Source organism: Lactuca serriola, chromosome 9 (assembly GCF_051521515.1).
Source record: "Lactuca serriola cultivar US96UC23 chromosome 9, Lser_US96UC23_V15, whole genome shotgun sequence".
NCBI lineage: Eukaryota > Viridiplantae > Streptophyta > Magnoliopsida > Asterales > Asteraceae > Lactuca > Lactuca serriola.
Genome location: NC_136416.1, coordinates 77,017,124 through 77,089,212, shown reverse-complemented (window position 1 = coordinate 77,089,212; position 72,089 = coordinate 77,017,124). Strand labels below are relative to the sequence as shown.

The following is a 72,089-nucleotide window of genomic DNA, read 5'->3' as shown; positions in this document are numbered from 1 at the left end:
GGGTCTAGAAAGGATAGAGGTTGGTGAAAAGAGGAAGTTCGATGGACCTCCAGGGTCCAACAAGAAAAACAAGTTCTCGAAGTCTAGTTCGAGAGGAGGAGGAGGCGAAGCAAAATGGTGCGACAAATGTAAGAAAAAGCATCACGGGAAATGTGACGTAGTGGCCACATGCTTCAAATGTGGAAAGCCAGGGCATTTTGCCAACGAATGCACTCTCACCGAGAAAGTTTGTTATGGTTGTGGTGAGGAGGTACACATGTCTAGGGACTGCCTGAAAAAGAAGGAGGCGGCAAGACCCAACATTCCGCCAAAGCCGAAGGCGAGAGCCTTCCATATGACACTGGAAGCTGCTAAAGATGAAGCTGGTGTCGCTTCAGGTACCTTTCTCATTAACGAATTGCCTGCCCGAATTTTATTTGTTTCTGGAGCCAACTACTCCTTTATTTTGCATGAATTTGGTAGAAAACTAGCTTTGTCTGTCGATAGAATAGATAATGCTTTATTAGTTGAAGTTGCTAGTGGAAAGTTTGTACCTGTTAGCCATCGTATGAAAAAACATCTTAATTGACTTGAATGTGAATAAGTTCCACGAGGAATTATTGCCTATAGAACTGAATGGTTTCGACTTCGTGTTGGGAATGAATTGGCTTAGCGCCAATGACGCCGAGATATTGTGCAGAAAGAATATAGTCAAAGTAAAACTGCCAGGGAAAGAGTAATTTGTCGTGTACGGGGACAAACGCAGAGTAAATTTTGGAATCATTTCGCTAATGAAAGCCATAAATTGTTTGGCCAGGGGATGTACATCATATTTGGCATTCGTGATCGATGCTAAGAAGGAGAAAAAGGAGATGTAGATCATTCTTATCGTGTGTGATTATCCGGAAGTATTTCCCGAAGATCTTCTGGTATTACCGCCTGATAGACAAGTGGAGTTTAGAATAGACTTGTTACCAGGGACGACACAGCAAAGGAACCTTACCGATTAGCACCGACGAAGATGAAGGAGCTGATGATGCAACTTTAAGAGTTATTGGACAAATGTTTCATTAGACCTAGTTCATCGCCCTGGCGAGCTCCGATGCTATTTGTAAAGAAGAAAGATGAAAGCATGAGAATGTGCATCGATTACATAGAGTTGAACAAGGCAACAATAAAGAATAGATATCCGTTGCCGAGGATTGATGACATGTTCGATCAACTGCAAGGTTCGAGCTATTTCTCGAAGATCGATCTTAGATTAGGATATCATCAGCTGAAAGTAAGAGAGCAGGATATAGAGAAGACTGCATTCAAAACACGATATGGACACTACGAGTTTTTGGTTATATCGTTTTGACTAACCAATGCTCTAGCAGCATTCATGGATTTAATGAATAGGGTTTGTAATCCGTTCCTAGATAAATCTGTGATAGTGTTCATAGATGACATTCTGATTTATTCGAAAAGCCAAGAGGAGCATGACAGATACTTGCGAGAAGTGTTAGAAGTCTTGAAGAATGAGAAGTTGTGTGCTAAGTTCTCCAAATGTGATTTTTGGATTCGAGAAGTCCAATTCTTGGGTCACGTGGTCAACCAAGAAGGGATAATGGTTGATCCAACAAAGATCGAAGCTGTGATGAAGTGGGAACAACCGAAAAGTCCCACAGAGATCCGAAGCTTTTTAGGATTAGCCGGATATTACCGAAGGTTTGTCCAAGGCTTTTCTTTGATCGCTACTCCATTAACAACTTTGACCCACAAAGGAGCTACTTATGCTTGGAGTGATAAGCATAAAGAAGCATTCGAGAAGCTAAAGAAGAAACTATGCAAGGCACCGATACTTTCTCTACCCGATGGAGTTGAAGACTTCGTTGTTTATTGCGATGCATCTGGGGTTGGGTTGGGTTGTGTTTTGACCCAAATGGAAAAGGTGATCGCATATGCGTCTCGACAGTTGAAAGAGCATGAAAAGAACTACCCGACTCATGACTTGGAGTTGGCGGCGGTAGTTTTCACTCTAAAAATATGGAGGCATTACCTCTTTGGCATGAAGTGCAAACTTTTCACTGATCATAAGAGTCTCCAATATCTCTTTAATTAGAAAGAATTGAATATGAGGCAACAACGCTGGCTAGAATTACTCAAGGACTACGACTGTGAGATACTTTACCACCCCGGTAAAGCAAATGTCTTAGCTGATGCTCTTAGTCGGAAAGTCAATCTTGAAAAAAAGAGGCCAAGAGCGTTGAAAATTGAAGTTGTCTTGACCATTGTGGAAAGTATAAAGAAATCTCAAGAGGAAGCTTTTGAGAAGAATGACCGAAAGGAAGAACGTTTGGGCAAAATGTTGTCTTCGGTATAAACAGTCATGGACTGAAGGTGTTCCAAGATCGGATTTGGATACCTAAGACAGGAGGAGTCAGAGATATTATGATGGAAGAAGCTCACAAAACATGTACTCAATTCATCCCGGCAGCACTAAGATGTATAGGGACCTGAAACCCTATTACTGGTGGCCGACGATGAAGCTTGGTATTGCAAAGTATGTGGTCGAGTGTGTGACTTGTGCGAGAGTCAAGACACAACATCAGAAACCATACGGGAGTTTAGAACCATATCATGTGCCTATGGGTAAGTGGGAAGACATTGCTATGGATTTTGTCACTAAACTACCCAGAACAAAGAATGGTCACGGCATGATTTGGGTGGTCGTTGATCGATTCACTAAGAATGCGCATTTCATAGCAGCCAAGGAGAATTGGTCTATGGATAAGCTTGTGAATTCTTACGTGAAGGAAATTGTGAGGCTTCATGGTGTTCCGTTAACGATTGTGTCAGATCTGGACAGCCGTTTCACCTCACGATTTTGGAAAAGTCTACATGAGGAATTGGGTACCAAGTTGATTTTAAGTACAAATTACCATCCACAGACTGATGGTCAGAGCGAATGGACGATACAAACACTTGAAGATATGCTGAGAGCATGTACCTTGGAATTCCAAGGTAATTGGGATGAACACTTACCTTTGGTAGAATTTTCCTATAATAATAGTTTTCACTCGAGCATAAAGATGGCACCTTATCAAGCTTTGTATGGACATAAGTGTCGTACGCCGTCTTGTTGGCTTGAGAATGGGGAAAAGCAATGTATGGGGCCTGAGATGGTCCATCAAACTGCTGAAAAGTTGAAAATAATTAGGGAGAGAATGTTAGCAGCTCAGGATCGTCAAAAGAGCTATGCTGACAACAAGCGAAGACCGATGACTTTTGAAGTTGGAGATTCAATTTTGCTTAAAGTCTCACCGTGGAAGGGACTTATAGGATTTGGTAAAAGGGGAAAAATTAATTCCAAGGTTTATTGGACCGTTTAAAGTTCTTCAGAGGATTGGGAACCAAGCTTACAAGCTCGAACTACCAGAAGAACTGAATGAAATTCATAATGCTTTCCATGTGTGTTATTTGAGGAAGTTCACGGGAGAAGTTCCCGAAATAATTCCACTTTCGGAGTTGAGAATTGATGAGAACAAAAGGTTGATTGAATAACCAGAGGCAATCGTTGACCGAAAGACTAAGAAGTTGCGACGCAAGATGGTCGAGTTAGTGCTTGTCCGATGGAAACACACGAATGGGCCGAATCTCGCCTGGGAGACGGAGAGTGACATGATGGGTCGTTACCCGCATTTGTTTGTGTGACAACCCAAAGTTTATTCCGTTACACTACCCCGTTACGGTTAACGGAATATTCCATTTTATAAAAGTTCCGTTAATTAGAGGTCGCCAAATAAATAAATGTTTTATTTATTTATATTATATGTCGTTAACGTCGTGATAAAAGAAATAAAGGCACTTACTTTACATTTCGATATTAATTTGGAAAAAGTTAAATTTTATTACGACCACTAAATCGGGTGCGACCAAAAGCCCCGTGTAACGGCAGTATCGGGTAGATTCCCACTAAGCTCAAACTCCAACCCATATATTAGGGGGAATGGACTTCATTCCACCCCTTTTCACTCTCTCTTTATACTCTCTCTCATAAAAGTCTGATTTCGTCTAAAATCCGCAACCAAACGCCTCCAAATCGTAAGTCTCCTTACCCTAGCTTATTCTAAACATCATGGATTGTTGCATTAGCCCAAAAATCGAACTTATAAGCTGTTGAAAAGGAGTTTACGGCCTAAGAGCCTCCTTAGGCTGTAAACCCCTAAAAAGAGGCCAAAATGACCCAAATTTGTCCCTAAAAGCTTGGAAACTAATTGAGGATTTAGCCTAGGAGTGTTTGCACCTCAAAACCATCATTTTTGGGACATAAAAGAGGGTTTACGGCCCAAGCACATGCTTAGGCAGTAAACACCCTCTAAACTTGTAAAATCACGTCCAAAACACTCCCAAACCACCCTTAGGCTTAAGACATAAAATAGGGACTTGCTATTTCGGGTTTGGAACAATTAAACACATAGATTTGAGGGGTGAAATGGAGTTTACGGCCCAAGCATATACTTAGGCCGTAAACACCTCCAAACCATGTCAAATGGTAGTTTTAATCCCCCCCAAATGGCCTTATACTTCATTATAAATCACTAGGATTAAAATAAGGGACTTAAACTTCCATAAAATCAAGGGGTAGGAGTTCACGGCCGTGAACTCCCATAGGGGTGGTTCATGGGCCGTAAACTCCCATTTGGTCCCTTTAAAAGCCTTAAATCCATTCATACCTTTTAGATTTGGACATAGCAAAATTCCACGATCAATATAAAACCTTTAAACATCCTAAAACCCCCTCACCATGAGTTTACGGCCGTAAACTCATGGGGAGTTTTCCCAGGGCCGTAAACACTATATGGAGAGTTTACTCTTGGAGAGTAAACTCCATTCCTAAGCCATTCACACCCTTAAATGTTACCCGGGACACCCCAAACACTTAACCAAAGTGTTTTCCGCTCCTTAGAGTGCGTATACTTGTTTAATTAGTATTAAATGTACTAATTGTATGTGAACATATGTTATCATATGTTAAATAGGTCACTAAGTGTGTCCAAGTCTTTACTTGACACCGAGCACCCAACCGACACCTTCGTCGAATCCACTTACACCAGGTGAGTTCATACCCCTGAATGAACCTTTTAAATGTTTTACATGTTTTATAAGGGGGGAATAAAATTTAAACATGCCAGTTATCATATCAATCACATGTGATTGATAACCCGCATGCACAAGGATTTACCACACTGTAAACTGTTTTACCGAGTAGGATACTATAAATGGTTTTCTAAAATGTTTTCACTTGTTCAAAACTCTTACTTATACTGTTTTTATCAAAGTTCATTTTAAACTGGTTTATGAAAGGTTTCCAAAGAATTTCTAAAGGTTTTCAAACTTATTTTACCAAAGAATACCAAGTTGTGATTTTCTTAAGTATAAAGGTTTTTCCAAGGTTTTCATCAAAGTTCTCTTTCATGTCGTATACTCTTACTTGTTAGATACCGCTGCTTCGCTTTTACTTAGTTTAAACTCCTACTTGATAACGTTTCCACTTCGTGATACACTTATACCTGTTAACGCTTATACTTCATGATACGGTTATTCCACACTGTTCGCTTACACTTCACGATACGGTTATTCCACACTGTTCGTTTACACATCACGATTCGGTTATACTTCACGATACGTTTCCACTTGTTAAACACTCAGCCGTAGTTAGATGTATGCCTGTGCTTGTATAGATGCATATAAATAATGATTGAGGGACTTAGGAAGCCTGGTTCGCCCTATTTCCTTTTCTTCGTTGAGATGTGGTCTGGTGGGATCGGATGTCCGTCCGAAGGTCGTTTGATCATTAGTTGTATATATTATGTATACAAGCATGGACATATAGGTTTACATTAGTCAGTTCGGTTATGAGTCTCTACTGCTAGTCCAACACTTATATTGGAAACCCACTACCCACTATTTGGGATGCATCTTCGGGACACGGCCTTCTCCGTCTTCTAGTTGGTAACCAGAGTCTCCTGTAGGGAGAGCGGACATTGTGTGTATAGATCTATACAGGATTGACACCCCCGCACCCTGACTGCTAGCTACAGTCCACGGCCTACCAAGCCAAGGGGTGACAAATGTCATATTTTATATAGACGCTTGCAGGGCGTCAGGTACTCTAGTGTCGGTTAGTATGGTTACGAGTATCGCAGGTTACCTTATAATTCATGGCCTTAAGGTAACGGTATTTTACATTGTATTTTACACTGTATGCTGGAAACCCACTCTCAGAGTCACACTGTTTTTAGACCTTGCTAGCTGTATCTTTCATTTGATACTGTCTGGGGCCTGTATTATTGTTTTAGACCTTACTAGCTGTATCTTTCATTTGATACTTTCTGGGGTCTGTATCCTCTGTTTTAGACCTTACTAGTTGTATCTTTCATTAGATACTGTCTGGGGTCTGTATCCTCTGTTTTAGACCTTACTAGCTGTATCTTTCATTTGATACTGTCTGGGGTCTGTATTCTTGTTTTAGACATTTGATACTGTCTGGGGTCTGTATCCTCTGTTTTATACCTTACTAGCTGTATCTTTCATTTGATACTGTCTGGGGTCTGTATTCTTGTTTTAGACATTTGATACTGTCTGGGGTCTGTATCCTCTGTTTTTAGACCTTGCTAGCCGTACCTTTCATTTGGTACCGTCTGGGGTCTGTGTCTCTTTTGTTAGACTGAGCCAGGCATGTCGTTCGTTCGATACTCTCCTGGAGTCTATGATTCCTCTTGCTTTAGTCAGCAGTCTTCACTGCTGAGACATATGTTATTTTCCCTGATTTCTCCTACTTTCTTTAATAATCAGATTCTGTATTTTGATAGTGAAAGCGATTAAGGGAAAAACTACTTTTTACCACATAACTCCGTCAAGTCTTGGTAGAAGACTGCTTTTATTAAAGAAAATATAGGATTTTCTGGAAAAGACACTAATGTAATGGACACTCTAAAACTACCACTTTTATTAAAGTTATTTGGATAAAATGACACTAATTACTTATGAACTCACCAACATTTGTAAAAATGCTAATACTCGCTTTTCAAATAACTTGTATTCTCAGGTCAGCTTTAGACAGGTACATTCGAGGAGCTTCTATTGAAGACGGTTTTGTGCCAAGCTGCTCTTATATTATTACATGTATTACTATGTTGTATTGTTATGTAAATCATGTAAAACTATTACTATTAATGCAATGGTTGTTGTACTTTGATTACTATAATGCATGTGTTGTGATACTTGACATGACGTCATCCACCCTAGAACGTTTCCGCCGTTTCGGTTTTGGGGTGTGACAGTTTGTTGGTGTGTGATTCCGGGGACGGAATCATTCTAAGGTGGAGAGAATTGTAACGCCTGTGTTTCTGGGCTTGTCATTAATGTTGATATAATATTCTAGGTAGCCTTTGTAACCCGTTTTGAAATAATAGAAGTGTATTACTTGAGTATTATGTGTTTTATGCTTAATTGTGTGTCTTAATTTAATTAAGAATAAAAATAAGCGTCAAAATGAAGTATTAGATAAAGCTGATGTCTATGGATAATGTTGTAGTAGTTGAAACGAGGTTTCCGAATATATAAATAATGTCGAAATACGAGTTATAACAAAGAAGTTATGATTTGTCAAAGTTTCGCGACAGAACCGGCACGACGCTGAATGACGTAAAATACGAAGACCTCGTTGATAGTAGTGCATTGGTGAAAAGACAGACGAAAACGAACGTCAGATGAAGAAGTTATGAATTTATAACGGAGTTTTCTTGTCACGGCCTACTAAAAATAAATAATAAAAATAAAATCAAAATTAGCCGACGGAGTCTAAACGAAAGTTGAAGAGCGTAGTCTCACCTACGCGTGGATATAAAGAACGTCGAAAACAGAGTTCGTATGAAGAATATATGAATTTATGAAGTTTTTAAATGATTAATATATATTAATTAATCTTTGATTCGGATGTATATCTGGAGCAGTCACCAATCTGATCAGAACTACGCCCAGCGTACACCGAAGCATGACCTGCCTCGCACTCGAGTGCTCCGATGACGCATGCAGTGACATTTCGCAGTATGCCCCGCGTAAAGCATTACGCCCAGCGTAATGCGAGGCTTCAGCCTCTATAAAAGGCATGCGAGGGCAGCCGACTTCTTTTGCCAAAATATTTTTTCTCTCCCCCGTTTTGCATTGTTTTGTGTGCAACTTATATCCCGAAGCCTCGATATCATTCCCGAGCCCCGAAGCCCTGAAGATCCTGAGAAGTGAAATTCCCGAGCCGAAGCTCTGCCCGCGAGAAGCCCGGTTTTTGTGAAGATCTTCCAGATCTACTGAATAATACTACTTCTGCAAGTCGTAGTGCTGTCCGATCATCTTCTGATCAAGTGAGTGTGTAGTTACTTTCTTCTAACGCATAATTATGATGTATTTTATATAAAATACGTGTTATGTGTATATTTTGTTGTTATATGTGTGAATGTATATTCACTTTCTTCTATCTCATAAATATGATTTATTCTCTATGAAATACGTGTTATGTGTATGTGTCTCATCTGTTGTTTGGAATATGTATTGAATGAGAATGCTATACAGGTTTTAAACTATGTATATATATATATATATATATATATATATATATATATATATATATATATATATATATATATATATATATATATATTTATCTACTAATATGTTGGGTAGAACATGGGTAGATAGTTGATGTGTGATAAACAGATGAGAGGCCTCGATGTTGTTGTTGTTGATCTAGTTATTCAGCGGAGTATGGATAACGACAACAGACTCTTTCTAGACAGTCCTGTGGAACGCTAGCAGGCTCATAACCTGTAGGTGTTGTGAACGATGTGATCATCGGTGTACTCTATACCCCTCATGGTTGCCTTTAGGATATCTATTGTTGAGGAAACCCCTTAGCAGTAATGTCCGTCCCGATGAAAATCCTAGATTAGGTCCCTCTAGATAGATGTTGTTTTAGTGATGTAAAGTGAGGATAATGGGAATGGGTAATCGGGCTATTGTTGGATTGTTGGTGAAATTAAATATAATTATTTATTGTGGGTTGAAAACCCTATATGCTCACTAGGCTCCCAAGCCTGACCCACTCAGTTTTGTTGTATTACAGGTAGTGGCGCGAGAGCATAAGTTGGATGACTTATCAAGATCTTTTGATATTAGACCAGTTGTTATATGTAACTGTTGTATGGTCTATCTTTTGTTGTTTATGCTTTTGGTCTGTTTATCGGAACATGACATCCTGAATATTGTTATATAATGAAAATGCATCTCTTGATGAAATGCTTTGATAAACTTTATTTTATCATATTTTGTTTTGGGAACAAATTCCGCAACTCTTATAAATCAAAAGGATTTACTATGAAATTATTTTAAAAGCATACATGAAACCGGTCTTTTTTGGCCGTGATTTTTGGGATGTCACATGGGAGGCGGAGGCAGAGATGCGGGAGCAGCATCCGGAGTTGTTTACGGCGTGAGAATTCGAGGGCGAAGTTTGGTTATAGTGGGGGAGAATTGTAACATCCCGAAATTCAGGTACATCTATTTAACCCTTCTTATTTTCCAAGTTGTCAAGTTTAGCCCTTGAGTGGAAAATGTTGCAAATGAGTACGCTAGTGTACTTAAGAGTACGCTGCTCGTACTCATGCGCTTAATTTGGACGCGGACTCTAATAGGTACGTTGGGTGTACCAAAGTTACGTCGGGCGTAACTGGCTCAGATGCAAAACCCTAAATGAGACTTGAGGGCTATAAAAGGAATGATAAGGCCCTTACCCCAGCCACCATATTGCAGAGAGTGAAACCCTAAGAGAGCAAAAACCCGTTATAAGCTTGTGTGTGTGTTCTTAAGCTTGAAAGTGCCATTTTATGGTGGTGAAGGAGAAGAGGAGGCCATTGTGGAAGCTAGAATTTGGAGGACAAGCTTAGATATGAGTTCTACAGAGGTTGGAGCTTCACTTGGAGGTAAAAAGCTCAAAGCTTTCCTTGTCATCTTTGATTTGTGCTTTATGGACACATTTTTAGGGTTTTTGGTTCCAAGGTGGAGACTTTATGAGCAAAGAGTCTCCGTAAGCTTAGATCTGCCCTATTCCAGTGTAATATGTGTTGTAGGACCATAAAAATCCAATCTTGGACGTGAATATTAAGTCATGCATGAGATATAGGCTTAAGGGGGAAAGAGGAAAGGTGTTTAGAGTGATTAGAGGCCTTTACAGCCATGCAAAGGCTTAAAGGTTTCGACTTTATGGATTAACTGCCCTTAGAATAGTCAGATCTGGAATTTGAGCTTATGTATTAACCGTTTAAGACCAAAAATCAATAAGAGCATGAAACTGAGACTTACGCTGGGCATAAATCTCAGAACGCGCCTCGTAAGGGTTTGAGACCCCGATTATGGATAGCCGGAGTACGCCCCGCGTACAAGAGCTAGTACGTGCCACGTATGACCCTCTGTTGACTTTTGTTGACTTTTAGGGTTTGGTCAATATTTGGACATTTGAGCCAGTTGAGGGGTAAAATGGTCTTTTACCATTCTGAGGGAATTTAGAGAGGGACTGGTCTAGCCTTTGAGAGCTGTATCGATTAGGATAATTTATTTTATGTGATTAGGCAGAGGCTAGATCATTATTTCGAGTTCGAGATCATCCGAGTTACCCGAGGTGAGTCTTCTCACTATACTTTACCAAAGAGTGGTAATTAGAGTTATGTGATAGAGTATCTTGTATGCTTTTTGTATGATGTGATTTCTATGTGATTTGTGTTATGTATGATTCAGAGTTTACAGAGTTAGGACCGAAAGGTCCGCAGAGTTAGAACCAGAAGGTCCACAAAGATATGGGACTGAAGGGTCCCACTGAGACACATTGACCAGAGGGTCATATAGAGTTATAGCCTTGAGTGGCTAATATGTGTTGTATGTGGTATTTTGGGGAACTCACTAAGCATTATGCTTATAGTGTTATGTGTAATGTGTATCAGGTACTAGTGAGGATCGCGGGAAGGCGCCGACATGATCTGTACACACTGACAGAGGATTGTATTTTGTGATCTTGGGATATGTTTTATTATGATGACATTTGATGAAAATGAGATTTGAGAATATTATATGAGTTTTATGTTGTTTGAAAAATGAAAAATTGTTTTAAATTTTTACGGTGTTACATCATTTTAGTCTATCCAAATGCATGATGATATGCAACCCAAATGGACCATGTTGATTGGGTCAAGTACATCCCATAATATTTATGAACTTAGACACCTAATCCAACACCAATGGGGTCATGATTGACTGTGAGCGACATTTAGTGAGGGCTCGAACCCCAAGTGGGGGAGAACTGGTTATTCCGGGCGAGGAAGTTTTTGGATTAGGTGTCTAAGCCCATAACTATAATTGGTATGTATTCGACACGAGAGTAACATGGTGCATTTGGGTTGCATATCACCACGACAATTTGATAGGATGAACTTTTGAGAAGAGGTTATTTATGATTTACTAATATATTAATATGAAATCATATTATTTAATTAGTATTGATCAAGAATTAATTTGGAATTAATTTACTGATCAAAAGAGACTAATTGAATGTAAGGGGATTGATTTGGTAAATCAATCATTCTTATGGTGTGGGCTTATGGTTATTTAGGATGGGCTAAACCAATATGGTAGTCCATGGAGGTTTTAACCCATGGATCCTAAGTAAGATGAAAAGTCAATTCACATTAGGGTTTACATGGATGTAACCCTAATCCTAGCCACACTATATAAGAAGACCGTAGGCTACTATAATTACCACCCTAGTGATCTTTGGAAGACCATAACTGATTTTAGCATGCATAAAATCTCTAAAAAGTCATCCTTTGTCTAAGTTGTGTTGTGAACCATTTGAGGTGTCATACTTGGGGCGCTAAGTTCTTAAAGGCCAAATATAACAAGTTCTACAAGTTACATAAAGAGGTAAACTCCTAACTAGTATTTTATGTTGTTTATGTCAATTCCATGCTATTTGTAGGCTTAAATCTTTGGAAAAAAAAATATTACATGTATAACTAGAGAAAACATAGATCCAAAGCTTTTAGGGTTGTATATGCACCATAGGATGTTGTAGTATACTAAAACTCTTCAGTGGTACTAGAGCCTAAGATTGTTTTCTATTATACTTTATGTTTTTATTTGTTTTCAAAGTGAAATAATCGAATTTTCTGCCTTCTGCCCAGTGAACTCGCCGAGTCCCCTCATAAAATGGCCAACTTGACGAGTCTAGTTCATGTACTCGTCGAGTCGGTGCTCCAGTGGGCAGATTTCGACTTTTGACTAGAAATTGGATTAGGATCATTACCCCCAAACTGTTTTTTGAACCATGAAATGTGTTTTTTCATAAGGTAATGATCATGCTTGTTCAATTAAAAGATAATTGTCATAGTTTCAAGATTTGTATTAGTTTATATGATAGACTAATTTCTTGTAAATAGTAGATGTGAATTATCTTGACTTATGAGTTTAATGTAGATCATAGAAGAATTATTTGATTATTGTGTTAATTTAAATATTTGATCTAAATGCCTTTTATGAATTCCATAACTTATCCTCGAGTTATGGAAAATGAAAAGTTTTTCATAAATGTTTTTTTATGAACTCCATAACTTGTCCTCAAGTAGACCTGGCAAACGTGTCGTTTCGTGTCGTGTCAAGACATTAAATGGGTTGAAAGGGATTGAACCTAACCTGACCCGTTTAATTATCGTGTCGTGCCGTGTCAACCCGTTTATTTTTGTGGAGGCAAAAAGGAAAAATTGAAATACTGGAGTTGTGAGATAGAATGAAAAATTTTATAGTAAGTTAAGAAGGAAAAATAAAAAGAGTTAAAGTTGGGGAGCAAAGGGATAAGTGGTGAGGATGCCTAAAAATAAATAACTTTGAAAATTTGAATATTACTTCTAATTCTTGAGTTTGTGATAGCTTCATTTTATTTACTTCTTTTTATAGTTTATTTTAGCACATTTCATTCGCATTTTAGTTAATTTTCATGCATATTTTCCTTTTTGTTATTTTATGACTATTTCGGGTACTTTCTAGTTTCTTGAGCATTATTGCAGATTTTTTGGAGACTAGCGGAGCAGGATTTTTTTTGGGAAGCGATTGGACTTGAAGGGCAATGGGGATTTCGAGCTTGATGGCTATGGAGGTGATTCACGGAGTGGGCTTGTCAATTGCTGGAAAGCTTGGAAGATTTGAATTTTAAATTTGCAAGGCGCGAGAGATTTTTCAAGTATGCGGAGATCAATGATCGGGATTTTGCGGAAGCTTTGAGTGATTTGGAGAGGCAATTTGGGATAAATTGATGAAATCTTGAATAAAAATGGGATAGAGGCTGATTAGACTCGAACTGGGCCAATGAAATAGCTGTAGGGGCCCAAGACTTGAAAAAGCCCAAAATTTGTCACAGTCACGCAGCCTGCGTAAGGTTTCCACGTGACCCGCGTGGAATCCTAAAAAGGCAATTTTAGGATTTTGTTGAGAGCTCTATATTGGGAAGGTTGGTGTGCCTCTTTATCCTTATCTTTGACATCAGATTTTGACGCATTCTCTCTGGAGTTTTGGAGCACTTTGAAGGCCAAGAACCCTCAAGAACTTCATCATTTCACCTCTTGATTCTTGTTAAATGTTGGGTACAATCTTTATTAACTTTGGTTTCTTAAGTTTAGCCATGCTTGGCTAGACAAATTGTGGTTGACTTTGGTGGAATCCTTTGACTAATTGTTGAATGTTGAAGACTCCATGAGCTTCTGTTTGAATCTTTATGAGAATGTTTTGTGTTTTAACATCTTATCATTACTTATATGTTTTTATTCATGAGTTTAAACATGTTTGTGGTGATTAGTTGGCTAATTTCTTGATTAAGTAAAGGATCTTCAAATTAGCAAGCAACAAGTGGTTTTTATGTTAGTCTTACTTCACACAATCATAAAAACATTTTCTCCAACATGGTTGTGGAAGCTTTTGACTCCTCTTGGATTTGGTGACTTTTAAATTCTTAATGCTAGTTGACTTTTAATAATTACATGCTTCATGAAATTGGTGACTTTGACTATGGAAATTGTTATGAGCTTCTCTAACCATTTAAACATCTAAGAAAAGTCTAGGTAATCTCAAGCTTTTTGGATTACTATAACCAAATTAAGGATTTACAACAACTATTGCACCATTGGATTTTAATGATATGTTCATCAAAAAGTCAAAGTGAGGAAACCTCAAGTCAACCATCTTTCTCTTATTGATTTTACATCAATCTCTTGTTTTTGTTGAAATTGTTGATTTAAATCTTAGTTTAATTCTAGTTTGTTTCAAGTATTTCAAAACACCCCCCCCCCCACATTTTTATTTTTATTGTTTTCTTTTTACAAGTATTTTTACAAAGAGATTTTTCATAGAGTTATAAAATTGAACCAATCTCCGTGGATTCGACCCCTTTACCACTATACATTATTTTAGTGTGTAAGATTTAGGGTTATTAGTTTTGTTGACTTCGACAACCACCAGTTTGGCCCACTATAAGTCTATAACATATAATATATTTATAAAAATATAAAATTTATAATAAATAATATATAATTAAACGGAGTCATCTTCGAGTTTAAAGTCTTGACCCTAACCATACCCGTTTAATTATCGTGTCGTGTCGTGTCAAAACGTTTACATAAAAGTGTTGAAATCTCTGACCCTAACCCGCTAATTTTGTGTCGGGTTTTCGTGTCGTGTCATGTTTTGCCAGGTCTATCCTCAAGTTTTGGAATTTCAAGAGTCTCATTTTAAAAGTCATCTTAAATGGTTTTAAGGTCTTCCATAACAGTCCTCAAGTTATGGAACTTGAAAACTTTTTCCATAAAAACCTCATTAAGCTCATAAGTTAGAGAAATGAAAAGTTTTGACAAGTTTCAAAACTTGCCCTCAAGTTTTGGAATTTGTAAAGTCTCAATTTTGAATACTTTAGTTCCAAACCCTAGAGTTTTAAAAATTAAAATTCTACCCTTATACTTTATATTATTATAAGTTTAATAATTATATATATATATATATATATATATATATATATATATATATATATATGTATGTATAAGACAAATCAGTCTTACCGTTAGTAGGCCTCATTCATGAAGCCGGTCTATAAAGGGGGTATAAGGTTATTGCCTATAAAATGACAGTTTAATGGGTGTCCACTCTCACCCACCGCTTCCTTGACTGGTGGAGGGTCGTTAACCGAATGTGTAGGATAGGACATTAATTCTCATTAAAAGTATAATGAAAATACCAAGTAATTAAACACTTATAAGTTATCAATCTTGGTTACTTAGGAAAAATGTGAATTTGGTGCTAACCCATGAAATTTCCCTTTGCACCTTGTTAAGTCGTTAGTGGAGCGTGTGTGGTTAACTGACACACTAATCTAGGACTGACAGTGTGTGGCAAAGAGTAGCTTGATCTTAATCATAGATCAATAGAGTGTGTGTGGTTAACCGATGTGACATCCCCAAAATCTCGGCCAGAAAAGACCGATTTTCATTTATGCTTTTAAAATAATTTCAGAGTAAATCCTTTTGATTTGAAAGAGTTGCGGAATTTGTTCCCAAAAACAAAACGTGGTAAAACAATGTTTACCAAAGCATTTCATAAAAGAAATGTATTTTCATTATATAATCAAAACTCGGGGTGTCATGTTCCGATACAGACCAATAAGCATAAACGATAACATTACAAGTCATTCAACAAATATATACATATGCAGAATTGTAAACAAAACAACTTGATGGTTCATCCATCTCATGCTCTTGCGCCACTTCCTGTAATACAAATAAAACTGAGAGGGTCAGGCTTGGGAGCCTGGTGAGCATATAGGGTTTTCAACCAACAATAAATAATTATATTTAATTTCCACCAACCAACAATAACCCAATTACCCATTCCCGTTATTCTCACTTTATGTCCCTAAGACAACTAACATAAGGGACCTAGTCTAAGAATATTTCATCGGGGCGACAACACATGCTTCGGGGGTTCCTCAGCAATATAAATCAAATAAGGCAACCATGAGGGGGATGGAGTACAGCGAATGAACACCCAAGTTCATTAACACCTACAGGTGGCGAACCTGCTAGTGTTCCACAAGACTGTCTATAAAAGTCTGTGGTCGTCATCTAAACTCCGCTAGATGACTAATCAAACAACAACGAGGCCTCTCATCTGTTTATTACACACCAACTATCTACCCATGTTCTACCCAACATATTAGTAGATAAAAATATACATTTTTATACATAGTTTAAAAACCTGTATAGCATGCTTTAATCAATACATATTCCACATAACAGATGAGGCACACACACATAACACGTATTTCATAGAAAACAAATCAGATCCATGAGATAGAAGGGAGTGAATATACATTCACACATATAACACAAAATATACACATAACACGTATTTCGTATAAAATACTTTATAATTATGCGTTAGAATAAAGTAACCACACACTCACTTGATCAGAAGATGATCGGACAGCACTACGGCTTATAGTAGTAGTAATCCTCAGCAGATCTGGAAGATCTTCACAAAAATCGAACTTCTCGCGGGCAGAGCTTCGGCTCGGAAACTCTTTTCTTCTCGGGATCTTCGGGTTTCGGAACTTGCTTCGGGTCTCGGGGTTGATACCGGGGCTTCGGGGTACTTCTGACACGCAAATCGAGGTAAAACGGGAGAGAGAAGAGAGAAAATAGCAACCCAAAACGGCTGGCCCTTCAAATCTATTTATAGGGCAAATTTGGCCCTTGCCACGTCGTGGCAACCTTTTTCCACGTCGTTGGCTTGGTCGTCACTGCATGCGTCATCCCAAGTTGCATCTGGGGGCCTTCCGGAGGTGACAGGAGATTTGCCACGTCGTGGCACTGCTTGCCACGTCGTGGTCTCTGACAGTTTTGGGGTTTCGCGCCCCGAACTTCAGAAATTCATAACTTTCGCATACGAACTCCGTTTTCGACGTTCTTTATATCGCCGTGAAGGTGAGATTATGCTCTACAACTCTCGTTTAGACTCCATTGGCTAATTTTGACTTTATTTTTAATATATTATAAGTATATTACTTATATATTATCTTTAGTAGGTCGGGACAGGAAAACTTCGTTCGAAATTCATAACTCCTTCATCTGAACTCCGTTTCCGTCCGTCTTTCCGTCGTTGCACTACTATCAATGAGATCTTAAATTCTCATTTAGATCACTAAGGATAGATATCTATCTACCTTAAATTCACTATTTACGTCGCGCTGGGTCGCGCTGGGTCGTGTCGGTTCTGTCGCGAAACTTCGACATGTCATAACTTCTTCGTTATAACTCGGATTTCGGCATTATTTATATATTCGGAAACCTCGTTTCAACCCCTACAACATTATCCATAGATATCAGCTTTATCTAACATTTCATTTTGACGCTTATTTTTATTCTTAATTAAATTAAGTCACACAATTAAGCACATAACACATAATACTTAAATATTTCATCATTAATACTTCAAAAAGAGTTACAAGGGTTAACCTAGACTATTACATCAATGATAATGCCTAGACTGGAAATGCGGGCGTTTCAATTCTCTCCCCCTTAGGATGATTCCGTCCCCGGAATCACACATCAACAAACAAATGCGGATAACGACTCAACATATCACTCTCCATTTCCCAAGTGAGATTTGACCCATTCGTATGTTTCCAACGGACAAGCACTAATTCGACCTTCTTGAGTCGAAGCTTCTTAGTCTTTCGGTCAACAATTGCCTCTGGTTCTTTAATTAACCTCTTGTTTTCATCAATTCTCAATTCAGAAATTGGAATTATATCGGGAACTTCTCCCGTGAACTTCCTCAAATAACACACATGAAAAGTGTTGTGAATTCCATTCAGTTCTTCGGGCAATTCAAGCTTGTAAGCTTGGTTCCCAATCCTCTGAAGAACTTTAAACGGTCCAATAAACCTTGGACTCAACTTTCCCCTTTTACCAAATCTTATAAGCCCCTTCCACGGCGAGACTTTAAGCAAAAACCGAATCTCCAATTTCAAAAGTCATCGGTCTTCGCTTCTTGTCAGCATAGCTCTTTTGACGATCCTGAGCTGCTAACATTCTTTCCCTAATTATTTTCAACTTTTCAGCAGTTTGATGAACCATCTCGGGACCCATAAACTGCTTTTCCCCAGCCTCAAGCCAACAAGACGGCGTACGACACTTCTGTCCATACAAAGCTTGATAAGGTGCCATCTTAATGCTCGAGTGGAAACTATTATTGTAGGAAAACTCTACCACTGGTAAATGTTCATCCCAATTACCTAGGAATTCCAAGGTACATGCTCTCAACATATCTTCAAGTGTTTGTATTATTCTTTCACTCTGACCATCAGTCTGCGGATGGTAAGCTGTACTTAAACATAACTTGGTACCCATTTCCTCTTGTAGACTTTTCCAAAACCTTGAGGTGAAACGGCTATCACGATCCGATACAATCGTTAACGGAACACCGTGAAGCCTCACAATTTCCCTCACGTAAGAATTCGCAAGCTTCTCCATAGACCATTTCTCCTTGGCTGCTATGAAATGTGCACTCTTAGTGAATCGATCAACGACCATCCAAATCATGTCGTGACCATTCGTTGTTCTGGGCAGCTTAGTGACAAAATCCATCGCAATGTCTTCCCACTTACCCATAGGCACAAGCAATGGTTCTAAACTCCCGTACGGTTTCTGATGTTTTGTCTTTACTCTCGCACAAGTCACACACTCAGCCACATACTTTGCAACATCAAGCTTCATCGTCGGCCACCAGTAGTAAGGTTTCAGGTCCCTATACATTTTAGTGCTACCAGGATGAATCGAGTACATGGTCTTGTGAGCTTCTTCCATCAGAAGATCTCTGATTCCTCCTGTCTTAGGTATCCAAATCCGATCTTGGAACACCTTCAGTCCATGACTGTTTACACCGAACACCAATATTTTGCCCAAACGTTCCTCCTTTCGGTCATTCTTCTCGGAAGCTTCCTCTTGAGCTTTCTTTATACTTTCCACAATTGTCGAGACAACTTCAATTCTCAACACTCTTGGCCTTTTCCTTTCAAGATTGACTTTCCGAATGAGAGCATCAGCAACAACATTAGCTTTACCGGGGTGGTAAAGTATCTCACAGTCATAGTCCTTGAGTAATTCTAGCCAGCGTCGTTGTCTCATATTCAATTCTTTATGACTAAAGAGATATTGGAGACTCTTATGATCAGTAAAAATTTTGCACTTCGTGCCATAGAGGTAATGCCTCCATATTTTCAGAGCGAAAACTACCGCTTCCAACTCCAAATCGTGAGTCGGGTAGTTCTTTTCATGCTCTTTCAGCTGTCGAGACGCATATGCGATCACCTTATCTCTTTGGGTCAAAACACAACCCAATCCAACCCCAGACGCATCGTTATAAACAGCGAAGTCTTCAACTCCATCGGGTAGAGAAAGTATCGGTGCCTCGCATAGCTTCTTCTTTAGCTTCTCGAATGTTTCTTTATGCTTATCACTCCAATTATAAGTAGCTCCTTTGTGGGTCAAAGCTGTTAATGGAGTAGCAATCGAAGAAAAGCCTTGGATAAACCTTCGGTAATATCCGGCTAATCCTAAAAAGCTTCGGATCTCCGTGGGACTTTTTGGTTGTTCCCACTCTATTACAGCCTCAATCTTTGCTGGATCGACCATTATCCCTTCTTGGTTGACCACGTGACCCAAGAATTGGACTTCACGAATCCAAAAATCACATTTGGAGAACTTCGCATACAACTTCTCCTTCTTCAAAACTTCTAACACTTCTCGCAAGTGTCTGCCATGCTCCTCTTGGCTTTTCGAGTAAATCAGAATGTCATCTATGAACACTATCATTGATTTATCAAGGAACGGATTACAAACCCTATTCATCAAATCCATGAACGCTGCTGGAGCATTGGTTAGTCCAAACGACATAACCAAGAACTCGTAGTGTCCATATCTAGTTCTGAATGCAGTATTCTCTATATCTTGCTCTCTTACTTTTAGCTGATGATATCCTGACCTAAGATCGATCTTCGAGAAATAGCTCGAACCTTGCAATTGATCAAATAGGTCATCAATCCTCGGCAACAGATATCTATTCTTTATTGTTGCCTTGTTCAGCTCTCTGTAATCGATACACATTCTCATACTTCCATCTTTCTTCTTCACAAATAACACCGGAACTCCCCAGGGTGATGAACTAGGTCTAATGAAACCTTTGTCCAATAACTCCTGAAGTTGCATCATTAGCTTCTTCATCTCCGTCGGTGCTAATCGGTAAGGTGCTTTTGCTATTGGCGTGGTCCCTGGTAACAAGTCTATTTTGAACTCCACTTGTCTATCAGGTGGTAATCCAGGAAGATCTTCGGGAAATACTTCCGGATAATCACACACCACTGGTATACTCTGTATCACCTTCTTTTCCTTCTTAGCATCGATCACGAATGCTAAATATGATGTACATCCCTTGGTCAAACACTTCCTGGCTTTCATTAGGGAAATGATTTCAGAATTTACTCTGCGTTTGTCCCCATACACCATAAACGAATCTTTCCCAGGCGGGTTTACTTTAACTATCTTCTTCTTGCACAATATCTCGGCGTCATTGGCGCTAAGCCAATCCATTCCCAACACGATGTCGAAACCATTAAGTTCGATAGGTAATAATTCCTCATGAAACTTATTCCCATTAAGGTCGATTAAGATGTCTTTCATACGATGGCTAACAGGTACAATCTTGCCACTAGCTACTTCGACTAATAAAACATTATCTAGTCTACCAACAGGCAAGGCTAGTTTTCTACCAAACTCATGCGAAATAAAGGAGTAGTTGGCTCCAGAATCAAACAAAATTTGAGCAGGTAATTCGTTTACGAGAAAGGTACCTGAAGCGACATCAGCTTCATCTTTCATAGCTTCGAGTGTCATCTGGAAGGCTCTCGCCTTCGGCTTTGGTGGAATGTTGGGCTTTGCTGCCTCCTTCTTCTTTGGACAGTCTTTCAAAATATGCCCCTCTTCATTACAACCAAAACACATCCTCTTGTTGTTCGGACACTCATTGGCAAAATGCCCAATTTTTCCGCACTTGTAGCAGGTTACATCCTCACTACATTTTCCAAAGTGCTTTTTCTTACACTTATCACACCACTTCGCTTCGCCTCCTTTTCCTCCACCAAACTCTTTCGAATCAGATTTCGAAAATTTTCTTTTCTTACCGGAACCAGATGTTCCCTCAAACTTTCTCTTCTCACCAACCTCAACCTTGTCGGTGGTTCTCCCCTTAATCATGTTCTCAACAGACTTGGCAGCCCAGATAGCTGCCTCTAGAGTATGTGCCTGACGTACTGGCACCTCATACTCCTATGGGAGTCCCTTCGCATACCGGTCCACCTTTGTCAACTCGTCTGGGACGATACGCAAGGCAAACTCCATCTTATCGGTGAAGTTATTGGTGTATTCATCAACTGACATGCTGCCTTTCGTCAATGTCAAAAACTTGTTCTCTAGTTCCAACAGATTTTGAGCCGAGCAGAACTTGCACTTGAACTGCACCAAGAATTATGCCCATGTCAATTGCAGTGGCTCATTAGGGCTCAAAGTCTTCCCTAGAGTGTTCCACCAACGAACGGCTCCACCTCGGAATTGTTGCACTGCATAGATAGTCTGTAACTTGCCTCTGCAGCCACATGTCATGAAAGCTAACTCCATTTCGGAGATCCAATCCATAGCTCCAATCGGATCCTCCTTTCTATTGAAGGTCGATGGTTTGCAAGTTAGAAAGTCCTTGTACTTGCATCCCATTCCATCATTCCTTCCATCATGGTTGTTTTGCCTAACTATCGGTGGGTTGGCTTGACCAACAAACCCACTGAAGTTTCCACCTTCCGAGTGCCCTTCATTTAATTCAGGCTCTTCCACACGAATTGACAGTTCTTCACGATTCTGTTGAAGCAACCGTCTAGTTTCATCCATCTGAGGATCCAACATTGTTTGAATCATCATTTGCACACCAGCCATGGTTATCGGCTCAGGTGCTGCTGCTACGACAGGTATTTGTTCAATCACTGGTGGTTGATTTCTGTTTTCATCAGCATTTCCAACTCCACTTCTTGTTCTCACCATTTTTGATCTACACACCGAATAAGGTGAAATTAGATCCTCATTCAAGATAGATATTCAAATCATCCTTATCACTCTGAAACGTTTACATGCTAGTTCTAATATCGTAGACGTACGCTTAGAATCCTACACACATAAAGTTTCTAGATCCGGTCGGCAACAGACCATAGATCCGAACAAATAATATCATATATGGCAACATATAACATTTAGCACATAAAGTATTTTAGGCAACTTTCCTAAAATAAACTAGAGCTCGTGTCTAAAACATAACAGACACACATCTCAAAATTCCACTTAGCATTCTAAGTTTAAGTCTAGAAATCCTACAAATTCCTAGTTCGCTTAAACTAATGCTCTGATACCAACTGTGACATCCCCAAAATCTCGGCCAGAAAAGACCGATTTTCATTTATGCTTTTAAAATAATTTCAGAGTAAATCCTTTTGATTTGAAAGAGTTGCGGAATTTGTTCCCAAAAACAAAACGTGGTAAAACAATGTTTACCAAAGCATTTCATAAAAGAAATGTATTTTCATTATATAATCAAAACTCGGGGTGTCATGTTCCGATACAGACCAATAAGCATAAACGGTAACACTACAAGTCATTCAACAAATATATACATATGCAGACTTGTAAACAAAACAACTTGATGGTTCATCCATCTCATGCTCTTGCGCCACTTCCTGTAATACAAATAAAACTGAGTGGGTCAGGCTTGGGAGCCTGGTGAGCATATAGGATTTTCAACCAACAATAAATAATTATATTTAATTTCCACCAACCAACAATAACCCAATTACCCATTCCCGTTATTCTCACTTTATGTCCCTAAGACAACTAACATAAGGGACCTAGTCTAAGAATATTTCATCGGGGCGACAACACATGCTTCGGGGGTTCCTCAGCAATATAAATCAAATAAGGCAACCATGAGGGGGATGGAGTACAGCGAATGAACACCCAAGTTCATTAACACCTACAGGTGGCGAACCTGCTAGTGTTCCACAAGACTGTCTATAAAAGTCTGTGGTCGTCATCTAAACTCCGCTAGATGACTAATCAAACAACAACGAGGCCTCTCATCTGTTTATTACACACCAACTATCTACCCATGTTCTACCCAACATATTAGTAGATAAAAATATACATTTTTATACATAGTTTAAAAACCTGTATAGCATGCTTTAATCAATACATATTCCACATAACAGATGAGGCACACACACATAACACGTATTTCATAGAAAACAAATCAGATCCATGAGATAGAAGGGAGTGAATATACATTCACACATATAACACAAAATATACACATAACACGTATTTCGTATAAAATACTTTATAATTATGCGTTAGAATAAAGTAACCACACACTCACTTGATCAGAAGATGATGGGACAGCACTACGGCTTATAGTAGTAGTAATCCTCAGCAGATCTGGAAGATCTTCACAAAAATCGAACTTCTCGCGGGCAGAGCTTCGGCTCGGAAACTCTTTTCTTCTCGGGATCTTCGGGTTTCGGAACTTGCTTCGGGTCTTGGGGTTGATACCGGGGCTTCGGGGTACTTCTGACACGCAAATCGAGGTAAAACGGGAGAGAGAAGAGAGAAAATAGCAACCCAAAACGGCTGGCCCTTCAAATCTATTTATAGGGCAAATTTGGCCCTTGCCACGTCGTGGCAACCTTTTTCCACGTCGTGGGATTGGTCGTCACTGCATGCGTCATCCCAAGTTGCATCTGGGGGCCTTCCGGAGGTGACAGGAGATTTGCCACGTCGTGGCACTGCTTGCCACGTCGTGGTCTCTGACAGTTTTGGGGTTTCGCGCCCCGAACTTCAGAAATTCATAACTTTTGCATACGAACTCCGTTTTCGACGTTCTTTATATCGCCGCGAAGGTGAGATTATGCTCTACAACTCTCGTTTAGACTCCATTGGCTAATTTTGACTTTATTTTTAATATATTATAAGTATATTACTTATATATTATCTTTAGTAGGCCGGGACAGGAAAACTTCGTTCGAAATTCATAACTCATTCATCTGAACTCCATTTCCGTCCGTCTTTCCTTCGGTGCACTACTATCGATGAGATCTTCAATTTTCATTTAGATCACTAAGGATAGATATCTATATACCTTAAATTCACTATTTACGTCGCGCTGGGTCGTGTCGGTTCTGTCGCGAAACTTCGACATGTCATAACTTCTTCGTTATAACTCGGATTTCGGCATTCTTTATATATTCGGAAACCTCGTTTCAACCCCTACAACATTATCCATAGATATCGACTTTATCTAAAATTTCATTTTGACGCTTATTTTTATTCTTAATTAAATTAAGTCACACAATTAAGCACATAACACATAATACTTAAATATTTCATCATTAATACTTCAAAAAGAGTTACAAGGGTTAACCTAGACTATTACATCAATGATAATGCCTAGCCTGGAAACGCGGGCGTTACAACCGACACATTGATTTAGAGTTGGGAGTGTGGTGCTTGCTCTCAAGATTTAGCGAGATTATTTGTATGGGGTCCAGTGTACTGTCTACACGAATCAAAAAAGTTTGAGATATCTCATGGATCAGACGAATCTGAACATGAGACAACGTAGGTGGCTTGACCTAGTCAAAGATTATGACTGTGAGATTCTATATCACCCAGGGAAAGAGAATGTGGTCGATGTTGCTTTGAGCCGCAAGATGGCTAGTTCTACTATTAAGAGCACATGTATGAGGATTTCAATTGATTCACCATTGTTGGATTTGATTAGGGAGGCTTAGTCTGAGGGAGTCAATAAAGAGAACTGGAAGTAGGAGCGAACCAGGGACAATATTGACAGGTTTTCTACTAAAAGTCATTGATTATTGACCTGGTGTGGTCGAGTTTGCGTGCCAAACTTTGGTGGGATCAGGAAGACTGTGTTGGAGGAGGCACACAATCTGGGTTTTCGATACACCCTGGAGCCACCAAGATGTATCGGGGTTTGAGACTTAGTTATTGTTGACCGTACATGAAGGGAGAGAGATAGCCTGGTATGTCGAGAGGTGCTTGACCTGTCAGATGGTCAAGGTTGAGCACCAAAGGTTGCATGGAAAGTTGCAACCATTGGAGGTTTCCATGTGGAAATAGGACCATATTAATATGGATTTCATCACCAAGTTACCTCAGTCAGCTAAGGGATTCGACGTGATATGGTTTATATTGGACCGGCTGACCAAGAGCGCCCACTTTCTAGCCATTCGAGAGAGCTCATGGACCAAGAAATTGGCCGATTTATATGTATGCGAGATTGTTGCTCGACATGGTATTCCATTTTCCACTATATCTAATCGAGATATTTGGTTCACTTCTCGTTTTTGGCAGAAGTTCGACGAGGAACTGGGTACGAGGTTGCATCTTAGCACTGTTTATCATCCACAAACTGATGATTAGAGTGAGCGGACCATTCAGACACTTGAGGACATGTTAGGAGCTTGTGTTATAGATTTTGGTGGGAGTTGGGACTTCTACCATCCCTTATCTGAGTTTTCATACATCAACAACTATCACTCTAGTATTGGTGTGCCACCATTCGAGCTCATTTATGGGAGGAAGTGTCGTACCCCAGTTTGTTGGGGAAAGATTGGTCATAGAGTCATGGGAAGGACTGAGGTAGTCCTTCAGAAGACAAAGCTCATTTGGCAGATTAGGCTAAGACTGCAGACAACTTAGAGTCGACCGAAGAGTTATGCTGACAGGCGTCGATTTGAGTTAGAGTTCCAGGTCAGCGACATGGTTTTGCTGAACGTATCACCCTGGAAGGGTGTAATACGCTTCATGAAGAGGGGAAAGTTGGGGACCTAGTATATCGAGCCATTTCAAGTGATTTCCAAGGTTGGCAAGGTAGCTTACATGTTCGATTTTCCTGAGGAGCTTAGCCAGATTCACAACACCTTCCACAAGTCAAGGTGTTATTGAAAATATATATGTCATACGAGAATACTCATGTAGTAGTTTATGAATCACATATGATTACTTAGCTAAAAAGTTTATATAGTGAATCGTTAAGTTATACATGATAATAACCGCGTGTTTTACTTTCATTTCCCCCCTAATATTGATCAAACATTTAAAAGCGTAGTTTATAGGGGTATGTGATGGGTTTGAGCCATAAGAACATTCCTATGTGCACATGCAAACCCTAATGCTTGGATCTAGGTTTCTCTAATTAAACATGCAATATATATCCAAGACTTTGATTGATAGATCTAATGAATAAAATTCAAATCATATATGAAAAACAGATCTAGAAGATTACCTTGAGTTGCTTTCTTGAATCTTCTTGTCCTTGGAGCTTAGAGTCACAATTGTCACTCCTCTAATGGCTTACAAACACCAACTAGCAAGAGGATGATTAGAGAGAGAGAGAGAGTGAGAGGAGGGCAAGAAATCGGCCAGGGTTTCTTCAAAGCAAGAGTGTACCGATTTCCTTAGCCCTAAGGGTCTATTTATACTAGTGAGTCTCCTAGGGTTTCACCCTTAAACCCTAATTGGATAACTTAAGCCCTAAGCAATCCAATCTCCTTATTGATAAGCGTTGGACGATTTCTAGGCCTATCCTAACCCTAAAATCGTCCACTCCCTTATTCATAAGGAATCATAGCCCAAAATACAACTATCATACAATTGACAGTTTATGCCCCTTTATTCAATTAATCTCTTTAAGTCACCAAATTAATTCCTAATTAATTTATGACTTATATTAATCAAACAACAATATTATTATTCCTTATATTATTCTCATAATATATTAATAATATTTCTTCTCTCATTATAAATCATCCTGTCAAGTTGCTATGGTGAAGGCAACCCAAAAGGACCATGTACAACCGGGTCAAATACTTGCCTAATATAATTGCAACCTTAGACACTATTCCAACAGTCTCCCACTTGGATAAGTCTAGTAACTATATAAGCATAATCCGGTTAGCAATCGTAGCTCTCAAAGACGCTATCAAACTCTGATCTTATCAGTCATGTCCTTTAGATAAGGGATCGTACAGTCCTCTGTTTAGATATCATGCGGACAATTCTATGGAATCATCTTTGTCCAGCATTTGGTTTCTCGGTCTCAGATTTATTCGACATAGAACTTAATTGAACACATCAATTTAGTTCTGACCGGGCCCGACACATAATTCAAATCAAATCATCGAGCGGCCGAGATTTCCCTTTTACCTTCTTAGGATAAGAGTAATAGATAAACTTCGACTTATATGCATTTACTTATTCATTAATCAACTACACACAACAATGCGTTTTATAACATCAATTTACTAATGCAGTTTCGCATTATCAATGTACAAGTAATCAACAAATAACAAACCATATATCTAGGTTTTAAGACCATATGATATTATCGTCTTGCGATCACCCCTTTTTATCATATTCCATAAGGTGATTCCAGCAAGCGCGGGTTTATTCCAATGCTCAAAACTAGTTCATAAGCACTCATGAACATTGTAGCAAACTTTTGCTATGTCTAATACCATTTAGAAAATCTACACACCAATTCATGACAATCTTCATTCATACATACTTCCAACATATGAACGATTGTGGACCGTTTGAATAATTCGATTATTCTTAATAAACTCATTTATTCTGGAAGTCAAAACATGCAAAGTGAAACAATAGTTAAACTATTAACATAAGACAGTAACTTTACTCATAAATAATACTCCTTTATTTAATCATCAAATGTCAATTACATTTATCTATTACATGTTTCAAAACTATCTAATCTAATCTGATATCATCTCTCAGTCCAATACTCCTAGCATGCTGCAAATGCTTAACCCTACTCAGTCCCTTCGTAAGCGGATATGTTGGGTTATCATCTGATGATATCCTCCTAACCACGAGGTGTCCTTCTTCTACTCGATGTCTAATGAAATGATATTTTCTGTCGATATGACGAGATCTACCATGATCCCTTGGTTCCTTGGTCAAGGCAACCGCTCCTTCATTATCACAGAAAATTTCCATAGGCTCCTTTATGGCAGGCACAACTCCAAGATCACCAATGAAGTTCTTCAACCATATTGCCTCCTTTGACGCTTCGCTTGCTGCAATGTACTCTGATTCGCATGTTGAATCAGCTACGGTTTCCTGCTTGGAACTTTTCCAAGTTACTGCTCCTCCCTTAAGGGTAAAGACCCAGCCCGACTGCGAACGGTAGTTTTCCCTGTCGGTCTGGAAGCTGGCGTCACTATACCCTCGCACCTTAAAGTCATCACTCCCCCCGAGGACTAAAAACCATTCCTTCGTCCTCCGAAGGTACTTAAGTATATTCTTGACCGCAATCCAATGGGCTCTGCCAGGGTTCCCTTGATATCTACTGACCATGCTCAAAGCAAAGGCTACATCAGGGCGAGTACAAGTCATAGCATACATGATTGAGCCAACTGCGGAAGCGTATGGTACTCGGCTCATTTCTGCTATCTCGGCTTCGGTACTCGGACTTTGAGTCTTACTCAACTTGGCATTACTCTGTATCGGTAATTATCCCTTCTTCGAATTTTCCATACTAAAACGTTTTAGTACCTTTTCCAAGTAAGTGTTCTGACTAAGTCCTATTAGTCTTTTACTTCGTTCTCTCACTATCCTTATTCCCAAAATATAGGAAGCCTCTCCGAGGTCCTTCATAGCGAAGCACTTCCCGAGCCAGGACTTAACCTCCTGCAGTGTCGAGACGTCGTTTCCTATGAGTAGTATGTCATCGACATACAAAACGAGGAAGCTAACTATACTCCCACTGGCTTTGACATATACACATGATTCATCTTTGCTTCGTACAAATCCAAACTCTTTAACTTTCTCATCGAAGCAAAGATTCCATCTGCGAGACGCTTGCTTAAGTCCATAAATGGACTTCTCAAGCTTACATACTCTATTCGGATGCTTCGTATCAACAAACCCCTCTGGCTGAGCCATGTAAACATCCTCAACCAACTTTCCATTAAGAAAAGCGGTCTTGAAATCCATCTGACATATCTCATAATCATGAAATGCAGCAATGGCTAGCATCACCCTAATAGACTTTATTTTCACAACTGGTGAGAAGGTCTCATCATAGTCAACTCCGGGAGTTTGAGTAAAGCCCTTCGCAACCAATCGCGCCTTATATGTGTGTACATTTTCATCCACGTTGGTCTTCTTCTTGAAGATCCATTTGCACCCAACGGACTTACGTCCGGGCACATTATCAATCAAATTCCAAACTTGGTTGTCATACATGGATTGGATCTCGCTGTCCATTTCCTCCTTCCATTTTGCAGGCTCCGGGCCTGCCATGGCTTCCTTATAGCTATTAGGTTCATCTAGATTTATTAGTGTACCATCACTAATATACGTGTACCCTTCGGTAGTAATATGAAAACCATAAAACTGGGGTTGAACTCTAACTCTTTCGGAACGTCTAAGAGGTAAGGACTCGTCAATCGGTTCAACCGGAGTTTCCTCCTCGGGTTGAGTGCCAGCGGTAGAGGTTCCTTCATCAATCGACTCTTGAATCTCTTCAAGCTCGATCTGCCTCCCACTGTCTCCTTGGCTTATGAGTTCTCGCTCTCGGAAAACCCCTCTCCTCGCAACGAAGACAACATTGTCACTCGGTCTACAGAAGAGATATCCAAAGGATTTCTGCGGGTAGCCGATGAAAATACACCGCTCACCACGAGGTTCGAGCTTGTCGTGAGTATCTCGTCTTACGAAGGCCTCGCAACCCCAAACCTTGATATGTGCTAACGAGGGAGCTTTCCCTGTCCACATCTCGTGAGGTGTTTTGGCAACCTTCTTAGTAGGGACTCGGTTAAGGATATGGGCGGCAGTCTCTAAGGCATACCCCCAGAATGAGATAAGTAGTGAAGCACGACTCATCATAGAATGAACCATGTCTAACAAGGTTCGATTACGCCTTTCTGCCACACCATTTAACTGCGGTGTCCTAGGTGGCGTCAATTGCGAAACTATTCCACATTCTTTGAGATAGTCGTGGAATTCAAGACTTAGGTACTCTCCTCCTCGATCGGATCGAAGCATCTTGATTTTCCTGCCCAATTGATTCTCCACTTCATTTTTGAATTCTTTGAACTTTTCAAACGTTTCTGACTTGTGCTTGATTAAGTAAATATACCCATATCTACTATAATCATCGGTGAAAGTCACATAGAAGCGGTCCCCATCCTTTGTGGTTGATCTAAAGGGTCCACACACATCGGTATGTATGAGGTCCAATAAACCCTCACCCCTTTCACATGTGCTAGTGAAGGGTGACTTGGTCATCTTTCCAAGTAAACAAGATTCGCATGTGTCATCTTCCCTAAGGTCGAATGACTCCAACACTCCATCGTTTTGGAGTTGGGCTATGCGCTTCTTGTTGACATGTCCAAGACGACAATGCCATAAGGATGCTCTATCCATACTATTGGAAGAATCCATGCATAAAACATCATTTCCTAAGTTATCTACAATCATAACAGTTTCATAAATTCCATTACATGACATTGCTTCAAAATATAAGACACCATTTAGATAAGCATAAATTGAACCATTCTCATTATTAAAAGAAAATCTAAATCCTTGTCTAAACAAACCATGAAACGAAATGATGTTTCTTGCCATTTCTGGCGAGTAGCAACAATTATTCAAATCTAAACATAATCCATTACTAGGCACTAGAGAATACACTCCAATCTTGGTCACAGGCGATGATCTTCTGTTCCCCATGATTAGATTTATTCTTCCACGCTCCACATCCCTATTTCTTTCTTAGCCCCTGCAATTCAGAACAAATGTGGTAACCACACCCGATATCGAGGACCCAAGAAATAACATGAGATGAATCATTAGATTTAATTGTGTAAATACCTGCGAAAGACGGCTTGATCTTTCCTTCCCTGATGGCTTGCAGGTATTCTGGGCAGCTTCTCTTCCAATGCCTTATTTTATGGCAATGGTGGCACTCTGCCTCCTTTGGGTTAGGGTTGGGCTTAGCAGGATCAACTTTGGTCCCACTAGAAGAGGAACCATCTTGGGACTTTCCCTTGCGGTGGCTCTTAGACGGAGCCTTCCTCTTCTTGCCCCTTCCTTGCCCAATTGCCAAAACAGGAGCAGCGGGTGGATTGAGAGTTGGTGCAACAGACTTGTCCTTGAGGTTGCTCTCAGCAACCCTTAGGAGACCTTGGAGTTTACTTATAGTGACCTCTTCCTTGTTCATGTGGTAGGTCATCCTAAATTGGTTGTAACACGGAGGCAAAGAATGAAGCACCATGTCGATAGCCAAATCTTCCCTAAAGTCGACATTCAACTTGCGAAGACGATCGACATACCTTTGCATCTTTTGCAGGTGTACAGTTAGAGATTCTCCATGTCCCATTTTAGCGGAGATCATGTTAGTGAAGATCTCGTAACGTTCCTGCCTCGCGTTTTGATGGTATCTCTCCAATAAGTCTTGATGCATTTCGTACGGATACATGTCCTCATAGGACTTTTGGAATTCAGCGTTCATTGTGGCTATCATGATGCAATGAACCTTCGTCGCATCACGTTCATGAGTCTCAAAAGCAATCATTTCATCCGAAGTATGTAACATCCCCTCTAGCATGTATCACAATATTGTCCGCTTTGGGCCACTCAGCACGAGGACTTCCCAGGGGGTCACCCATCCTGGTACTACTCTCGCCCGAGCACGCTTAACTGTAGAGTTCTTATGGGATCTGCTGCCCTCACTGCTTTAAAACGCGTTGTGATAGGGAAGGTATCCACACCCCTTATAAGGAATGCTTAGTTCTCCTTCCCAGCCGATGTGGGATCAGATCTAACCCACTTTCACCCCCCATTATAGGGTTCGACGTCCCCATCGAACACATCGACCCGTGCCCTAGCTCTGATACCATTTGTAACACCCCCCTCTGGCACGCATCATAATATTGTCCGCTTTGGGCCACTCGGCACGAGGACTTCCCAGGGGGTCACCCATCTTGGTACTACTCCCGCCCGAGCACGCTTAACTGTAGAGTTCTTATGGGATCTGCTGCCCTCACGGCTTTAAAACGCGTTGTGATAGGGAAGGTATCCACACCCCTTATAAGGAATGCTTAGTTCTCCTTCCCAGCGGATGTGGGATCAGATCTTACCCACTTTCACCCCCCATTATAGGGTTCGACGTCCTCGTCGAACATATCGACCCATGCCCTAGCTCTGATACCATTTGTAACATCCCCTTCTGGCACGTATCACAATATTGTCCGCTTTGGGCCACTCGGCACGAGGACTTCCCTGGGGGTCACCCATCCTGGTACTACTCCCGCCCGAGCACGCTTAACTGCAGAGTTCTTATGGGATCTGTCGCCCTCACGGATTTAAAACGCGTTGTGTTAGGGAAGGTATCCACACCCCTTATAAGGAATGCTTAGTTCTCCTTCCCAGCCGATGTGGGATCAGATCTCGTCGAGGACATACTCCTTGTCCTCGTAGTGAGCAATCGTGCGAATGTATCTTATCCATTCGCTAAAGTTCGTTCCATCGAAATTCACCTTTTGGCAAAGGCTCATCAATGTGAATGAACTAGCAGCAACGTTGTTCGCGTTCGACATCTACAAATAGAAAGGACAAAGATTGATTAGAATTTGAATCCCTAATTATCACCCAATAAGAAGAATTAGGGCTAGGATCCAACAACAATATTTACATATTAGAAAAGGGATGCCGTAATCTAACATGCAAACAATTTGAAGGTAAGTGAATGACGATTCACTAATTCTCCATCACAAAACATAACTTTAAGTTCTAAATATATTGAGAATTCCTAGGTTTCGATGAGATTCATTGAACTTTTCAATGGCATGTTTAAATCTCGATATGCCCCTCTCGTTTGTGACTGGGATACCGAGGATCACAAAGTGGGTGTGAATAACCATGCAAATCTACACGGTGCCTTCATTGTAACAATCACCTATTCGATGTGCCGGTAAACCACACACGCTCCACCGAACTATGATAAACAATGAATCACCCTTTGCCACCTATTCTTAGAACCAATTAGTGTGCCGGTAAATCACACACGCTCCACTAACTTCTTAGCAAGGGTGCAAAGTGTAATTTCATGAGATTGCATCAATTCACTTTTCCTAAAGTAACTAAGATTGGGAATTTTAGAAAATAGTTTAGTTACTTTATGTGTTCATTATACTTATTAATTAGGAGAGAGAGAGGTTGCCCTATCCTACCCGTTCGGCTAACGACCCTCCACCGATCAAGCAAGCGGTAGGTGTGAGTGTACACCCATTAAGCGCCATTTTATAGGCCGCAACCTTATACCCACCTTATAGACCGACTTCGTGAATAAGGCCTACTAACGGTAAGACTAGCATTTTAATTATACATATATATATATATATATATATATATATATATGTATATATATATATATATATATATATATATATATATATATATATATATATAAAGCTTGTAATCATATAGAGTATAGGGTTGAATTTTAAACTTGTAAAATTCTAGGATTTGAAATTTAAATTGTCTAAATTAAACCTTTAATTACAAAACATAAATTTCAAAACTTGAGGACAAGTTTAAACTTTTTCAAAGCATAAGGGATCAAATAACAAATGATTCAAATTAACCATTTAGTCTCATAATTATCTATATTTGATTTATTTAAATGTTTCTTGCAAAACAATTTACCAATTCAATTAAATAATTAATCAATTATCACATAAGGAAATTATTATTCAATTAATTGATAAATATCTTTAATTAGGTCAAGGATAAACTCAAATATATGTTAAAATCGGATTTATATTGACCCATAAATATAAATGCAAGTTTCCATAAGATAAACAGCAAGAAAACCCAAAAATAGCTCCTTCTGACGCTCGAACTCGCTGAGTACCACCATGGACTCGCCGAGTTGAGGCCTAATCGCCGAGTCCACTATGGTACTCGCCGAGTTCATCAGGCAGAAGGACAAAAAATGAATTTTCAATCAACAATCAAGCAACCAATGCATCCATTCAATAGAAACCAATCAAGGCTCTGATACCACTGATGGGTTTGAGCCATAAGAACATTCCTATGTGCACATGCAAACCCTAATGCTTGGATCTAGGTTTCTCTAATTGAACATGCAATATATATCCAAGACTTTGATTGATAGATCTAATGAATAACATTCAAATCATATATGAAAAACAATTCTAGAAGATTACCTTGAGTTGCTTTCTTGAATCTTCTTGTCCTTGGAGCTTAGAGTCACAATTTTCACTCCTCTAATGGCTTACAAACACCAACTAGCAAGAGGATGATTAGAGAGAGAGAGAGTAGGGCAAGAAATCGGCCAGGGTTTCTTCAAAGCAAGAGTGTACCGATTTCCTTAGCCCTAAGGGTTTATTTATACTAGTGAGCCTCCTAGGGTTTCACCCTTAAACCCTAATTGGATAACTTAAGCCCTAAGCAATCCAATCTCCTTATTGATAAGCCTTGGACGATTTCTAGGCCTATCCTAACCCTAAAATCGTCCACTCCCTTATTCATAAGGAATCATAGCCCAAAGTACAACTATCATACAATTGACAGTTTATGCCCCTTTATTCAATTAATCTCTTTAAGTCACCAAATTAATTCCTAATTAATTTATGACTTATATTAATCAAACAACAATATTATTATTCCTTATATTATTCTCATAATATATTAATAATATTTCTTCTCTCATTATAAATCATCCTGTCAAGTTGTTATGGTGAAGGCAATCCAAAAGGACCATGCACAACCGGGTCAAATACTTGCCTAATATAGTTGCAGCCTTAGACACTATTCCAACAGTATGAACTCACTTGAAAGATCGGAGAAGGTGAGATGAAAACCGATTAGAACTTTGACTCGACAAAGTGGATTTTCTCGGGATTCTCGGGAATCTCGGGAGCACAAATAACCTTCGAGGCTTGAGTATGGAAACCGGGGCTTCGAGATATCACGTGCACGTAAAACAAGGCAAAAACGCAAGAAAGATGAAAGGAAATGAGCAGTTTTCCCGGAACCCTCACATCCCTTTTATAGGGGTTGGGAACCGCCTCGGTACACTGGGCCTACGCGTGCATCATGCGTGACCGCATCCTCGACTGCCTCGGAGCTCGGATGGGACGGGGCATAGCCTCGCATAGGGGGGCGACGTGGATGATCCGAGGCCTAGTCCTCGAGTACGCTGGGCGTAACTCGGATTGGTCCGGTGACTCCTCCTTCGGATAATACCGAAAGTTGATTTATATTTATATTTTTATTATTTAGTAAATTTCGAAAATTCATATCTTCTTCATACGAACTCCGTTTTCGACGTTCTTTATATCTACGCGTAGGTGAGACTACGTTCTACAACTTTTGTTTAGACTCAGTCGGCAAATTTTGAAATCATTTTTTATTATTTATTTATTAGAAGGTCGGGGTAAGAAAAGTTCGTTAGAAATTCATAACTTCTTTATCCGATGTCTGTTTTTGCCAGACTTTTTACCATTGAAAAACCATTGTCGATACCTTCGATTCTCATTTAGGTCATTCCGGCCAAAAGTCGTTCGATCTCTGTTTCGAGTTTTTAGCCGTCTATCGTTATGCCGAACTTGGAAAAATCATAACTTCTTTATACGAAGTCAGATTTGGACGTTCTTTTTATGTACGATCACGGTTTAATGATATCTAACATAGTAGGTAACCAAATAGAGACTTTTGTACATTTTTATTTTCAAAGTTAATTTCATTATTTTCAAAAGTGGTTACAATACTTGGCTTTTTAAGTCATTACATAGAATCGAAATATCGGGTTGTCACACTTTGGTCAAGGTCCAGTGTCAGAATCCCAAACCTTATGTGTGAGAATTGTTGCATTTTGATCCCCAATGGCATTTTTGTAATTTTTGGGTGAGACATGCATACGTGGTAGAATCACAAACCTTAATTTTTAGGGTTCCCTATTTAAACATCCTTAACTCTCAAGGCTTCTATCTTTCATCAGCCTCCAGCCCTATTTTGACCCTTTGCATACCCTAATTAGTTTGAGAGCATCTTTGAGCCTTTTTTGTGTGTTTTGGTGATCTTGATGAAGTATTGATTAGATCTTGTTTAGCCATGAATTTGTGTTCCTTTGGTCCCATAAGCTTGGTATTATGAGTACGGGTTACTATAATTCATATAACTTGTCCTTTCAGATGTTTTGGAGTGTTTAGAAGCATAAAAATGTGATCTTGGTCATTAGTTCCCTTCCATGCATGAACTGGGATGTCTTAACGAGTTAAGAAGTTAGCATTTTTGGTATTGAGCACTTAATAGCCATGCAAGACCATAAAGTTGGAAACTTTGTGGTTAAGGACAACATTTGAGGACTACATCTAGAATTTAGACAAAAGATCTTAAAGGATTAAGATCGTAATATAAGGGATAAGAGGCATTTGTGTATGATGGGCGTACCAAATGGTACGTTGCGTGTACGCAGTCAACATTCCATTTCTGGTCAAGCTCGAGTATGCCCCGTGTACATGCTGAGTACGCCCATGGTACTAAGCTGAGTTGACTCGGATTGACCTTTGACTTTTGACTTTGACTAGGGTTTGACCAAGTTTGACCTAAGGGTATTATGGGTATTTTGATTATAAGTTAAGTTTGGTCATGTTTCAATTAATAGGTGACCGGTAGAGCTGATAGTCGGAGCGGTGTCCTATTCAACGATCTTTTCAGACTGAGAGGTGAGTTTTCCTCACTATACTCGTGGGTCGAAGACACCAATGCCGACCCACTAGATTGTGTATCCTGGTATATAGGATGTTGTTATGCCGTATTGATTTGTTAGATTTGTATCCTGGTATATAGGATGTTGCTATGTGGTAGTGATCTGTGGATCTACCTGTTTGTTTGATGACTGGTTATATGATTATCTGTTACTGGATATATCTTATTTGTAATGTATATGTCAACATGATATGGTGGGGTTGAGGCTGTACAACTTTGTGTTGTCATTCAACAGACCGAGGCAATCTAATCAAAAGGTTGTGGGCCGGGGGTAATCCAACCGGAAGATTGTGGACCCAGTATGTATTGGCAAACCAACCGAAAGGTTGTGGGCCGGGGGTAATCCAACCAAGAGGTTGTGGACCCGATATTTGTTTGGTTATATGTTTGTGTGGTGGTACTTTGGGCGAACTCACTAAGCTTTGACTTATAGTTTCAGTTTATTGTTTCAGGTACTTCAGATGATCGTGGCAAGACGAAGGCGTGATCGTGCACATCCTTCGGATTTTATGTTATTTGGATTTATTGATACTCTGATTATTGATTATTATTACTTTGGAAACAATGTTTTGTAAACAATCATGGTCATTGGGTTGTTTTTGAAAAATTAAAAATTTTACTCTGAATTTTGGGATGTTACAAGCTGGTATCAGAGCCCTGATTTGAGAGAATTTGATGAACATTCGTGTGAATCCAAACTCAAACTAAGGAACTAGAAAAGGTTTTAAAAATGGGTTTCAAAAGTAACCAAGAAAGGATGCGATGTGTACGATCAACCGGAGCAAGAAAGTATACCCCAAATTACCACACTGTTATTTATTATGATATGATAACACTACAAACACGTGATATGCTAGGGATCTTCAGGAATTGAATGATAGAATTTCTTGTATGATGCCTGATAGCTTAAGATGACTTTTTGTATGAAATTGACATCATTACTGTAGTTGCTTAGTGTATGTCTCATAGTCGTACATAACTAAGATTTTATAGCATGATAATGTTTGGTTTAGCCTTATTTCCTGTTCCTTGTTTGGTTGTGGGTTCAGGGTAGAATCATGGGCGATATTGACAGGTTTTCTACCGACAGTCGTGGATTATTGACCTGGTGTGGTCGAGTTTGCGTGCCAGACTTTGGTGGGATCAGACAGACTGTGCTGAAGGAGGCATGCAAGTCCATATTTTCGATACACCCTGGAGTCACCAAGATGTATCGATATTTGAGACTTAATTACTGTTGGTCGTGCATGAAGAGAGTGATATTCTGGTATGTCGAGAGGTGCTTGACCTGTCGGATAATCAATGCCAAAAAATGAGCAATAAATAGCTATCTTAGTGTATAACTCTAAATTTTGTCATTATTAATTATTTTTTAATTTAACGAAGAAAATACAAGTATTGGAAATGCTAGGTGACGTAGAACATGATCTACCAATTAAAACTAGGATCCACTTAAAAGTTAAAACGTATTGGAATTGAAATGCGCGCGCATTGCGCATTTCGGACGAGATATTGAAATCACTATCACGAACCTTCAGCAATGGAGCTTCAAATGGCAACAAATAGTCTTACCGCGCCCTTCGCTAAGCCTAACCCTAGGTACAGTTCTTAATCTTACATCATAAATTTTGTTCATATTTCGATCCTTTCGTTGATTTCATCTCAGTTTTCACGGATCAAACATCTCAATTTTGATATTAAAGTCGTCGACGACTGTATATACTTGCACTTGTTCCAAATTCATTTCTACTTGCCAACACAAGTTGATTTGTTAAAAAAAAACAAATACAGGAATGCTAAACACGATATAAACACGGAATTGTAATTAGATTATAAATTATCTTAAAAATTTATGTACTTTTGTCGATCACTCTCCAACTGCCGCACAACCAGTGAGCTTTTCGCACTTATAAAAATGGTGAAATCTTAATGGAGTGGTTGAGAGAATGAACTATTTGCTTTTTACTGAATAACGTCTTTTTGTGCCCTAGATTTTTGTTTTTCTATGTTCCTTAGTTTTTTAATGCTGCTATTTCTTTCCCTTACCGACTTTCTATTCCCTGAATGGCCAGAATAATTATAATAAGGCCTTTCGTGTCTATATAAACCCTAATCCTATGATTCTCGTTTCATACATAACCTGTTGATTTCACTAGTATAATCTCGAATCAAAAGATCAGTAAAAGCAAGCAGCAAAAATTAAATGGCTGCAAATGATGTGCCATGTTGTGAAACTATGTTTTGGGTGTATTTAGCTTCATCAATTGCCTTGGTTATTTTTGCTGGACTCATGTCTGGTTTAACCCTAGGTTTAATGTCCCTTAGCCTGCTTGACCTTGAGGTGCTCATCAAGGCTGGTCAACCTAATGATCGCAAGAATGCAGGTATAATTGCTTAATTATTTTTGTTTTTTACATTCATCATTTACAAGATTTGATTCTTAATTATATAACTTTTCCCATGTTATGGTTTTACAGAAAAGATTATGCCCATAGTCAAGAATCAACACCTACTCCTATGTACGCTTCTCATATGCAATGCCATAGCCATGGAGGTATGGTATTTACTTCAATTTCATTATAATTCAAGATTTTCATGTTGAAAGTAATTGATACAACACACATATAAAATGGGAACATCTATTATTATAATATAGAAAATAGCTCAAAACTCCATCTCTTATTATAATAAAGAAAATAGCTCAAAACTCTATTACAATCGTTCCCTACATCTCTTTATTATTTGATATCCTAACTCAATATCTAGATGCTATATATACACGACACACACACATATTAGTTGAGCTCCAAGCAACATCTAAGGAATCCTACTCAATCTTGGATTAGTACCAACCCTTCTACACCTCATCGTGTAAGGGCATATTCGGTATTTACCATTATTATCCCCTAATTTCAGCATAAAAGTTAATAGATCTTTTAAGCCCAACAGATTTCTCATTTCACCAAACTTCACCTTTGCAAGTGCTTTTGTTAGACTGTGAGCTCGTTGCTCCTTCCTGCTAATATGCTAAACCACTATTTTTTTTCCGACTCTTTCGCGCAAGACTTGACATGTTTGCTTTGGCGATGAAAAGCTGGATTTTTTACTAATGCAAGTGTAGATGTATTGTCAATCTTGAGTACCATTTCTTGTACACGAGATCTGATTTTGTTCAAGAAGATCATGAAGCGAGACTGTTTGACAACTCACTCCACTAGTAGCCATATATGTACTCCGTCTTACATGAGGATAGGGCAACTATCTCTTGCTTTTGTGAAACCAAGTAATAGGTGATTGGTCTAAGACCATCTCCAATGCATTGAACTCATATGAGTTTAATGGGTTGACACATATACATTCCATTTACTATACAATTTTACCCATTAAAATCTACACTCAATTAAACTCTATACAATTTAATGGATTGTCACATCATTTATCATTTTTTTTTATTTATTGTTATTTTAAAAAAAATTAATTGACATGAAATTAAAAATTAAAAGCTACAATTAAAATTAACATTAATTAAAAATTTAAAACAAAAAATAATATATATATATATATATATATATATATATATATATATATATGGCTAGGTTAATTTGTTTCTTATATTTATTGTGTTTTAGAATGCACCAATAGGAATTTAATAAAACTAAATAATTATTTAATTAAATAAAAATAGATATTAAATGATTTCCATAATTGTATGTATATTAAATGATATCCATAATTATATTTTTTTTTATGGAAACTAATTAAATTCGTCATTAATGTCAGCAATAACATTTTTTCAAAATAAAATCGTATCAAGGTTTTTTTGTTAGCAATAACGTTCTTTCAGGACTCACTCACTTAAAATACAATAAAGTTGTATGAAATATGAATAATGAAAGTGTATTCTAGTAGAATATACTCTCGTTCTACTAGAATACGCTCTTATTCTTCTAGATACGAATTCATTCTGAAAGAATATTATTGTTGATATTAATAACAAATTTAATTAGTTTCATAAAAAATAATTATAAGTATGGATATCATTTAATATATATTTAATGTTTACTAAATTCTTATTGGTGTATTGTAGCACAAAATAGATGTGAGAAACATTTGAATATATATATATATATATATATATATATATGTGTGTGTGTGTGTGTGTGTGTGTGTGTGTGTGTGTGAGGAGAGAGAATGTAGAGTTCAATGAGGATTGAACTCTCCATTCCATTGAATCCTAGTCATTTTCCCACAATGGATATTTTGAGTTTAATGAGATTAAACTCTCCATTAAACTCCCATTGGAGATGACCTAAGTAAAAAAAATGACCTGTTGTATTTAATTATCCGATCATCTTGATCTATGTTGTGAGTTGTGATTTCTATGACTATACCTTATCTAGTTAGCAAGTACTATATAAGGATTCCTTGGTGCTCAGATAATATGCGTGTGTGTTTTGTTTATATACTCTTTAGATACCAAAGGGCTACTAGCCCAGCGGTATCCGATGTTGTCATTCCTCGTTGAGGGTTCAAGTCCTACTGTAAATATAAGTGAAATAATTTAGAAGTAGTTTAATATATATTTGTATTGCCGTTAAAAAAAAAGATAGATATAGGTAACAATTGTCACAGAGTTGTGAGCTATTTTTTCATACCTTCAAAATCGATCATAAATTAACTAAGTCTTTTTTTTTTGGTACATAAGGCTTTGCCAATTTTCCTTGACTCGATTCTCCTGCCTTGGACTGCGATATTGATATCTGTAACTCTTGTGGTTGCTTTTGGTGAGGTAATTTATGATGATTTTAAAAATTTCGCTTACGTCATTGTTGTTGTTGTTGTAGTTATTATTATTATTATTATTATTATTATTATTATTATTATGTAGGTGTCTAATTATAATGCCATTATGTTGCTTTTATCACTAGATTATACCCCAAGCCGTGTGCTCACGATATGGACTAGCTATTGGTGCAAAGCTCTCGTTCATAGTTCGGTTTCTTGTCATAGTTGTCTTCCCCATAGCCTATCCTGTCAGCAAGGTATTTTCTTTCACCTCTTATAATTATACGCATGCTTCAAGAAATTAATCGAGTATTATAGGCAACAAAATATGCGAAAATAAACACAAGAACCAAATTGTACACATAGATACAAATTGGACAATAGAGATATAAGTTTTAAGTGATCAACATAAATATATATATAATATAATAAATCGGAATTAGTTGCATGCATGCATGCATGAAAACCTATAATGTAAAGTAAGGTTTTATTTTTATTAAATATTTTCAGCTTTTAGACTTGATCCTTGGTAAAGGACATTCCATGCTTTTACGACGCGCAGAGCTTAAAACATTGGTCGATATGCATGGAAATGAGGTACGATTTATATATATCCAATTAAATTCGAATATATAACATAAGATAAATTAATTAACTAAATCAAAACTATATACTGCAATTATTCTAATATTCAGGCGGGAAAAGGCGGAGAATTAACACATGATGAAATTACAATTATAACCGGAGCTCTTGATTTAGCACAGAAAACGGTCAAAGATGCCATGACACCAATATCCGAAATATTTTCCCTCGAGCTCTACTCTAAACTCAACGAGTATACATATATATATAATAATTTCTTTTTTGAATAATTGTTTTTTTATTCATTTATATATAAAGTTAACATATTTTAATTTCTCAGGGACACTATGAGTTTGTTATTAAACAAAGGGCATAGCCGTGTTCCTGTGTATCTAGGAAGACCAGAAAATATAATTGGCCTTATTTTGGTAAAAAGTTTAATCAAATTTCGAGCTGAAGATGAAGTTCAAATTAAGAATCTCAGTATCCGGAAAATCCCAAGGTACAATTTGTGATGGCCTAAACCATATTGTTATTTGCTGCGAAATTTGTTCTACTAGAAAAAAACACTGATGTTTATGTACTTTTATTTTTTTTAAAGCAAGACTTTATTAAAAAGATATAAAAAGGAATTACAAGGTATAATACAATGGGTTATAAACCCACAAGTCCCATAACATTATCCTCCCCTATTTAGCTCTATATATTTCTAAGACATATAAGAAAGCCAATGCTTTGATATCGTAAGCAAGAACAATCAGTCTTTTCATTTTGTTGTTAAAAATCAAACCATTCTTTTAAGTCCAAATTATCCATAAATATGCCCCGATAAATATGCCCTGGAGGCTGCATCTGTAATATCTATTCCTCTATTGCTGTTTGCGAGGTTTGTATTAACGCCCATAATTTCGTTCAAATTGTCTTTACTAAGAGGTCCATCCTTCCACCAAATAGTCAAATGTGCACGTAACTCCTTAACTGTTGAACACTCCTTGAAGAGGTGGTCTTCGTTCTCTTCGAATGCATTACACATGGGGCACATGGTCTTTGGAATACACACCCCCTCTGTACTAAATTGGATCTCGTCGGTAGCTTACCAAGTCTCGCGCACCAAATGAATATGTTAATCTTTTGAGGGACTATCTTAGTCCATATAGTGGGCAAGTGAGAGGAGTCCAAGAATCTCTTGCTACTTCCCTCCGGAGGGAAGACATAGTGTAATCTTCACCCCCATCAAGACTCCAACACCACCTTCCAATGTTTGAATTTCCCCTGCTATCGTTACTTCTATAGAAGAGTGAATTAAGGTCAATGTTGAAAGGTTCCAATTCGATCCTAACGTGAGATATTCTAGTCGAAACAAATCTTTTGTTAGCTAATGATCTCATCATTCCCGGTCTCCCGTCTTCACCTTATATGCACCTAATCACCTTTTTCCAAATAGAGTTTGTAACATCTCTAAAGCGCCACCACCATTTTGTTAAAAGAGCGAGGTTAAGGGGGTGTTTGTCTTGTCTTTTTGAGAGCCAAGTCATTTTTGGAAAAGATAAAAGGTAAAAGATGTTTGGTAGAAACATTTTAAAAGCTATTTTTGGATTTTAGATAGAAGAAAAACCAACTTTTTGGAAAAGTTAGGAAAACCTGACTTTTTGTAACTTTTACAAAAAAAACTTTTGCTTCTAAAAAAGACAAGCCAAACACCCCCTAAGTGCACATAAGCTTCGAATCGCCAACCCTCCTAAATTGTTAGAGCTCATTATTTTAGGCCAAGCTACCCACGTGATGTTTTTATGCTTTGATGAGGTCTCCCAAAAGAAGCCATTGCGATTACTTTCTAGCTTTGAGTTAACTTTTTTAGGGATCATATAAAGCTAGAATAGGTATATACCAAGGTCGCCAAGCAGAGACTTAATTAGAGTCAAACGACCTCCCATAGAAAAAGATCTAGCTTTCCACATGGAGAGTTTCTTGTTAAACTTATCAATAAGAGGAACCCACGTCGAAACTCTAGAATTTCCACCTACCGGCATACCAAGATAGGAGAATGGAATATCACCTACCAATTGAGCCATGGAAGACACCTCATATATGGAAACATCGATACCTATTATTTTGCTCTTTTGAAGGTTGACCTTGAGACCGGAATCAAGATGGAAACAAGTGAGGATTCTCCTAAGGTTTCTCATATTCTACTTCGATCATTTTCCCAAGAAAATCGCATCGTTCGCAAATTGAAACAAGGAGAAAGTTGGTCCATCTTTAGGCATTTCCATCCCCTCGAAAAGACCTTTGTTATTCGCCTCTACTAAAGCCACCTTAAGACCCTTAGCATCAATTATGTAAAGAAACGGGGATACGAGATCTCCTTGTCTCACTCCTTTCTCTAAAAAGAACTCTTCTGTGGGTGATCCATTGACAAGAATAGAGACCTTAGAGGAAGAAAGAATTGCTTGAACCCAAGTTCTCCACGTGTCACAAAATCCCAATTTCTTCATGACATCCTCCAAGTAACTCCATCTTATAGAGTCAAACGCCTTATCAAAGTCAACTTTGAACAATAGTAATTTTTCCTTCTCTTTTTAGCCCATGATATGATTTTGTTCACCACCAAGGGGGCATCCATGATGTTCTATCGCTAACGTACGTCAATTTCTGATCACTGATGACTGTGCCAATAACCTCTTTAAGACGAGCGGCAAGGGATTTAGAGATGATCTTGGTGATACACCAAATAAGGTTTATTAGTCTATACTTTGTAAGATTGAGTGGGTCATTTGTTTTTGGGATAAGAGATATAAAGGAGGCATTGCTTCCCAAATTTAAGACTTTGTGATGTTCAAAGTGCTTCACCGCTTCATCGCTTCAACCACATCACCCCCAATAATATCCTTTTAATCTTAATGAACTTAAATGAAAAACCATCATTTGGACCAAGACATTTATCGTTGCCACAATCCCACACGTCTTCTATAATTTCATCACTCGTTAAACTCAATTCCAAATAAAGTCGAGCATGATCTGAAAGTTTCTTGAATTTCGAACTCATAAACCTTGGTCTACAAGTGGTTGTTTCTTTGAACTTTTTCTTGAAAAAGTTAAAAACCTCATCTTTTATTTGTTTCGGGTCAATTCTCCATATCCCGTTAATGTTTAAACCATTTATGTGTGATCTCTTTCTGTTCATATTTACGATTCCATGGAAAAAAACTTGAATTCTCATCATCCTCTAGAACCCACTTGCACCTTGCCTTTTGTCTAATGCCAAGCATCTTATACATATGTATCGCCTCGATTTGTAACATTGTATCTAAGAGTTCTTTAAGGGAAGCATCATCCAGAACAACAACTTTGGCGATCACGTCCAACGCAACAATTTTTGTTCTAAGCATTTAAAGTTCTTCCTCTTTCTTGTTGTAAATGAGAACCCGTCCAAATTTTATGTCATTTTTAAGAACTCTCAACTTTTAGGAAATCCTCTCAATTTTTGAGAACATAGTCAACCTGGAACATGGGGTGTTCCAAGAATCCTTCACGACATTAGTGAGACCATCGTCTAAGAGCCAAGACGAGAAAAACCGAAATGGAAGTGGTCTGAAGTCCGGAGAGTTAGTATCTAATAGAACCATGTAAGCGTGTGGAAGTGCCAATTTGCTAAAATTTGGCCAAGTTTGAAGAAACTTGTTGGAGACAAGATACCGGTCAAGCTTGCTAAATTTGACCCATCCAGACTCATCCAAGTATATTTACGCCAACCAAGTTTATGATAACAAGACCGATCGTAACATTGTTCTTCATATATTCTTGAGAAAATCATAACTTTTTTTTTATCAATTTGGTTTTGTAGGTTTTTTGTTGTTGTTGTTGTTATGGGGATATTTGAAAATCATTATCATAGAAAAAAAAAGTTTCGTAGTACGTGAATGGAGATCCACAATACTGAGAGATTTTTGAAAAAAAAAAACAATGTAAAAATAAGAAAAACAAACCATTTCACATCAAATAGTAATTCGACGTTGACCAGTGAAATTGGTGGCCCTTTTATAACAAAACCTAAAATTCTTTAGCTAAACATGAATAGCTACAGAATTTGCTATAAAATTCAACAACCAAATTCCATAGTAATTTTTCTCATAACAAATTGTTTTTGCTACGGAATTAATACATAGCAAATATATTTTGTACCAAATTCCGTAGACAGATACAATAACAAATTCTATAGCTATATTATTCTAGCAAATTCCATAGCCATATTTCTCTAGGCATATTTCTGTAGCAAATTCTGTGTACTTATTTTCATAGCAAATTCTATCGGAATAATCCCGTAACCAATTTCTTAGGCATATTTCCATAGCATATTACATAACTATATTTCCATAGCATATTGCAAATTTCATATGCATATTTCAATAGCAAATTCCGTAAGCATATTTTCTAAGCAAATTTTGTAGCCAAAATTTTGTAGCAAATTTCGTAATAATATATAATAAAAAATCTAGTTATCAATTACACAGTACTAATAAATGAAAACACAATTAATAAAAATCAAAACAATTAGAAAACAAATCAATATTGAATATACGATACTCTATCACTGACTAGTAAAAGTTTTGACATGGTCTGTCAAAACGTTATTAAAAGTAACTGCTTGCACGTTGTTGTTCAAGTTTCCCATATTTTGTTTTGATCTGATTTCTTCTTAAACTCTTCAAAATTCCATTTTGCATTCTAGGATATCCACACTTTTAATGATCTATGACTAGGCATTATTTTGTCTCTTTGTTTGTTTGTTTATTTATTTATTTATTTTGTTGAGCGCATGAATGTTGTAGATATATTGTCTATATCCAAGGTTGTAGAATTCGCTACTCGATACCTGTTCGGCCGACTATCGAGCAGCAAATATTCAAATTCGATAATTCATGTAGAAATATTTTTAAGAAAGTTATATATATATATATATATATATATATATATATATATATATATATATATATATATATATATATGTCAAAATCATAAGTTAAAATTATCAGTTGATTGAAATATATAACAAAATTAGATACATGTGCATACACAACATGAAAAACATACAATGGTCTCACTTCGTGAATAATTATTGAAAATTTAAGATATACATGCAATACTAATTGCATGTGTGTGTATGTGTGTGTTAAATAATAAATCATTAAGTATATTATACATATTAATCATCGAGTTGACCGAGTTTTACAACACTGCTCGCTTCAGTAAGGGGTCGATTGGGGGTACTCAGATTCTGTAACTCGCATCGGTAACGGGCCGTGTAATCGGCCAACTCAATGAATTTTACAACACTGTGTATATCGTTCCTTCGCCTTAGTTTCCCAAGGTCTTCATTTTAGAAGTTATTGCATCATTCCAACAACAATTTTTCTACATTACAAAATATATACATTAGTTTAAATATTAATATGTACCTAATAATTACATAAAATTAAGGATCTACTCTTTTGATAAATGATTAATGAAGAATAATGGTAGAACAATGGTATGATGACAACAACCTACAAATATAGTGATATGATTACATTCAATGTACATAAATTAAAAGATCAGAATTTTACATTACTTATTTTCCTAACCTCCAAATACGTTGCTTGCGGTTGAAACTCCTCAAATCGAAGTCCATTTGCGATTTCCTTATGAATATAATTTTGTTTTTTAAACCTTAAATACCTTATGTTTATGTGATTGACCCATGGCCAAATCATAACCTATATCCTCGAAATGGCAGCCCATTAAGGCCCGTCTAGTTTTAAAGATTTTCTCATGTATAAATTATATCCACTTTACACTTATTTGACAGGATTCATGAATGTTTACCGCTGTATGAGATGCTAAATTTGTTCCAGAAAGGACAAAGCCACATGGCAGTTGTTGTAAGAAGTAAAATTGCTCTCAATACACATAACAATTCCTCTGGCCAGCTGTTAACTCAGATTAAAGTAGAGAAAAAAGGTCTCTTAACTTTATATAAGACACGAAATTATTAAGTTATTATATATATAGTAACTAACTAATAATAATTTCTGAATCGTGTCATAGGTCAAAATACAAAACTGAGCATTTACAGATCTTCAAGTGATCCTACATCTCAAAATCCCGCACCAGATCAAAATATTTCAAGTGTTCTAGACTCATTCCCTAATCCAGATGAAGAAATTATTGGTCTTATAACAATGGAAGATGTTCTTGAAGAACTTCTACAGGTTCGCTATTATACTATACCATTGAAATAATTACCTTTATCACATTTGTTTAAATATTTAACGAATTTCATGTGTCCCGTATCATTTTAAATGTGAAGGAACCTATTCTCGATGAAAGGAACGAATATGTCGATGTAGACAACATGTAAGTCTTTTGATCAATACTTTATTATAAATAACTTTAAAAACATTACATTAAGGCATGAGAATAGTCCTAGTAGTGGAAAAAACATAAGTCTCTAAAAATATTAGGGAAAGATTCACTATGGTAAATTATTACAATTTAGCAAACAAATATCTCAAACCTATTACACCCATACTTTCCAAATATTTACTTCATACTTTTCATTACACTCTAAAATTAACAAGAGAATAAAAGAAGAACAAAAAAATACTTAAAATGTATTTAATGTGATCACTTTGATACCAAAACCTTACCTTGGCTCCTTTTATAGAAGTGAAGCCCATCCCACCTTTATAATCTATCAAATATGGGACAAATTATTCAATAACAATATTGTAGAAACACATCCTATCTAATAAATGAAAATACTTTTGACACTTGTCAATTTTTCCTCAATTTTGACACATGTCATTTTCTAGGATTTTAAAAATTGTTATTTTCCACTTGTCATTTTTAGGGATTTCAATTTTTTCTTAAAATAAATTTCCAAAAAATTCTAATGGGTTATATATATATACTAGTCGAATGCCTGCGCGTTGCGCATAAATATCTATATAGTTGAAATCTTTACAAATATATGTTTTTTAAATATAACAATAAAGTTGTTGTTAAATTTGATATAAAAATTCGTATACTAAATTGATATAATCTATTGATTATTTTGAATTATATGATAATATATACATCTATTATAACTGTATAATCTCAACCGTTTGAATGATTTCTACCCGCGAGTTACTCATTAATAAAATTAAATATAATATATGGTTTAATGTTATTTATAGTTGTTGTTGTTTTTAGTTAATTTTTTAAAATTTATTTGCTTAACGCTTTAATTTCTATCATTATAATTATTTAAAACATCAAACATTGTTTTTTGATTTTAAGGGTAACAATATAATCATTTATATAGACTTATTTTTAACTATTGTTATTGTAAGTTATTTTAAGCTACTTATTTAAGAGCTTTTAACGATTATAAAAATATCTTTATGAAATATTTAGTTAAATTGAGATTATAATTTATTTTTTGCATTTAGCACTATAATTTATCACATTTAACTATTTACAAAATATTCATTGAGTTTTTTAAGTAGACTGAAATTTATATTTAAGTCGACACTGTAATATTATATTTAAACAATTTAAGTATTTTGTCCAAATTGTTCAAATGTTGTAGCTTTAAACTGATAATGGTTTACATACAACAACATATTAAATATAATATGTTAAAAGTTAAAGACATAACTTTATAAGTATAAGTAAAGATATTACTTTAATATTGAAATTTAGTTTATTTATGATTACACTTTAAGTTTGATATTTATTTAACCTTATTAACCAACTTATAATCGTTATTAGAAAGACATTACAATTTATCACTTTTAACTATTTACAAAATATTCTTTTGGTTGTTTAAGTTAAACTAAAATTTATATTTAAGTTGATCATATAATATTATATTTAAATTTATAATTTAAGTATTTTATACAAATTATTCAAAAGTTGTAGCTTTAAAATGATAATGGTTTACATCCAACAATATATTAAACTAATAAATTAAGTATAATATGTTAAAAGTTAAAAAAACATAACTTTATAAATAGAAGTAAAAATATTCTTTTAATATTGAAATTTAGTTTATATATGATTACACTTTAGATTTGATATTTATTTAACCTTATTAACCAACTTATAATTATTATTAGAAAAAAATTGAAAAGTCATGGAAGTTTCAAATGAATGTGGTGAAAGAAAAAAATGCATGAGAGTTTCAAATGAATGTGGTGAAAGAAAAAATGTTTCCTTTATAATATAGTATGATATAAGGTTATCATTTTATTAATTTAATAATAAATTCTCATAAATGATTCAAACGATTTGATTTCTTTCATAAATGTTCTAAAAGATTACATTTTTATAGAAAAACATTATTTTATAAAATATTTAATGTTTATATTCATATTAAATTTTTATTTTTAATAAACCCGTGTGATACACTGGTCTTAAACCTAGTTGCATAATACTCCAATTAATGTTATTGTTTCTCCTCGTTTCTTTCTTTTATATTCAGAATGAAAATAAACATGCTTCCATCCACGTTAAGATCGGGGGCAACATCAGCATCTAATTATGATTGGAAAACTTTGGTGTCATCTCCACTTCAAGCATCACCAATTTCTTCACACCATCAAACTTCTGCAATAACTTCACCTATTTCACCATTTATCCAGTCACCCTTCAAAAAACCAACATCATATACTTCTCCGACAAAGTCTACACCAAATTCTCCTATGGGCCACGTCAGCAGCTCACCATCTTCATATAAGGTAAGTCAAAGTTTATGTATTATATATAACTCTTTTATGTATTAATTACTATGATATGATATGATCTTATGGACATTACACGTGGCATGCATGCAGGTCTCAAGGAAATCATATGAGAAGCTCGATAAACCTAGTAATAAGTAGTTCTTCAATCTCTTACACTTTATCACCTCAGAAATAAGTGTATAAGCTTCGAGGAGCTTTGTTTTTTCTTCTTCTGTTAACTTTATGTGGATGCTAATAAACTGATCTTGTTTAGGGATAAATATTTAAATTGCAGCGTGTCCCCACCGAAAAGTAGATAAAAATGTGAATATCTTGAAAAATTAAATTTTAAAAAAGACAAAAAATAATCTAACATCCACCATTCATTTTTCTGGATAAGATATACTAATAAATGAGGAAATAAAAACATAAATTCATGTATAAAATAAAGAAAAACTTGGAGGAAAAAGAACTAGCCATGAAAACTCTGTTCAGTGTGGAAGTAATACATCCATACATTACAACTTCACCATCTCTTCAATGGCAACCTAAAACTTCAATATCCAACAAAATCCCATCACAAATCCCCACAAAAACATGGAGGATTTATGCAAAAGCAAAAGGGTTCAATGGGGAAACCATACAAAAACAGAAACTTATGATGAAAGAAGAAAATAAGAAGAAGAAAGAAGAAGCAGATGATAAAATAGAAGATGTGGTGATGGGAAGAATTATAACTAGGATTTTGTTCAATGTTGGGGTGCCTTTGGTGACTGGGTTAGGTTTGCTTCAAGTGTTTAGCGTGATAAAAGAACAAAATTTATGGCAAATCCCACGTTGGTTACCGTTTTTGACGACTTTTATTACATTTGGAGCTTCGACACTTGGGATTGCGTATGGGACTTTGTCGACTAGTTGGGATTCTGAAAAGAAAGGTTCAATTCTTGGGTTTGAAGAAGCTAAGGAGAATTGGGTTCGGATGTGGGAAGAAGATGATGGTGACAACGTTTGAGGTATATCAAGTTTTGTGTTATACGATGTAAGTTGTAATTGTGTTGTTTTGAATTATAGCACACCTCGTATCTATTAGATCATATGTGATTTTTTTAAAGAATCCAAATATTTTCGAGGGTTTGTTAGATCATATGGTTCCAGTTTTTAGATGAGGTTTGTTATGGGCCACAAAGGATTGATAGACTATAGTGTTATCCAACCAAATCTTGTACAAGAAAACTATATTTTTTTAATTATCTATGCATATAATGACAAGTAACATTTTTAATATATATTTTTTTATAATATATTAACATCACAATCTAACTCAATGCAATACTAATAGCTGTTAAAGTATTTGTAATTAATTATATTCCATTCAAAATAATAAAATGTTTATGATATAAAACCATAATAATAATGAAATATGAGTTGAAAGAAAAAAAAATACTCTTGTGTTTTAAAATTTAAAATATACTAGCAACAAATCCGGAGAATATCCCACCGAAATGAGTGGGGAAGATAGATGTTGATATTCATACCGCGAAGAGCAATTGCATCATGTAGATGACCTTCGAAAGACGTATCAACGAGAACCTGTAAAAGAGCCAAACAAAAGTGGTGAATCCAATATTCAAGCTTACGATTTTGTCCAACTTAATTTAATTGAGGTAACAAAATAGATTGGTTGAAAAGTGTTAGTAAAAGATATATACCATTCAATATATTGAATGTTTGTTTGTTTCGACCACTGTCTTTGTCAAGTTTATATTCTTAGTCAAGTTTTTCAGTTTTGCATCACTACATAAATCCAAAATATAATTTTTAAGACTTTATCTATTGTCATGTTTAGGATACAATTTACTAGGGATGAGCTTTGGAACCGGACCGGTTCGGAACCGGAACCGGTTTTCGTATATTATAAGAACCGGGAACCGGACCGCCGGTTCTAGCGCCGGTTCCGGTTCCGGTCCCGGTTTTTCGGTTATTTTTCAAAGTAGAACCGGTTGAAATACTATAGATTATATGCTATCTTCTGGAGCTTGTAAATGATTCAATATTTAACCAAATTATGACTTTTTACATTCTAAATTGAAGTACAAATACTAAATTACATGTTGAAAAAAAGAATCAACTAATTCCGATTTCATATGAGTGAGTTATGCGCATTTTAAAAGCGGGGACAGATTCCAAAAAAATAAAAAATGTTTAAATAGAAAAAACGCAGCATTGATATGTTGTCTTCCGGGGTCTATAACTGATTCAATATCTAACCAAAATATATGTTTTTATAGTCTAAAATGAACTACAAACATCAAATTACATGCTAGAAAAAAATTAAGTGATTCCGACGTCATATGAATGAGTTATACACATTTAAAAAATGGGACATATTCAAAAAAACAAAAAAATAATGCTGAAATAAAAAAACGCAACATCGATATGCTTTCTTTCGGGGCATGTGTCTGATTCAATATCTAACCAAAACATATGTTTGTACCGTCAAAAATGAATTACAAACTCCAAATTACATGTCGGAGAAAAAAATCAAATAATTTCAACTTCATATGAGCGAGTTATGCGCATTTTTAAAAATGAAAAAAATGTCAAACCGGTTCCGGTTCTTAGAACCGGGACCGGTTTTCATAAAAATGGAGAACCAGTAACCGGACCTATTACCAATTCCGGTTCCGGTTCCGGTCCGGTTCCGGTTCCGGCGGTTCTAATGCTCATCCCTACAATTTACCGTAGTCCATCTATTTTAATTGAGTAAAAAGACTTGCTTGGTGACACACAATCCATAGAATCAAGTATTACTGTGTTATTTCATAAAACAATTGATGAGATTCTGAAATTACATATCTAGAACCGAATAATATACATCAAGTTTGTAATGGTACGAGTAGTTAATCTATGGATCAAATAAAATAGCTTGCTAATGTTAACCGATCTTTTTAAATTTAGGTTTAGTTTCCTTAAATATGGCTTATTTCCTTAATCCCAAACAAATATGATGCAGAGCATATCAAGAACTAAACAAAGTCCTTCATGGACAAATTGGATATTTGTTGGAAGTTTTAAGGCCTTCCAATATATATATATATATATATATATATATATATATATATATATATATATATATATATATATATATATATATATATATATAGGAAGCTCTCTAACATGCTGAAACTTCTTAAAAGGTTTTCTAAAACCAAGGGGTGTCCATGCACACTATTTGTATACATGTAAAATTGTAAATTCTCCCATTGCAAACACGGGGCAGTAAGTCGAAGTGAGTAATAAGACAAATCTAAGGGTAAATCATAACACAATTGAACAAATCTGGCAATCTACACATGAAGAAAACAAGGAAAAAGTATGTCAGTGGGATTAGTAAAACAAGTACAAGAATATAATCTAACAATAAACGTGTGAGTAGTAAACATAAATTAACAATAAAGTCTGGAAAGCAAAAAATACCAAGACATGGTGGAGGGAGGAGGGGGCTAAAATACTCATCTACCATTATACTTAAATAAATAATCTGAATTAAAAAAATATAAAAAATATGTAAAATATAAATTAAACTAAAAATACGGAAGAAGTAGAAAAAAAAGATGTATATCTTTATGAAATAAAAAATTAAAATAGAATTTCGTTTAGACAAAATTACATAAATGTGGTCCATTTGGCTGGGCAGATGAGCCAACTTGGTTTCAAGTTCTTTTTTTCTTCGCATAATTTAGAGTAAATTACATTTTTAGTCCCTGTGGTTTGGTCAGATTCAAAATTTTAGTCTAATTTTTTAAAATTTAACAAAAAGCATCCCTGTAGTTTAATGAAATTGCACTGCATATCCCTAATCCACTTAAAAAAATACCATTTTACTCTTACTTTTATCTTTTTGTTTTTCTTTTAAACCACATGGATACGTCTTGTCAACTTTTCAAAAAATTAAACTAAAAATAAAATTTAACCAAAATACAAGGACCAAAGTTGTAGATTACTCCGTAATTTATGATTTAGGTTCATTTCTTGCATGATTAGTCATCAAACTGGAATGGCACCGATGATACTTGAAATAAAAAACAAATGGATAAGCATAAAGATTAATGAGTTTCTCCCAAAATACTGTAACACTCTAAAAATTTCAACCAATTTAAACTTTTCGAAAACAACCCAGTTTCATAAAGTTATTACAAAAATGTTTTCAATACTATCAGAGTCTTCCCAGAACCATATCATAAAACAAAATCATGAGGAGCGGTACGATCACGCCTTTGCCTTGCCACGGTCTCCTGAAGAACCTGAAAAACATTAAACCACAACTATAAGCCCGAAAGCTTAGTGAGATACCCCCAAAATACCAACCACATATACCATACACGCACAACATGCCATATCATAACAGAACACAGAACAGCCACGCACTTCGGGTCTACTGTGTGACTGGTCCGCCGCACCGGCCTTCGGTCCACCCGGTCCACCCTCCGAGTCTAGCCATCGAGTCTACAGTGTGATTGGTCCGCCCGCACCGGGCTTTCAATCCACCTTGTCCACTTTCTGAGTCTACAGTATGGCTGGTCCGCCCGTACTGGGCCTTCAGTCGGCCTGGTTCACTCTCCGAGCCTCAGCACGTCTGGTCCGCCCTCTTGGGGCCTACAACCTATCTGGACCGCTCGTTGGGCCTTCGGGATAACTGGTCTGCCCTGGGTATGTTGGCCTACAACACAAAGCATGACCCGCCTCAACCCAACCCTAGTCCAACAACCATGTGCACATAAACATTCAATCATATAACAATTCACATCCAATCAAACCGATCTAGCAGATCACATACCATAACATCATCCTAACCAGGATACCGACCTAACCGGTCACTAGCATAGCATCATCCTATATACCAGGATACCGACCTTAGCCAGGTCTCTAACATATACCATCCTAACTGCCAGGATGCAAACATAGCAAAGCAATAACATAACAATGATACCCGGATTACAATCCGCTGGCCTTGGTGCCGTAGACCCTGTCGATATAGTGAGGATAACTCACCTCGCAACTGCCGACTGAAAAGATAAGACCAAGATGCTCCGACCACTGACACGATCTCCAGCACTAGCCGACACCAACACTGAACTCAAAACAAAAGCCAACAATTACCAAAATGCCCCTGGAAGTCAACTGGTCAACCCTTGGTCAAAGTCAATCTCCTGACTGACTCTACTCGCCGAGTCAACGTGATGACTCGTCGAGTCCCCATACTCAGAACTTCCCCAATCCGCGACTCAACTCGCCGAGTCCAACAACTCTGAGTCCCCTCGCACTCAACCCACCGAGTCCTCCCTTGACTCACCGATTCATGGCTCAACCAGAAGAAGGTTAGGACCTTACGACCAGACTCACCGAGTCCAAGAACAGACTCGCCGAGTCCAAGGCTATCTTCAATCAACTCGCCGAGTTGTTCTTCCAACTCGCCGAGTTCCTGCCCAATGTTCCTCCAATTCACTCAAACCAAGGCTCTGATACCAACTTGTAACGCTCTAAAAATTCCAACCAATTTAAAATTTTCAAAAACAACCCAATTTCATTAAGTTATTACTAAAAGGTTTTCAATACATTTATTATCAGAGTATTTCCTAGAAACCACATCATAAACACATAAAACCCGAGGAGCGGTACGATCATGCCTTTGCCTTGCCATGGTCTCCTGAAGTACCTGAAACATTTAAACCACAACAGTAAGCTCGAAAGCTTAGTGAGATACCCCCAAACTACCAACCACATATACCATACACATAACATGCCATTTCACAACAGAACGCAGAACAGCTATGCACTCCGGGTCTACTGTGTGACTGGTCAGCCACACCGGCCTACAGTCCACATGGTCCACCCTCCGAGTCTAGCCATATACATCGAGTCTACAATGTGATTGGTCCGCCCGCACCGGGCCTTCAATCCACCTGGTCCACTCTCTGAGTCTACAGTATGACTGGTCAGCCCGCACCGGGCCTTCAGTCGGCCTGGTCCACTCCCCGAGCCTCGGCACGTCTGGTCCGCCCTCTTGGGGCCTACAGCCTATCCGGACCGCTCGTTGGGCCTTCGGGATAACCGGTCCGCCCTGGGTATGTTGGCCTACAGCACAAAGCAGGACCCGCCTTAACCCAACCCCAATCCGACAACCATGTGCACATAAACATATAATTATATAACAATCCACATCCAATCAAACCGATATAGTAGATCACATAACATAACCTCATCCTAACAAGGATACCGACCTAACTGGTCACTAGCATAACATCATCCTATATACCAGGATACCAACCTTAACCAGGTCTCTAACATATATCATCCTATATACCAGGATACAAACATAGCAAAGAAATAACATAACAACAATACCCGGATTACAATCCGATAAAGGGTCGGCCTTGGTGTCTTAGACCCTGTTGATATAGTGAGGATAACTCACCTCGCAACTGCTGACTGAAAAGATAAGATCACGCTGCTCCAACCTCTAACACGAACTCCACCACTGATAATACCAAAAGACTGGACTCAATAAATACCAATAATTACCAAATTACCCCTGGAAGTCAACTGGTCAACTCTTGGTCAAAGTCAAAGTCCTCAGTCAAGTCAAACTTCCTGACTGACTCTACTCGCCGAGTCATCCCGCTGACTCGTTGAGTCCCTATGCTCTGAAACTCCCATATCGCGACCCAACTCGCCGAGTCGCCCCAAGACTCGCTGAGTCCCATGAACTCTGAGTCACCTCCTGCTCAACTCACTGAGTCATCCCTCGACTCGCCGATTCACAGCTCAACCAAAACGGTTAGGACTTCGCGACTAGACTCGCCGAGTCCAAGAACAGACTCGCCGAGTCCAAGACAATCTTCAACAGACTCGCCGAGTTGTTCTTCCAACTTGTCGAGTTCCTGCCTTTCTTCATCCAACTCACCGAGTACACCCATGTGACTCACCGAGAACCTCTAGTTCTTAATCCATACAGTGGCTTTCCAGCCATGCAGTGACTCCAATCCATAGATCCAACCTCCTACAACCTTCCCCACACGTAAAGGTGCGAACTTTACGTGAAACCATGGGGAAATAAGCCCAAAATACTCTAGGGCTAAGGCTTAAGGCAAAGGGACTTCACCAACCACTCTAGGACAACACCTTTACAACAAAAAGGATCATTACAAGCTTGGATATGAAGTTACAACTTCAGATCTAGCTTCTAAACTCGAAATTTATTCCACCCAAGCCATAATCCCCAAAATAGCAACCAAGAATAAATCTAGAAGAAGGAAACTCAAGGTAACAGATTGTTACCTCAGAAATGATCCAAAGGAGGAGTAGATCCCTGATCTACAATGATATCCAGATGCTAGCCTCTTTCTCTTCAACCTTCTTCTTCTTAATTTCTCTTTCCAAGATCTAATTCTTCATCAATGGAGGTCATACACGATATAAGGGTTTTCTGGGTATTGGAAGGTAACAAAGAGGCTGAGGGTGGGTTATAATGTCCTTTATATAGGGCACAACCCCGAAAATTAGGGTTCTCTCCACCCAGCACCAACTCGCCGAGTCACTCCTCCGACTCGCCGAGTTGGTCACTTAACACATGACCAGATTTGCGACCCGAATCGCCGAGTCTACCCATTGACTCGCCGAGTCGGTCTTCCATATTTACACTAAGCACCCTGAACTTTTCTCTTCTGAACTCAGGGTGTTACACAAGTACACCCTACATATGCTATCACAACGAAGACTAATACAAATTGAAGGGGAAATCCAACAGCTGACGATGATCTTGTTGCGAACCCAGAAGATTTAACAGTTGCGCAGAAGTCTGGGACTTAGAGAAATCCGACTGAGAACCGAACCTTGGCACAAAGTCTTTCTGTTGTGAGGTTCCATTCTCCCTCACTTGAAATATGCTAGAAACTAAGAACTTCATAGTCCTCTGATACCCAGACTAACTCGAACTCTACCACTTGGTTCCAACCACTAATATCTTGTTACACAGAAGGATCTGAATGCACACAACATTCATACATTCGAATACACATATAATTGAGGGCAACGTTGATTAATTCATTCATAAAAAGAATCAATTTAACATGGCTGAATAAGATAATTCAATTCAACTGATCATCCAAAAATTACAACTGAACTTTGAATCATAAACATAAATTACAGATGAATACCAATACCACCATAATTGCTAAATAGAAGAACTGCCAACTCAAATCTCAGTCCTTGAGACCCCGGCGGTCCCATGACGACTTTTGGGTAACCGCCAAGCTAAGGGTGTAGCATCTAGCACCTTATTGAGAAAAGGACAATGAGCTCTAATGTGGCCTTCCTGACCGTAATGGAAACAAAATCATGCACTCCACCTGCAATCTCTACTAAAATGGTCCTCCTTGCCACACTTGTGATATACAAAAGATCTGTGCCTCCCTCCAACTAATCCTGAAATCTGGCCGATGGACTTGAACCTCTTTGCTGCAGGCTGGGAGTAATCTGGAACCTGACACTGCTCCCTTGCCCTGGTCTCTATCTCAATCTCTCGTCTCTCACGACATCCTGAAGCTTAGCGAAGGAACCATAGCGCTGGGTGGACACGAACTGCCGAATGTCTGTCTTGAGCATACTCAAATACCGATTCGTCTAAGCCTGCTCTGAAGCAGCGAACTCAGGACTGAACAAAGCCCTCTCAGTGAACATCTTGGTGATCTCTGTTACCGACTCGGGCGTCTGTCTCATATCCAGGTACTCTTAGGCCAGTCTCCCCCTCTCTACCAGGGGAACATACCTTGAACGTATCATCTCTAAGAACTGTTCCCAAGTCATTGGAGCCCTCTGCTCATGAGTATAAGAACTAGTCACCATTATCCACTAATCCTTCGCCCCCAACCAGAGAAGCTTCATGTTGCACTTGACCTTCTGGTCATTCGGACAAGAACACGTGAAGAAACAACCCTCCACATCAGACAACCATCTCATCGCCATAATTGGGTCTGAGACCCCATCAAACTCCAAGGGCTTCGTATTATCGAAGTCCCGGTACTGGAAAACTCTCTCTCCTCGAGCCCTAACGATATAAACAAGCGTAGTAGCTATAGCAACAACAAAACCTCATAAAGTGTAGCATAACGATCATCAAAAAACTCAGTAATGGTGGTCTTGACCATCCTGAGCAACTCCAGAGTCACCTCCCCAATCGCTTTGACCGCTTCTGCAGCAATGATCCTACGAATCTCCTCCTCACTCAGACCTGCTCTCCTAGTGTTTCCCACACCTTCTCCTAAACCTCTACTAGCCGCTATACTGAAAATATACTAAGAAAAGATTAGACATCACAACACAATGCTTAACCCACCCGACCCTACTTCTATTAGTTCCTTAGTAGCCTTGAAATTCTTCCTGAATCTCATACGAATCTTGTGCTTTCAGTAGTAAGGGCCCATACTACTTCCCACACCTATGCGTAGTCGATTCAGAATTTGTCCCAAGGTCCTAAGTCACTGCACTAGACCACTCCTAGGTATTCTAACACCCACTTCTCCTATGAGCTACGACTAACTTCCTAGGCACTCTTCCTAGGATTATCCTTGCTCACGCACCACCTGTTGCTTTTTTGCATGCTTGTTGTACATAATACGGGGTCAGATAGACCGTCGAGTAATCAACTCTACCCTAAATCCACAACCAAACAACGAACAAGAAGTAAGGCCAAGTGGATCATTCTAAGGCTATTCAATCTTGATCATATACAACCAATCAACATACACATAGCAATCACACAATCTAAAGTATATATATATATATACATATATATATATATATATATATATATATATATATATATATATATATATAAGGTAAGAAACTCCCCATATCATAAGGCATCACAGAAATCAGACATCACTATCCAACAATTTAAAAAAGAACCTTATCCACTAGCATGCTTTTCTAACAATTCATATATCAACAAAATCAAAACTCAGCAAACATAACAATATGGGTATTTTGGGAACTACTCTCATGTGCGGGCTTTAGCTGACTGTACAAACTGTATCTTCCTGAAAAAGCCAAAGTTAAGTCAAGGTCCACGTTCCCGATCCCAAGACAACAATTAAACAAGAACATGAAAAGAGACCGAGCCCATGTCCTTAGCCCAACCCATTTATTATAACTTATTTCTTTCAAAAAACATTTTACAAAATTCGTGGATCCTAGTTTGAGACTGGATTTACACAAGTGTTCCTCTAATTCACTCAAAACGGGGCTCTGATACGAACTTGTAACGTCCCATTTTTCACAACCCAAAACTTTTCATTTTTATTTAGGTAAAAATTTCCAATTTATATATCCATTATTAAGAAAACCTTTTATTCCAAATTATATTTAATAAAAATCAGAGTACTATAGAAAATGTGGAATCCTAAATGTTGCTGAAGAGTGTGTATAGTCCTACTTTCGCCTTCACATAGACACCGATGATACTTGAAATTATAAACAACTGGATAAGCATAAAGCATAGTGAGTTTCTCCCAAAATACCACACATAACCAGACAGATAAACAAGCAACGGGCCCAATCAGTCTTCAGACTAGAATGCCAAACTATATTGGGTTCATTGGCCTTACCACCTCAACCTAACCGCTCATCCCAAGCCACCATGCCTACGGCTTACAGCCGGACTGCACCAGGTGTCTTGTCCTACAACACAAAGTAGGACCGCCTCAATGCAAACCAAACATAACATGTCAACATGTAAACAATCACGGATCAAGTAGGCACATATTACATGCAATATATATATATATATATATATATATATATATATATATATATATATATATATATATATATATATCATACAGTTCGCTACTGCCTACTAGTCCTTTCACAACATACAGTCCCATTACCAGCTAAACTCCATGAAATGTGTAACCATAACAAACCAGATGTGAGATAGCCACCCGAACAGATGATCGTACTCTAGAGCCACAACCAAACAAGGAACTGATGGGTTTTGGCCAAAAGACATCCTATGTGCTCATGCAAACCCTAAAGCTTGAATCTAGGTTTCTCTATTGTACATGCTTTTAATCCAAGACTTAAAACCCTAGATCTAATCAATATAACATATGAATTTGGGTTTAGATCATACATTGATTGTTATATAGCAATAACAATCTCAAATCCTTCTTGTATTGACTTTAGAAAGCTTAGAGTGACAAATGTCACTCCTATAATGGTTCACAAACACCAACAGCAAGAGGATGAAGAAGAGAAGAGAAGGAGGCTGCCCAAAACATGTGGAAACCCTATACAACAAGTTCAACACGTTTTTGGGGCTTAAGGGTTCCTTAAATAGTGAGGCTATTAGGGTTATCTAACAAGGAAACCCTAATTTGGATGCTTAGGCCCTAAGCAACCCATGAACCCCTTTCTTAAAGGCCTTTGGACGATTTCTAATGGGTTTCCCCATAGAATTCGTCCACCCCTTTAATATGGAGTCCATTAGCCCAATATTCAACTATCACACAATTGACAGTTCTAGTCCCTTAAGTTTAGTTAATGTCTTTTAGCCACAAACTTAATTCTTATTAATTCTTGACTAATATTAATTAAACAATATGATTTTTCCTTTAATATATTATTCTCATAATATATTAATAAATCATATTTAATCCTTTCTCTCCATAATTCATCCTATCAAGTTGCTTTGGTGAAGGCAACCCAAGAGGACCATGCACCATCAGGTCGAGTACATACCAAAATAGTTATGGACTTAGACACTAATCCAACAGTCTCCCACTTGGATAAGTCTAATAACTATTCCGCATATAACTTCAGATCCTGATCTGCAATCGTAGCTTTCTAAAGCTGTTGTCAACTCTGATCTTATCAGATACGCGTGTCCTTTAGATAAGGGATCATATATTCCTCCATTCTAGATATTATCGTATAGACTGAGACATGGATCTAAATCATTCTCTCTGTCTATGTGCTGTTTCCCGAATTCAGATTTATGAGCGACTGACAACAGACTACAATTGAACACACCAATTTAGTCCCGGCTTGGCCAAGCACTTAGGTGCCATCACTAAATCATCTAGGGGGCCCACATATATCGCTTTTATCCTACTTTGGATAAAAGGAACGGATAAACTTTGACTCAATGCTCGCTTGCACTTACTCACCAAATCACACACAATAATATGTTTTATAACACCAAGTTACTGGTGCGTTTACATATTATCAATGTGCAACCGACTCGCAAGATACAACTCACACATCTCGGTTTCAAGAATATAAGATGTTATCGTCTCACCAATCACTCGTGATAAAATCCATGAAGTGATCCAAGTGAGCGTGGGTTTAATCCAATGCTCAAATCATATTCATAAGCACTCATGAACGTTGCAGCAAACAATTGCTTATGTCTAATACACTTTAGACAATCCACACACCAATTCACAACAATCTTCATTCATACCTACTTCCAACATATGAACGACTGTGGCCCGTTTGAATAATTTGACTGTTCTGAACCTAATTAAATTATTCAGGAAGTCAAAATATGCAAGGTGAAACACAAGAATAATACTAATCCCATATGGCCTCAAACCTTTGAGTATAAATAAAACACCTTTTATTTATCACCATATCAATTACTCATTATTTGTTGTTTCGGGTAATCAACTTCTTACTTGAATTATAATTACACTTGTCCCATGCTCTTAGCATGCACACAATGCTAACCTATTGTCCTTACTTTGTGAAATAGATAAAATTAACACATTTCCAATCACACTCATTTCACAACTCCCAATCTTTATCACAAGTGTAAGAATATCAAATTCTTGCTACTTATGAAATATGTTAGATTCTAACATTTTATGCAATGATTCTTTTGTAATGTCACTGCACTAAGGTCACAATGACTATTGCCAATGAATTACAAAGCTCTCTATTTGTGATTGTTACGATACAATTCCATAGACGTGATGTCTCTCACCTAAAGTACATTCCTTTGAACATCCTTCTTGCATAAAAGTTTCTAATCTAGACATAGATTCTTAATATCCAACTCCCAATATGGAAACCTTTCCATACTTACCATATGACAACTCATTCTTAATAGAATCTTATCCATTCATAATAATGTCGATATGCTCCATCCAATATCATACTTCCAACTACTCACAAGCGACCCGTCCTCAGCAAGCTTTGGATCGTCCTTTGATAGTTGTTTAATTATCTTAGTCAAAACCGATTCTTGTCCTTTTCCCTCTAAATGCGCTAGACATTTGGAAAATTTTAGAATGGTCAAATATTATAGCATTTGCAATCAATCCTATACCCGAAGCGTATGGGACACGATGCATAATGTCTTACATGAAGATTTAATACTTTATCTATCTTCTGCCATAATATTTTATGTGTCACGTTCTTATGATTCGAATTAAGAAGAGGAATGTCGTAATCATAATCGAAATTTAAGAACACACTATGTATCCTTGACTAAATTTATTAAAATTTCTTAATCTAAGCTTTAGATTTTGAAACGAAGCATAATACTCTCTCCCTTAATTATAGCAAAACAACTTTACATCCTTACTACTTTGCAAAGTATGACTCTTGTTTTCTATAATTAATATTGCTAACTTGCAATACTTGCCTTAATAATCATACAATCATAACATTTATGCTCCCACTATCATGATGATTATTATAAACATAACACTTATGCTCCCACTAGCTTTGACATGTATTTAGAAAACAGCTTAACTTACAGAAAAACAATACCTATTGAATTTCTTAAGTTCATATTTTTAATACTTAATGCTTTGATAATCTTTTATCTAGGCTTCTTAATCTCATACAACTTTTTCTAAGATAGCTCATATGTGTGTCTTAAACAATTCAGACTATTTGCCAAATCTCACAATTCGAATCATGGAAAGGGATACCGTAACCATAATCAAATTTGAGAATACAATTTACAATCGTTATCTTCTTAAAATCTCTCTTAGTGAAAGCATTTTTCTCACAACCATTTTCATGAAGGAGAAAATCTTATGACACTTAGATTTTAATGGTGTATGTGTTCCTATCCATATGAATTTGTCAAAAAAAAAAAAAACAAAGTTTACGACAAATTCAAACTCATATGGACCGAACTTTTTCAATCTTGATCTTTTGCCTTATGGTAACATGGCTGCCCACCATGTCTTCCAAGTAGTTAAGCAGCTCACCCATTCCTATCAATGTACTTTTCATTGATTAAGGTGCTTGCCTTTTTATGCGTTCAAATGAGAACTCGTAGAACTCACATGCATAATTAACTCAATTGGAATTGCATAGAAACAAGATAGTGTCAACACGATAGGTTGTAAACCTCAAGTCGTGTGCTAGTGATTATCGATAAGGTTTATTCTTGATTAGTTCTTGAAACTTTTCAAGATCATTAAGACTCCCACTGACTCCTTGACATATAAGATTCTCTTGTCAATAAAACATTTCTTGACAAACAAATATTCAAGAGTTAGTGTAGTTTTTATCAAGACAAAACATTTCATAAAATTGGTCCTAGTTAGTCTTTGTCTTATCCAAGACATCACAACTTTTCACATTTGATGAATGTTATCAACCTTCCTAATATTTGTCACTCAATGTCACAATCTTAACTTTAAGACTTGTTTTGGAACGAAGTATGATTGACTTCTTGATTTAACCATTTCTTCAATTCTTGATTCCTCTTCTTAGACATACCATTGCACTAAGACTCACTTAGAGGATCAATTGAGATATGGTTCTTAATCATTAAGATCTATCATAAAACATAATAAAAGGTACTCTCCCTTCTTCATAGAATGGAGAAACTTTTATCTTTCTGCCTACTTGATTCTTCTCATTCGTTCTGGTATTGATTTAAATCTTTTTCAATCAACTAAGAATTGCACTTAATCTCATAAGTGTAATCATATTCACTTAACCTTAGTAAATCATGACGAATATCTTTGTTACTCTTGCGGTGGACTTGATCAACACACAACCTTGTGTACTTGATCTCCTATTCCTTCACTTGACACTTTGTCAACGAATTAGTCTAATTTCCAAATATGAAACTTCTCATTCATCATGCAACACTTGTTGTATGATTCCGAGTCTCTATCCAATTGAAACTTGGGCGACGAGAAACTTTCCCTATTTGGTAAATTCTTGACCTAAATAACATAATTAAGAATCACATCCATTTGTTGTAGAAATATGCAAGCATCAATTTTTCATAACGATTTTATTGCAAGGAAATAAATAAATAAATGAGTCAAACCAAAATTTATTTTTATTCATAAAAGCAGCGGAAAACATTTGTCCTTACAATGCAAAATCAACTGAAAAACTATGTAATCAAATATTCCTAACAACTCTATCATAACTATCTAAGCTCAAAGTCTAATCTTCGAATCCATGCGATCGAGATCCATTTCTTCTTGATTAGACTCATTTTGCTCTTTCATCAAGCTTCCTCTCTTTTCACTGATCCTGCAAAATATTCAAATGCAATCTTATCACATCATGTATTTAAGAATCAACGAATAGGAACTTAATGAAGTTAGATAATGGATTATACCTGAAGTACAACCATACTCTTTGACTCTCCCATCTTCTGGACTCTTCAGGCTCTTAGGGCAGACTTGTATCCAATGCCCTTTCTCTTGGCAACAAACGTAGGTCGGTTCTCCTAGAACGTCCTCGGAAGCATGGTCGGTTGACTTTCCCAACAAATATGCTCCATTGCTTTGCCAAATCATTTTTGATTCAGCAGCAATGAGCATGTAAGTTAGGTCAATGAGGCTTGCGTCATGATCCATCATATAATACTTTCTTTTGAACTCATTATATGATTCAAGGAGTGACTTTAGAACCCAGTCCACAACCAAGTTATCAGGGAATGACGCACCCAACATTATCAACCTATCGGTGTGTGATTTCATTCCTAGAATGTGGGCACACACTGGTTTACCATCTTCATGTTTCATTTCCAATAGGGCTTTAGTGACATTGAACCTTTCAATTCTTCGATCTTGTGGTTTAGGGAGAATAATTTGAGGAGGTGGAGGAAGTGAAGCATGATTTCTTGTTCCTCGATCGAGTCGTGGAATATCATCTTTATGTGAAATGCTTGTTCCACAGGATTTGGGAAGACCATAGTTGTCGTACTTTGACATCTACAAAACGGGAGAAAACAAATTCAAGTTAGTTGATTTATTGAGTCCTTAGTAAATCACCCAAATGATATACTAAGGCTAGGACCCAACACAATATTCTACAACTCGGGAGAGGGATGCCGTAACCCTAATTGCACCTATTCGATGTGCCGGTTAACCACACACGCTCCACCGAACTATGACAAACATTGAGTCACCCTTTGCTACCGTTGCTTAGAACCATTTAGTGTGCCGGTTAACCACACACGCTCCATTAACGTCTTCGCAAGGGCACAAAGTGTAATTTCATGGAATTGCATCAATTCACTTTTGCCTAAAGTAACTAAGATTGGGAATTTTATGAAAGCATTTAGTTACTTTTATACTTCATTATACTTATAGTGGAAGGTTTCTGTCCTATCCTACCCGTTCGGCTAACGACCCTCCACTAGTCAAGAGTGCGCTGGGTAAGAGTGGATACCCATTCAATCGCCATTTTATAGGCAATTTCCTTAAACACCCCTTATAGACCAGCTTCGTGAATGAGGTCTACTAACGGTAAGACTGACTTTTACTCATACATATAATGTTAGACTTTTAATGTTATATATAGTATATGGTGTATTTTACACTTTTAAAATACTAGGTGGTCTAATTTAATAAATTACACTTTTAATTTAATTAAATTGTACACCAAAACTATATGGATTTATTAAATCTCTTTTAATTATACACCTTAATTAATTAATAAAACCATAAGGGTGTGATTTGAACTTTTCAAAACTATACTAGGGTTTTAGAATTTAACATTTCTAAATTAAACTTTTAATCAACTTTTAAATTCCAAAACTTGAGGGCAAGTTTTGAAACATTTCAAAACATTAGGGCTTAGAATTTAAATATTTCAAAATCAAACTTTTCAATCAAAATTTAAATTCCGAAACTTGAGGGCAAGTTTTGAAACTATTCAAAACATTAGGGTTTTAACTATTTAAATTTCAAAACAAAACTATTAAGTTCAAATTTAAACTATAAAACCTAAAGGGGAAAAATTGAAGCTTTTCACAAGATAATTCAAATCTAAATTACAAATAATCAAATTTTATATAATAAAACAAGTGATTATCTAAATTTTGACAATTATCTTCTATTTAGGTAAGGATAATCACCAAATATTGATAAAATTCGGATTTTATAACAAAAATATGTTTATGGTAATTATCCAAAGCTAAAATAGGAAGAAAATCGTGAAAATTAGCTGTCAGACGTTTCAACTCGTCGAGTCTGGACTTGGACTCGGCGAGTACACCTGACTCGGCGAGTGCACCGAGTGACTCGGCGAGTCAAACACTCAAAACTCAAAAATTTCGATTGTCAGTGCTGATTTGGATCAAATATGCATCAATACAATAGAAACCAATCTAGGCTCTGATACCACTGGTGAGTTTTGGCCAAAAGACATCCTATGTGCTCATGCAAACCCTAAAGCTTGAATCTAGGTTTCTCTATTTTACATGCTTTTAATCCAAGACTTAAAACCCTAGATCTAATCAATATAACATATGAGTTAGGGTTTAGATCATACCTTCATTGTTATATAGCAATAACAATCTCAAATCCTTCTTGTATTGACTTTAGAAAGCTTAGAGTCACAAATGTCACTCCTCTAATGGTTCACAAACACCAAGAGCAAGAGGATGAAGAAGAGAAGAGAAGGAGGCTGCCCAAAACGTGTGGAAACCCTAGACAACAAGTTATAAGGGTTCCTTAAATAGTGAGGCTATTAGGGTTATCTAACAAGGAAACCCTAATTTGGATGCTTAGGCCCTAATCAACCCATGAACCCCTTTCTTAAAGGCCTTTGGACGATTTCTAATGGGTTTCCCCATAGAATTCATCCACCCCTTTAATATGGAGTCCATTAGCCCAATATTCAACTATCACACAATTGATAGTTCTAGTCCCTTAAGTTTAATTAATGTCTTTTAGCCACAAACTTAATTCTTATTAATTCTTGACTAATATTAATTAAACAATATGATTTTTCCTTTAATATATTATTCTCATAATATATTAATATATCATATTTAATCCTTTCTCTCCATAATTCATCCTATCAAGTTGCTTTGGTGAAGGCAACCCAAAAGGACCATGCACCATCGGGTCAAGTACATACCAAAATAGTTATGGACTTAGACACTAATCCAACAGGAACATGCAAGAAAGCCTAGACCAAGAGTTTTCAGGCATCCTACATGACCACAAACTGTCTCTAAGGGCACCCCATAGATGATAACCAACAAGGACAAATAACATATAGTTTTACAACTTATTACAACAAAGCAATATACTCCATACCAGGATACAAATCTAACAGATCACTACAACATATCAACATACTCGAAACCAGGACACATATCTTATAGATCACTACAACATAGCAACAAACTAAATATCAACAATCCAAGGAAGGCATGGTTATATATACTCAGAGTGAGATAGTCACTCGGACAGGTGATCCTACTCAACCACAACCAAACAAGGAACATGTAAGAGAGATAAGATCAAGAGTCCTCAAGCTATCCTACATGACTATATACAGTCCCTAAGGCACCCCTCTACTAACAGATAACCAAAAATAGTGGGCTGACATTAGTGCCTTCGAACCACAATACAATGAGGCAAAACTCACCTCGATATGCGTGTAGGTAACCACCATAGTAATGAAAAACTCTCCCAACTTCAAATCACTTTCAATCACTAACAAGAAGATACTAGGGTCAATACCCGATCACATGTCATAGTCACGTGCAACAGTAACTACCTCACATGAAATAACGATTAGGGTTCTACATTAAATGACGAGTAGGGTTCTACATTAAATGGCGATTAGGGTTAAGTAAGGACACTTAACCCACTAAGGACTTAACCACGTAAGGGTAGGACTGATTAAGGTTTGACCTAGTCATTCTCGGGTATAATAAAAATCCAAGCAATAGCCCAAAAACACGCCCCGATCATTGTCTAAAATAGGGCTTCCTGATTCTAAGGTTTCCCACATAAAATCATAACTAGGGTTAGTGTTCCACACTTAAACCCTTAAGTACTTAATTCATTAAGTCCAAGACTGCATTAAGTTAACCATAAGGCATTATTGAGTAAATTTAAAATTCAATTAGCAGTTCAACGCGGGTCTCGACAAAACTACAAAACTAGGGTTTTCTTGAAATTAGTTTCTAAACCCTAATTAGGTTTTCTAACCCAAACATGTGCCACTAGATCTAAGGTTAGATTCTTAGGTAATTTAATGTGTAATAAGTTGGACACCACCCACTGCCACCTCGAGTAGTGGTGGTCGGCGATGGTCCATGGCGGCAGAAGGCGACAACCACCACTTTTTAATGTTCGTAGTTATAATTTTAGGCCAAAAAACTATCAAAAGCATTCCGGTACACAAAAAACGTTAATGAAACACACACATACGCACACAACCATCCCAAAGTGGTGGCTAGTGGCGACAGAATGACAGCAACCACCAAGGTCGACTGCCATGGTGGGTTTCTCTTCGGTTCATCCAGCCAAACAACATCCACATAATGAAATACATTAAAACGCACACACACATGAGAAAAAACACACAACACAACCACCCTCATGGTGGCAAGCGGTGGTCGGAGAGCGATAGGTTGACAGCTGCATGGTGACGATGGTCGAACGACTACGACATTTCAGAAAAGAATTGAGAAGAGAGAGGGGGTTACATCTTTCCCTCACCAGAGAATGGTTCAGCAGCCATGAGTTCCTGGTTTGCTCCCGCTTCCTTTAATCTCGATGTTCAGCTCATTGGTCCTCGTTCCCATCGATAAAACTGGTAGCGACGGTGTTCGGCGAAGGAGCTGGGCTGTGTCCGCAACGAATAGTAGTCGGTGAATCAACAACACTTGAAGGCTACCCACCACTCCTCTTCGGCCTCAAACTCTTCGTCGTGGGGGGGGGGGTGAGAAAGTCAACGTTGGTGGTCGCTCAGTGGTTTAAGGCAGCATGAAAGGTGATGGCAGCGGTTGTAGATGTCAAGAGTAAGATGGCAGCTACAAAACAATCCTAGAGTTAGGGTTTATGTGGGTAACTGAGTAGCAAGAGGTTGGAGGAGGAACGAGTTTAAGTCCCGTCTCTCTTCAAACATTAGCCCTTTTCTTACACTTTTAGCATCTCCTTCTCAATTCATTTTCAAATAAATCCACTAATTACCAAGCAACCCATACTCCACGAAATTCTTTACATTTCAAGTGTAATTGTTACAAAATAGTCCCTAAACTCTAGAAATTATAACATTTAACTCCTTATGGCTAACACTCTGATAAATTATTACGAATTTAGGGCTAAAATAAAATAAAAATATAAAAATACATCTCGGGTTTTAGGGTTTATTTATTTATTTACTTAGTTTATTTTATTTTAAACGAGATGTTACAATTTGGGTCTAACTACTATTTTGTATGATGTCGTTTATGTGTGACTGAGACTGCGGATTGTCTCCAGGGTTGCCGATAACCCATAGGGTGTGCTGTTGCCCACTGGGACTACTGATAGTGCCAAGGGTTGCTGATAACCCATAAATGTTCATTTATGTTGTGTTGTGCGTG

General features: G+C 37.4%; 2 protein-coding genes across 3 annotated transcripts; both read left to right on the top strand.

Moving 5' to 3' along the window:
* Positions 1–39,156: 39,156 nt before the first annotated feature.
* On the top strand, positions 39,157–51,486 carry LOC145072605 (CBS domain protein with a domain protein (DUF21)). 2 transcript variants are annotated; one of them, XM_079019052.1, is made up of 12 exons: positions 39,159–39,475; positions 39,569–39,645; positions 41,797–41,880; positions 42,020–42,133; positions 42,387–42,473; positions 42,572–42,711; positions 42,799–42,960; positions 48,304–48,455; positions 48,543–48,706; positions 48,805–48,851; positions 50,965–51,220; positions 51,317–51,486. In XM_079019052.1, exons 1-12 carry the CDS (start codon positions 39,295–39,297, stop codon positions 51,362–51,364), a joined length of 1,512 nt encoding a protein of 503 aa, XP_078875178.1. In that variant the 5' UTR covers positions 39,159–39,294; the 3' UTR covers positions 51,365–51,486. The 2 variants fall into 2 exon arrangements, with proteins under 2 accessions (XP_078875179.1, XP_078875178.1); XM_079019053.1 differs by lacking the exon at positions 41,797–41,880 and having other exon boundaries at positions 39,157–39,475.
* Positions 51,487–51,626: 140 nt separating this feature from the next.
* LOC145072607 (transmembrane protein, putative (DUF3464)) lies at positions 51,627–52,344 on the top strand. The gene has a single exon (XM_079019054.1). It carries the CDS (start codon positions 51,642–51,644, stop codon positions 52,215–52,217), a length of 576 nt encoding a protein of 191 aa, XP_078875180.1. The 5' UTR covers positions 51,627–51,641; the 3' UTR covers positions 52,218–52,344.
* Positions 52,345–72,089: the final 19,745 nt, after the last annotated feature.

Coding starts and splice junctions, on each gene's coding strand:
- LOC145072605 (XM_079019052.1), top strand. CDS start 39,295: ATGGCTGCAAATGATGTGCCATGTTGTGAAACTATGTTTTGGGTGTAT. Junction 39,646..41,796: donor GCAATGCCATAGCCATGGAG/GTATGGTATTTA, acceptor TTGGTACATAAG/GCTTTGCCAATTTTCCTTGA. Junction 48,852..50,964: donor TATGTCGATGTAGACAACAT/GTAAGTCTTTTG, acceptor TTTTATATTCAG/AATGAAAATAAACATGCTTC.
- LOC145072607 (XM_079019054.1), top strand. CDS start 51,642: ATGTATAAAATAAAGAAAAACTTGGAGGAAAAAGAACTAGCCATGAAA.